The following is a 70824-nucleotide window of genomic DNA, read 5'->3' as shown; positions in this document are numbered from 1 at the left end:
ACGAGAATGAACTTTATTGGTTTTTGCTGAAGCTCAAACGTGCTGCGTAACACGAGAATGAACCTCGTTGGTTCTTGCTGAAGCTCAAGTGTGCTGCGTAACACAAGAATGAACCTCATTGGTTCTTGCTGAAGCTCAAACGTGCTGCGTAACATGAGAATGAACCTCATTGGTTCTTTCTGAATCTCAAAAGTGCTGCATTGCCTAACACGAGAATGAACCTCATTGTTTCTTTCTGAAGCTCAAACGTGCTGCATAACATGAAAATGAACCTCATTGGTTCTTGCTGAAGCTCAAACGTGCTGCACGCGTAACATGAGAACAAACCTCACTGGTTCTCGCAACATCAAGCGAACATGCTTGAGCTTCTGTTTACCACAACTGATGTGCGAGTTGAATGTTTAAATGTGAAAAAAGCCTAAATTCAATCTGTTCAGTGTGCACGTGTTCTTGTATATATGGTTTATAAAGACACAAATGTGTAATAACATGAGTATTACAAAGTAAACATGGTTTATAAGAACACTTCCTTGTAAAATAAATGGCTTAAAATTTAAAATTCTAAAAATATGGAGTTCCTGTAAACAACATTTCCAATTTGTATCTTACTCTGGAATCATACGGAGTACATTTATTATATTTTTATGACGTTTTCGTCCTTTTTGGAGCATGACAGGTCTATGGAAAAGGGCAGCATGAACATAATGAAGACACAATTGTTTGGGAGTCAACTAAATACATATGATTTATGATAATTATACTTGATATTGATAATAATAATAAAAAAAAACAGAAACACCTGCAATTACACCACATAATGTGTAGTCAAAAAAGGCGTTTCGGAGCACAGGTACAAAGGTGTGCGAACGTCGCTTCTCTTCTGATGATATTCATGATTTCCAGAGCCAGTGATCAGGCCTGTGCTACCCATGACCCTCAGAAACAAAGGCCATCCAAGCCCTCACTGTGATAAGTCTGCTATCACTCTCCACACTTCAATGGGCTCTTGAAATACATTCTCTCTGTCCCACAGGACCTGACCTTTTCATATCTGAGCCTTTGAGTTTTTCTATTAGCTCTGAGGAGATTACAACAGACTCGGGTCTTTCACTTCAGACTGCCATTCATAACAATTTCTTTTGGATGTGACCGGATCTGATCGCTGGATTTGTATACATATTAAACAGGATCAAATGTAGCTATTCGTAAGTATTTGTGAAACCAATTTCTGGGTGATCTATGCAAAGCCGTCTCAAAATGTTCACCTGCTTCTTCTGGCTTTTTCATAGAAGTCGACGAAACGCTGGAAAAGGTACATTCCCGCACACCTACTGGGCTGGAGTGTGAAGTGCAGGAAGGCGCACAGAAGAGCAATGGCAGCCATTTTGTGTAAACATTTCAGACAAAAACTTTTATTTCAAAAATAACTTTTTATTTCAGATAAAAACAGACATAATGACATAATTCTCATTTTAGGGTGTACTAATATTAAATTAAAAATGTCAGGAACAGAGCAGATTCAAATTCCTCTGACTGGCAAAACAATAGTGTTTGGCAAAAACAAGTTTTTTGTTTTTTGTTTTTGTTTTTACAACAAAAGCCTATGGTTGCATGTCAGAGAGACAGGTGTGATATGTGTCAGGTAGTAGGGACATTTTTTGCATGCTGTTCCATAAGAAAAGAAAGAAAGAAAACCCCTTTCCAGACCTTTCAAGGCTTTTTGTGCCTCCAAATTCTGTGTGAAGTTGCATTGTCGCATAAAAGCCATCCTCAAATATGCTGACTATATGACAATGTTTTACTCTTTTATGGGTTGGGTTCTGTTCAGAAATGGAGAATAAGATGCTAGAATTCCTGTTGCTCAAACAGCCTGCAGCTAACAGCTCCAAAAACATGGGTTTGAAGCCCATAAAGGAATGTATGAATAGATTAAATCCATACCTTTATCCTTTGGATAAAAATGTCTGCCTAAGGCATTGAAGTAAGTACATCCAAGTTGACTTTGTTGGTTAATGTGTGCAAGAGTATCATCAATCAACTTTCAGGCATGTGATACAATGTTTTTTCACAATCTGTTTGTCTACACTCACCTAAAGGATTATTAGGAACACCTGTTCAATTTCTTATTAATCCAATTATCTAATCAACCAATCACATGGCAGTTGCTTCAATGCATTAAGGGGTGTGTTCCTGGTCAAGACAATCTCCTGAACTCCAAACTGAATTTCAGAATGGGAAAGAAAAGCGATTTAAGACATTTTGAGCGTGGCATGGTTGTTGGTGCCAGACGGGCCGGTCTGAGTATTTCACAATCTGCTCAGTTACTGGGATTTTCACGCACAACCATTTCTAGGGTTTACAAAGAATGGCGTGAAAAGGGAAAAACATCCAGTATGCGGCAGTCCTTTGGGCGAAAATGCCTTGTTGATGCTAGAGGTCAGAGAAGAATGAGTAACTTTGACTGAAATAACCACTTGTTACAACCGAGGCAGCAAAGCATTAGTGAAGCCACAACACGCACAACCTTGAGGCGGATGGGCCACAACAGCAGAAGACCCCACCAGGTACCACTCATCTCCACTACAAATAGGCTACAATTGGCAAGAGCTAACCAAAATTGGACAGTTGAAGACTGGAAAAATGATGCCTGGTCTGATGAGTCTCCATTTCTGTTGAGACATTCAGATGGTAGAGTCAGAATTTCGCATAAACAGAATGAGAACATGGATCCATCATGCCTTGTTACCACTGTGCAGGCTGGTGGTGGTGGTATAATGGTGTGGGGGATGTTTTCTTGGCACACTTTAGGCTCCTTAGTGCCAATTGGGCATTGTTTAAATGCCACGGCCTACCTGAGCATTGTTTCTGACCATGCCCATCCCTTTATGGCCACCATGTACCCATCCTCTGATGGCTACTTCCAGTAGGATAATGTGCCATGTCACAAAGCTTGAATCATTTGAAATTGGTTTCTTCACTGTACTAAAATGGCCCCCACAGTCACCAGATCTCAACCCAATAAAGCATCTTTCAGATGTGATGGAACGGGAGCTTCGTGCCCTGGATGTGCATCCCACAAATCTCCATCAACTGCAAGATGCAATCCTATCAATATGGGCCAACATTTCTAAAGAATGCTTTCAGCACCTTGTTGAATCAATGCCCCATTAAGACAGTTCTGACGGCGAAAGGGGGTCAAACAGTATTAGTATGGTGTTCCAAATAATCCTTTAGGTGAGTGTATCTATCCATCCATCTATCTGTCTGTTTTCCTATATTTTCACTTTCAAATATGAGTAGCCGTGCAGGAACTGAACCAGAATTTTAAAGACATTCTCAATTAAATTCTGACTGGTGCACAAGCCTGGAAAAAAAAAAATAATCACCTTTTCTAGCTTCAAATCCGTTTAGTGCCAAAGTATTTGGGAGAAAAAAAAAGGTTTTCCCAGAACTATTCCACCTAAATAACACTTAATCCTATTATGTCTACCTGCAAATAACAGCTATGCATCATTGTGTCATCTGATGAATATTATTATTCAAGTATCTGTTCAGGTTGATATGAGTTTTTTTATGTGTGTCAAATCCAACCTAACTATACAACGTAAATACAGAATGTCACAATTAAGGAAGACTATTCCATCCGATTACAGATCTCCAGAGTGTTGCTGTCCCACCCACACACACACACACAATCTCAGCATCAGGATGCGTTGCACTCCAGAGTACGGAAATGAGCGGCGCTTCGAAATGAAGTAGTTCAGCCGAAACACTTGCTCACTAGCGGGTGAAATATAACAGTGAATGAGCTTAAAACTGAGGAGGAAGGCTTGCGCTAATAGGCCTTCTGGAAGCTCCACTCAGCCCCTCGAGACGGAAAAATACAGTCCTTGTAATGAGCAGCAGGAAACTGATGTTAAAGAAGGAAAATCCTGTGAAGGTAAAACGATCAAGGGCTGCTCTCCCGCCGAGCCCTGAGGCTAAACCGACACAGAGGAGCCTGAATGAAAAGGGAGGTGATGGGGTGAGGAGGTGGAGGCGATGAATCACATCTTAAAATATGAAGTGACGCACATCAGTGTAGTACATGCCAACAGCGTGGTATACCTGACATCACTTTGTTCAGTGTTCTAACATGAATACTTAGGGTTATTTGGATAGCATTTTCAAAAAGTGTACATCTATTTCCCACAAAACATCCTTATAATCTACAACATATTATGTGGAAACACTTCCATATTCCTGTTATGTCCAAAATGACTTCCATATGTCCAAAATGAATCGTACTGAATAAAATATGCAGTATTCGCAGGTGCTCGCTAATTAGACTGACAAAAAAAACACATGGTGGCACTTGTTATGTACCAATAGCACCATTATAATGACTATATGTTAACACGTCGCAATAGCTACCAGATGCCAAGTTGTAGCGCTCAAATTAAACACCTTCTGGAAACAAATCATATATAATACTTCCAGATCCGTTCTGATTATTTAATTGAGAAACTCACCTTTGTGATCTTCATTGTTTCACGTAAAGACCAATTTATCAGTTTTCACACAGGCTAAGAGCTCTGGAGGAAGTGCAGTTTTTCTCGTAAACAAAATTAATGATGTGTCAAGAGTCCAGACTTACTATTGTAGACGATTTCTGGGGAAGTGGACCACACGACAACCGAGGTGTGCTGTTCTGTTTAACCCTAAACAGAAGCATAAAGAGGTCAGTCCTCCAGGGAGGTGATTATCTTTTTGTCTGCTTAATGGTCCTTATAGACATGCCTTAATGAGAAATAATGAAGGGCCATAAGACCCCACATCTCCAAATCCTCACAGGAATCTCATAAGGATAGCCTATCGGATGCATGTTTCACGTGGCTGTCGTCTTTGTCACATTTTTCACTGTTTATTAATCATAATTTTCAATCTGTAATGTCCGGAAAATCTGAAATCTGTCATTTAAAGGGACAGTTCTAAAAATGAAATAAACACAGGTTTGGAACGACATTAGGGCGAGTGATGATGACAGCATATTCATTTTTTTTTGGATGAGCTGTCCCTTTAAGTGATCTTTATACTCATATATCACAATATGACATTCTGACAGTTGTTTCTCATACTTGACCTGTCCGATGTCATTAGAAAGTCATGCTCAAACTTTTCTTTGAGAGTTAGACCAGTTAAACCATTACTCAATTATTGTATCGTTTTTAGGTAATTAGGAGGGCCAATGTTAACTTTAATTATGATCTAAATAGCATCTGATGTTCTTATCAGTAAATGAGTTTCACAAATACACAGCCGACAACAACACATTCTTGTGGAACATCTTTCTGTGCTATATGCATGCCACTTGTATGCATGATGATGCCAAATGATGAGCATCTCGCATTGGCACCAGGGTTATTATATATATATATATATATATATATATATATATATATATATATATATATATACATTACATGGTTGGTTTTAAAATATGATCATAAAATGAAATTAATAATAATTCACTACATTTATATAGCGCTTTTCTCGGGACTCAAATCGCTTTACATAGAAGGGCGCTCCAACCTGGATGTTTAAATTAAATAATTAAAGAATGTGAACAAAAAAATTTAATTCAATTAAACTGAAAGCAATGTAGTTTCAGTTACAGATTGCATTGTAAAACTTTTGTTCTAACATGACTTGACTAACATATTTGATTAATTTATCAATGTATTAGATAAAGCTTGTCATGTGATCTCATCTCAACATGTCTGCCCCCATGAGAGGACCCCCTCTACACAAGATAAATATGCTTTCATTATCTTCATCACGTTTGAGTGTAAATGATTTTATTTGAACGTGTTTTTCAAAACTGCTGCTACTAATTTCTTTAGGGGGAAACATTTTAATGAGGAATGCATTACTGAGTGGACATTTAAACAGCTTCTTCCTGCTTTGTGTATTTAATAAGTCAGACTCTGATGCCTCTTTTTGGTTCTTTAAATGAAATGCCTCCTGAGTGCCAATCAGATTTTTTGCTAATTAAAAAAGGTTTTCAAGAAAGGTTTTCAAGTATTTTTTAAAAGAAGTCTTTAATGCACACCAGCAATTATTTAATTAAAAACACAGTGCAAAAAGGGATTTTCTAAAAAATAATATTACAAATAAAATAGTTTTCTATTTGAATATAAAATAATATAATATAATATAATATAATATAATATAATATAATATAATATAATATAATATAATATAATATAATATAATATAATATAATATAATATAATAAATCCAGTGGTCAAATGCTTTGTTTCCTCTCGAAATCAATTTTCCATGTAGTTATGCAGTGGAATCTCTATAAAAAAAAGAAAAAGTTGCTGCCTTATTTTTTTAAGTATAACCAACCTGTATGTTTAAGTAATTTGAACTTAAATTATTCAACTGACTTACAAAAATGATTTTGAATCTTATATATAACTTATAAAAAAGTTAAACATATCTTAACTTATTTTGATGAGTTAAAGCAATGTAAAAGCAAGCTGTCGTAATTTATTAATCATATGATGTTTACAGTGAGTGATCAATTTTGCAAAACTAGAAGACATTCTGAATGTAATAAGCAATATGCTTTTTTTATTTTTTATGAAATAGAATTAGGGAGGATCAATAAATTATGAATGATTTACTGCCACTGTGTAAAAAATATGTAATCAAGTCATCAATAAAAAAGTAACTGTAGTCTAAGTATTTAAAAAAAAAAGTAATTTAATCTAATTAATTACAAGTACTTCATTTTTTGCATTCATGCAGTGTCATGTAACACAACCAGCTAATACAACATGAGTTACAGTCATGTGTTGCTGTCATGACAATCAGCTGTCAATCAAGACAACCTTGGTTTGGGTTTCTGTTAAAAATGCAAAAACACGATTGGCACCGTGCTGCGGGTTTAAAGGCTATCAGTAAAAAAAAGCTGCTCATATAAAAAGCTCACAAGTGCTCATCTCTATTCTCTCAAAAGCGCCACATGAAATGTTTCGGGGCTATTTACAAAAAGTCTGGCTTTGGCACAATGCAACAAGGGCAATCAGAGCAGACGTTCCTCTGTGGAGCGAGGCTCTCTCTAGAATGAATGACTGCAGTGGTCAAGTTTGGAGTCCTGGCAGCCCGAGTGTCCTGGAGGTCTGGCACTCGTGTGGGATCGGGCCTCTTCACACTGTAATTAAACTGCCGTCCCTCAAAAGTCTGTCAACACGAGAGACCGTTCCAAGAGAGAACTGAATGCCAAATGCACTGTCCGCTATATAGTCTGATTATAGCGCCCAGGCTATTTCTCTTCTTATATCTTTAAACTCCAGTGCTAATCCTATTGCAAATATCAATAGTGAAGTGTATTAGATTTTAGCTGCCAGCACATGAAAGGCAAAATGATGATGCCCTTCATCCTGGTTGCATCTAATGCATTTCTGCTTTCATAAGGCCAGTATTGGCAGCGGTTATCCGTTTAGACTGATCCAAAATCAGTTTTGAAGAAATAATGCAATAGTTTATGGTCTGACAAAGAAATCTGCTCTCTGTTCAGCAAGGATGGATCGATACTAATATTTAAATGGTACAAGACTGCCACCTGCTGGTAATTCCGTCATTACATCCATACTCTTCACATTTGTTCATGTGTTTTTTGAGCAACGCTGCCAATAAGTCTGTTGGATGGGCAAAGCAACCATCTGTTAGCATATTCCTTATCATGTTTACCAGAGCGTACTTCAGAATGTGCCTTCCCCTAATCACTGTTTTGGCACACTTTGTAACTTTGTAATCTTTTATGCTTTTTAATTGTGTGTCCATATTTAATATGATTTAAAGGGGTCCTGTTTTTACTTTTTTCAACTTTAGTGTAATGTTGCTGTTTGAGCGTAAAAAAAAATCTGCAAGGTTTCAAAGCTCAAAGTCCACTCCAAAGGGAGATAACAGAATCCCCTTTTGGACTACAATGCGATTTCTTATGAAGTCACAATGCTCCTTTAAACATAAAAAAGGATGCAAGGCCTTAGAGGCATGTTGTCGCTGTCAAAGAGATGCTGTTTTTTCCCCACAACGCTTCTGAAACTCATTTGTTTGACCTTCCTAAGGCTGATGAACTTAGAATTAAATGTATTTTAAGCATTGTTCCTGAATATTATAACCCCAAAGTTTATCTGTGCATTGCACATTTCATGGAGAATATTTATGGATTTCTTTTTACTGTTGAACACAAAATAATATATTTTGGCGAATGTTGGTATTGTAACCATGGCATCCACTGGCTGATGGCATCCACTGGCTATTGTCAACTGTCTGGTTACCAACATTCTTTAAAATTAAAATAAAGAAACTCATACAGGTTTGCAACAACTTGAGGGTGAGTCAATGATGACACAATTCTCTAGCCTAGCCCCAGACTAAAATACTAGTTTGAGCGGTTTTAACTGAAAGCAACTTATATATATATATATGAATAGTTCAGATGCAAAAGCCTCTAAATGCCATTTGAAATTTTCTTCTAAAATGACCATTTTTATCAAGCTTGTATATTTAAGTTGAGTAATTTCACTTTGTCATTTAAGTGAAATTACTGAACTTAAATATACAAGCTTGATAAAAATGAAAAAAAAAAACTCTTCATATATATACCTATGCAAGTTTATTTATAAAAAGTATAAAAAGTTTATAAAAAGTTCATTTATAAAAGCTATAAAACTTAAGCTACTTAAACTAATCCCAGCCCTGTCTCTAAAATCAGGCCTTTAGGTTTTTGATCTTTTGGGCCTTATTCTTCTCAGAACCACAGCAACGACAAACTTTATTTTTGTGCTTAACACTCCTCATTGATACACTTTAGCCTGCAATGTCATGCATACTAAAATGGAACTGTTGTTTTTGTATAGCTGAGTCTACTGTCAGTTGCCTGTACTTGTTCTGGGTGTGTAATAAATATTTTGTTACTAGGTGTAATTGTGCTTGCTTAGTTAAGCCTATATACTGTATATATAATGGCCATTACAATTATAGACAAACAAATGAATCGGGTAAATAATAGTTTATAATAAAATCTTAAGTATTGTATCAAACAGATAAGACAGACAAGATAAGGAGAACAAAAGGAGGACAAAAGTAGTAAGATATTTGCAGAATGAAAGGAGAGGTAGAACACATGAAGCAGAAGAAAAGCATAAGTGAAGAGCAAAATAAGAGCAACAGACAAAGCCTATGCAGGAAACCTACATCCTCTTAAACTTATGTTTTGGTCTAAAAATCAAAGTTCAAATAGACTTATCCATTGTGTCATAGTTGGTGCACCAAATAGGTTGGCGTGACTGTTCAAATGTCAGATAGATGATAGATACGAGGTGTTGTTTGACACCAAGAACTCGCATTATCTCATGTCAGAAGAGATGGAATCAGAAATATTTTGATACAAAGGTGGCTAGATCTACCTCTGCTTAAGGAAAATGCTCCCACTTGATCTCACACTGACGCCAGACATCTTAAATTTAGAAATAATTAAACATATCAGAGCAGCACAGTAGACAATATATAAATAACTGTTAAAAGAAATATGAGCAAAGAAATAAGATGTTTTAAAACTATTTTAAGACCAATTACGTGTCTATGATTTTCATAATGATTGTGGTTGAATGTATGTGTTCGCTTCCTTCCCTATTAGTTTGGAATATAATTTCTTATCCATAGCTGCCTACACAGCCAGTGAGCCAGGCAAGACCACCGTGGTAGTTACATCCATAGATAGCCATACTAAAGGCCTTTATTATGGATATCTGTGATTACATCATCATCCCACAGCATCCAGCAATGAATGGCCAGTGCTGATGACGTCACTACAAGGCGGGGTTGCGCCATTTTGAATGTTGAGAGTGCAGGAGCCAGGAGCCAGGAGCAGGAGGAGGAGGGTGGGTTGCAGGAAGAAAGCTAGAGAAATCTTAAGATTTAAGAGTGAATTAAAGGACTACCGAGAAGAAATTATTTCCGAGGTTCGTCTTCATCCATTCTCAGGCGAACTGCTTTTGCAATAAAATAAATCCGGCAAAGTTATCTGGATAGTTCTCAGACCAAAATTTAGCAGCAGAAAGCGAAGGTAAGTGCCGGAAGTGACGAAATAGCGGGCCCTGAAGCGTGATTTTCCTTCAAAATACAACTAGAATAAACTTTTATTAAAGTTTAGTAAACATTATGGAATAAAATGGAATTTAATTTAATCTAAAAATGTGAAATATACCAGATAACTTCATTTCAAAGTGCAGTTTAAACTGCACTTTGAAATTAAGTTATCTGGTATATTTTACGTTCACTTTAGCATCATGATCTCAATATGATTAATAGATTTGTAAATAATTTATCAATTTAAGGCAGATTAACATATTAATTTATTTAAGGTTTTAATTTCAAAAATGTTAATGATATTTATTTTATACTGTGAATCAAATGGGTTCTTGTATCTGTTGTTTTTTTTTTTTTTTTATGAAAATCAAAAATAACATTCATTGTTGGCACATTAAGTAACCTAAGGATCTTTAGACAGAATACAATGGGCATTGCTCCACTGCACACTGGCAAACACCAGAGAAGCCTGCTATATAAAGCTCACCTTCCCTTCAGTATTAAATATTTCAGTATCATTTACCATTAATAAGTTGATTGATAAATAATGCTGAGATTGATAGGTTGGTTAACCATTAAAGGAAGAATGTATCAGCCACAATGGATGGAAAACAAACAAACAAAAAACAAAAAAAACAGCAGCAACATTAAATAATATGCCATGCATACATGGTAACAGTAGACATTACAGATTTCCAGAAACATTGCATTGTGCAAATATGTAATTTATGAATCCAGGTTGGCAGACAAGACCCAGAAGTGCTTCTTGAAAAACTGTAATGGAAAAACAGGTGACTCTTGGTATTTTAAGATTTGCAGTATAACTGCAAAAATATTGCTGTCAGTTTGTTTTCCTTGCAAAAAGGAAAACTGTAATGCAAAACAATTCTGTGTTCAGGATGTTTTTTATCTTGAGATGGCATGGACCCCTAAATATGATCATGCTCATGTGAGGGACCACATCCTAAAATTGAAAAGGCAGCTATATATATATATATATATATATATACATACACATACATGCATACATATATACATATATATGTACTGTGAAAAAAAAAATATGTGTCATATTTGTCAAATATTATTTTTGAAATATTGCTATTGTTACATTGTTTTATTTTTTTTTACATTATGTTTTTTTTACGCACTATTTCTTGGGTTTTAATCTTTTTTCCCTTTTTATTTATAAATCTTATATTTATTTAAATCTCTTTATATATTTAATTTAATCAAATTTTTATTTATCTGAATTTTTTTCTATTATCCATTGTTACATTTATACATAGTTTTTCTCTAATCTTTTCCACGGACCCCCTATGCAGCCCCCAGGGGGTCCTGGACTTTAGTTTTAAAACCCCTGACTTGCATTAATAACTTTGATAATGCAGTAAATCTCGTTACTAATCACATAATCATTTACTTTTATTACTAAATCTAGTTTTACAATTTTATTTGCTTTTTGTTACCTTTTTTCAGATTTTTCAAAAACTCCAAGCACTCTTATTTTGAAAAACTGCATTTCCGGCGGTTCACTTGGAAATCTTGCCTTGGTTGCTGCCTTCACACTGCTTATCAAGACTAGGGTCCGACATCGCCACTCTCGCCATGGCAGGTAACTTGACAAGTTTATGAGCTGCTCAACCAGAGATTGTATGAAAACAATGTGATTATAGTCATTTCTTCTATTTGTTAGAGTGATCACAGCGGTTGTACCGAAACCACCATCGGAATATCTGATTCACTGACAGTAGCCTAGCCATTTTAGCTGCCTCGTTTCCCTCCAGTTAGCCAGCAAATCGGCAAAACTGATTTCAGTCGGTTTTACTGAAACGTAACGAGCGTTTTGGGCTTGTGTTCAGCAGTACCTTCTCTGTGATCGTGCATGGTGTTTTACTGATGAGCTGCATTTGCGTGGGAATCTGTCTGGCTAACGTTAACCCACTCATCAATTGTTAGCGGGGATGCGCGGTCAGGCTACGGGATTTTTAAATATGTCGGTTATAAAGATGAATCTGCGTTGGGTAACATGTCCTTCTTCTGTATATGTGCATGTATCACCTGGCCTGATGTATAAATCTGCTCGACATCTCGGCCTCTTTAAATCAACACCTCCATTAAACTAGCGAAGTCGAACCGGCTTCTGCAGACAGAGTCATGTGGAGTCAAACCGCCGCGCGCTTTAGAATCAGCGAGATCCGCACGACTGTCAAATTTAAATGTTTTCTTAAACGTGTCTTGCATTTTAGTGCATCAGTCTTATTCAAAAGACAAAAATCTTAATGATCAGTCCTAAAGAGGTGGGAGGATTCAGGTTTTGTGGTTTAAGAATTGTAATAGACTTTTTAGAATTGAATATGTTTTCATATTTTAAGGATTTATGCAACATTATATGTACATTTATACACGCACACACAAGTATTTTGTTTTAACAGAATTTACTCCAAAATACTGAAGTATGGTAGTGAAGTAGGCTACTATTACTCAAATACTTTGGGCGTTTGTTGTTCCTGTCATTCGGTCTCCTGTAGCCACTTGCCCCGTGGACAAACCCAACCAGTTTCGCTCTGCCTCAACCAGCCACTTAGGATTTGCCTCAGCCCTTTTCTCTCCCTCATAAAAAAATGATGCAAGAGCTATCATTTAAAATTTATATGAATTATTGTGAGTGCATACCCTATTATAGTATTGTTTCATTTTTGGGTGAAGAAGAAAGGGTAAATTTGTTTATTCAGACGAGAACTCTCTGCCTCGTTTTCACGCTAACTACTGTGCATCAGTAGTGGCATCGTCATTTGTAGTATTTCTGTTATTTTTCTTGTTTTGTGCTATGGAAGGATGTTTTACATCAAATCCAATATAAATGTTCCTGATATTGCTTTAACACGCTTTTCTAATTTCAGGAGCCGGAGGCGGGGGAAACGATGTGCAGTGGTGCTTTTCACAAGTGAAAGGGGCGATCGATGATGACGTAGCTGAAGGTGAGTACCTGTCTGAATAGTATCTTCCTGTCTAAACGGGAATTCATGGACAAGACTTTATGCCGATAATCAGAAAGACACTAGTTGTGTCCCAAATAATGTGTTATACACTAGTGGTTCTCAACTGGTTTGTCCATTGGACCACATTTTCCCATGGTCAATAGGGCGCGACCCATTTTTTTAGAATTTTGACCTAATTCCTAAATATACTATCGGGCCTCACCTGCCAGTGAAAATGTTCTGGCCATAAATGTTTTTCACCAGCCATGAAACAGCAGACAAAGCAGTAATGACGCCTGAATTTTAGATACCAGTGGAAAAATTACAATCGTCAATTTCGATACCACAGCTAAAACGATGGAATTGTTTGGAATTCGGAAACCTAACCATTTCGCTATTCAAGGAAAACTGCTGCTTTGAGTACATTAAAGGGGGGTTCATTTACATTGATAGCCTGGTATTATAATTTATTTGCTTTTGGTGTACTTTGAAGTGGGTAAAACTGTTTGTAATGACAGGCTAGCAGTTACCATTGACTCGTGCTAGCCTAGCACTGACGAACTATGCAACTTGAATGACTGGATGGAATTTTTTGAAAACTGTCTCCACTTATAAATAACATTAAGGCTCAAATGAGGCCTGATGTTCAATATTTCCAGACATACCACACTTTTTTTGCTTAGTGCATCATCCAGGTATTTAATGTGCACTACTTCTAGTAGGAATTTTCAGTGTGAACTACAAAATGAACAGTGCATATATACACACATTGAGACAGTTGCTGTCATGTTTATTAATAGTGCTAGACAATGGTGAAGGAACAGCTTGCATATCGGTATTTTCCTCTTAACAGCAGGATGTCAAGTGAGAGACTGTGTGTGGTATATTGTTTGACCTTTAATTCTTCAGACCTCTCCAAGAATAAGCGGCTCTGCCGCCCATTGTGTCTTTAGCAGCTAGTCGGCTAATTTATTAAGCTCATACCGTAAAACTTCAAATAATAGCCGAGTACGCCTGCTGCACTCATGGTACGGCAGTAAAGTTTCTTGATTATTAGGCAGGAATGAGAGTATAGTTCCTAGCCGTATCAGTCTGTACCAAAGTTGACAACAAAATGTACAATGAAATGTGTACCTTACTGTTAAGATGGATCAGATGTCTATATCTTTTGTGGGGACGAGGTGGAGGAAATCTAACAAATGTCATATCGTATGCACATCCCTTTATATAGCCGACATCATCTCTACTGTGGAGTTCAACCACTCAGGGGAGCTGTTAGCCACAGGGGACAAAGGCGGACGAGTTGTCATCTTCCAGCAAGAGACCGAGGTAAAGGGTCAAGCGATCCTACATTAAATCTGCTTTCGTTCCCACATGTCTTTCTCACAAAAATGTATATTTCTTTTTCCAGAACAAGAGTCAGCCACAGTGCCGTAGTGAATACAATGTTTACAGCACATTTCAGAGCCACGAGCCTGAATTTGACTACCTGAAGAGCTTGGAAATCGAGGAAAAGATTAACAAGATCCGCTGGCTACCACAAAAAAATGCTGCACAATTTTTATTGTCCACAAATGGTTAGTAGAGGCTGAGCATTGGGGCATTTTGTGGGTTTCCTGTTAACGTTAACCCTTAGCCCTAGGAGTTCAAGAAATACTTATACTTATGTTCTTTAAAATTTAAACAAAACATTTATATTTCATTATAATGGTTGTCAGTGCATGTTAAATTATTAAAAGTTATTAAAAAATAATTGCATTTCAGTTTTTGCTGAAAATAGCCACCAAATGAAGATAATTCTAAGACGGTACATTATTGTGGCTCTTTATTTAATTTAGTTCATTTAATTATTTTAATGAAATGTATAGTCATTAAGATGTGTGTATATATATATATATATATATATATATATATCCTTTAAAAATTGTCTAATAGGGTTAGTTCACCCAAAATGAAAATTTCATTAATGACCCGTAAAATCTCAGTTCATCTTCAGAACACAGTTTAAGATATTTTAGATTTAGTCCAAGTGCTTTTTGTTCCTCCACTGAAATTATATGTATGATAGACTGTCCTTGTCCAGAAAGGAAATAAATACATCATCAAAGTAGTCCATGTGTCATCAGTGGGTTAGTTAAAATGTTTTAAAGCGTCTTAAATACATTTGTCCAAAAATAACAAACTTCGACTTAATTTAGCATTGGAATTGTCTTCTGGTTCCGTTGTCAAATTAACCCTTTAACATTATCTTCAGTTCTTTTACATGACCCTTAATATCAAGTAACTAACTAACACATCATTTATTCATACGGCAGATCATTTTGGGATTTTTATTTTTTACTAATCAGTTAAATTAAGATGCTAAACGTGTACTTTAATTGGTCATGGGTTTCAAAGTTCAGCACTTTATACAGACTGATTTATGATTATTTAATGATACTTATAATACAGCCAATACAGAATCCTCCATATATTCAACTGGCAGTGCATTGGATCACGTCTGTGAGTTGATTTAAGCTCTGCAAATTTCCCAGATTTTTCTCTGACTCAGTGAAGCGTCTCTATGCTGTCTAAAAATATGAACTCTCTGCTGTGTTATGCAACCAGTGTATATTTAAAACTCTTTTGAATGGATCGAATGCCAATGTTCTGTTCACCCACATACTGGAGAAAGATATTTATGGGACGGAGTTCATATTAGACGTGGGAAAAATGACCAGATGTTTTCGAAATTTGGTGAAATGTGAACTTATTTTGTTATGCCAGTCAAACTACCTCTTTTTTTTTTTTGCAGTTAACATAATTAGTTTGGCATGGGTTGTAAGAGTCATCAGAAAGTGAACGTTGTTCTGTACCTTTGACTGCAGATAAGACTATAAAGTTGTGGAAGATCAGTGAACGTGACAAGAGACCAGAGGGATACAATCTTAAAGAGGAGGATGGGCGCTACAGAGATGCTGCTAACATCACATCTCTACGGGTCAGTCTTGCACGCTTGCCATGTATTACACTACCATTCAGAAGTTTGGGGTTGGTAATATTTTTGTCTTATGCTCACCAGTGCTGCATTTATTTGATCAACACTGCAGTAAAATGGAGCTTATGAAATCCGTTTCAGTTCTTTTCCAAATTTAGTTTTTTTTCCATTTTGATTTTTTTGCGACAATAGGGCGCCATAATTTTATCTATTTTATCTTTTTAAGAAATTCTGCGGCGTGTTTAAATTTCTATGGTTTCGTGCCTTCATATTTATTATCAAAAAAGGTGGTAATCAAATGGCATAATACATGAATGTATTTTATCTTTGAAAATATAATAAAATGAAAAGTGAACAATTCCTTTTATTTGTTGTCAAACAAAAAAACAGATTACATCACATGATCTTTTAGAAATCCTTCTAATATGTTGATTTGGTGATCAAGAAACATTTCTTATCAATGTTGAATCCAGTTTTGCTGCTCAATGTTTTTGTGGAAAGCTTGATTTTGTTCTTTTTTTGATAAACAGAAGATTATTTGAAAGCTTTTGTAGCATTATAAATGTCTTAACTGTCACTGTAGATCAATTTAATGCTGTTTTTTACTGTAAATTTGGTAAAAAGGGTACTGTAAATTTGTGAGTGTATATATATAAAATATATTTATATCCATTCTGTATATATCTAATGCCACTCCATGACAGTTACAAATTCATAAAACACTTGTGATTTAAAACTTAATTAAATGGCAAATAAACGTTTAAACTGTTTGTGCAGGTTCCAATATTTAGGCCTATGGATCTCATGGTGGAGGCCAGCCCGCGGAGGGTCTTTGCCAACGCCCACACCTATCACATCAACTCCATCTCGGTCAACAGCGACAATGAGACCTATCTGTCAGCAGACGACCTGCGGATCAACCTGTGGCACTTGGAGATCACAGACCGCAGCTTTAGTATCCTAGAGAGTGATTTCTTTGGTTAAAAGCATTGATTTGGGTTGTGAATGTCACGTGGAAATGTCTGAAAATGACATTTGTGTGGATTCAGCTGTTATGTGGCTTTAACTCTGCATCAGACATTGTGGACATAAAACCAGCCAATATGGAGGAGCTGACGGAGGTGATCACAGCCGCAGAGTTCCACCCTCACCAATGTAATACGTTTGTCTACAGCAGCAGCAAAGGCACCATCCGCCTTTGTGACATGCGTGCATCAGCACTTTGTGACAAGCATTCTAAATGTGAGTTATAAGAGCCGACTACATCATATGACACTTTATCAAATCAAAGCTGGACAATTGGATTGTGTTTTCTAAATGGTATATAGTGTGATGTCATGTGTTAGTTACTACAATCGTTTTTTCATCTACTTAATCCAGTGTTTGAGGAGCCTGAAGACCCCAGCAACCGCTCTTTCTTTTCTGAAATCATCTCCTCCATCTCAGACGTGAAATTTAGTCACAACGGCCGCTACATGATGACCCGAGACTACCTGTCTGTCAAAATCTGGGACCTAAACATGGAGAGTCGACCCGTTGAGACATACCAGGTGAGAGTTCATAAATAGTGCTTTAATCATAGATTTCGTTTTCGAAATTAACACTGCTCTGTTATCTTGTGGATTTTACTACTGTACAAAGAGCAAGTTGCTAATATTTTGCTAGTCCTGGATTATGGATTTTTTAAAAACCTATGGATTATGAATGTTTACTTCAAATATCTTTAGAGAGCATTAATATTCTTTCTATTTTAGCCTAAAATATTATGGAGTGCTAAATTTGTATGTAAACTTTTTCATTCATGCTCAATGTCAGAAGGTGACTCCTATTTCCGTGAAATACATACAGATCCATCAACAGAAACAAACATTAGTGGAACTCTGTCTCGTCTATTTTATTCGCTGTTGTTTTCACCAAACCATATTATAGATGTCGTCAGATTAACTGTGATGCAAATGCGTGCAAAACCCATTACACCCCTAATGTATATTAATCGTCAAAGAAACCTGAAAAATTAATGTTTACTCAAAATAAAAAGTAGTGTTGTGTTAAGTATTGATGAAATTGAAAACAGTTTTGTTGCTTAATATTTTTGTAGAATATTTTTTTTATCTGGATAATAATTTGAATATCTATTCATCAAAGAAACCTGAAAAAATTGTCAATAATTTTAGTATTGTATATTAATGTACAAAATACATTACAGTACAAATACATGGCGCTGATATTTTTAAATAAATATTTTCAACTTTGACAGTAAGAGTTTTCTTGATCGCCAAATAAGCGTATTAGAATGTAGTGTATATATTTAAATAATCTTATATCTACAATATACTCATCTATGTTGAGTATATTGTAATGGCAAGAAAATAGTTCCTTTTGATAATTCCATAAGAAAGAAAATTCCAGTGTGTGCATGAAAAGACTTGCAATTAATATTTTTGTCAACATTAGGGGGCGCTTTTTTCACTATTTAAAATTGTAGGATTAAATGTCACTCATTGTTTCAACCCTGTATGAATTTCTTTCTTCTGCTAAAACCAAGAAAAGATATTTTGATGAATGTCAGTAACCAAACAGTTGATGTGCCCCTTTGACTTCTATAGCATTTGTTTTCCTACTATGGAACTCAATGGGGTCCATCAACTGTTTGGTTACTGACATCAATCAAAATATCTTTACGCAGAAGAAAGATATTCATACAGGGTTGAACCAACTTGAGGGTGAGTAAATGATGACAGAAGTTTAATTTTTTCAGTAAACCATTCTTTTTAAGGTTGACAAAGTCAGTTTTGCCCCAATAATTTGGGAGTGTCTTAACACACCCAGATATTTATGATTAACATTCATGGCTCAGATGAGGTCATTGAGTAATTTTACTGTACTTAAATGTCAGGTTTATTTAATACCTCTGATCTCCAGTAATAACTTTCACTGCTATGTCAGAGTTCATGACCTGCTTTTCACTCTTTTTTTCTGCCATAGGTTCACGAGTATCTCAGGAGTAAGTTGTGCTCTCTCTATGAGAACGACTGCATCTTTGACAAATTCGAATGCTGCTGGAACGGAAATGACAGGTTAGACTCTTCACATTCAGGGTTTGAAATTAACACCGTGGGTAAAAGTTAACTTTGGCATAGTAACATGGTGTTACTATGTTTACTCACTTTGCTGGGGACGTTCGTGTAAGCCAAATCTGCGTGGATTTAGCGCAAATACTCAACTCGTGAGTCATCGCGATCTATTAAAGACAGCGTATTGCACAGAATCTGTGCATTCCTGGCTTACTTAAACATGCTCATCACTACGTAACAAATAGTGGTACGCTTGTTCACTTTCATTAAAGCAATAGCGTAAATTAAATAGCATTTAGTTAACAGAAAAGACATTGCTGTTTTCCAACATCCTACATGTTCTTTGTACTGTATTGTCTGTCCACCTAAAACACATTTTTGGTTAAAAAAAAAAAAAAAGATAGTCCAAATTTGAATAGCCTATATATATATTTAGGGATTGGCATTCGATAAAACAGCACTATGTAGTTACAAGATGAATTGTGACTTATTGTATATGACTGTAATAAGCCTAATTTTCTATTTCAAACACTTTCTTGAGCTTTAAAACATGGACCCAAGAAGGTCAGTGAGGTAGCAGTCAACATTTAGTCCAACCACTGATCTTGCATGACTCTCCATTGGGGCCCAGACTGGCTCTTATCTCAGGGGAACCTCTAATCACTCTTAGACAGACCGAAAAACGGTGGTCAAGGTCAGTGGAAGATTGAGTTAGTATGTCATAAAGACACGTCAGTGCTATTAAACACACTTCTCATCTGTGTTAATCTAATAGTAGACTTGATTGCTGTTAATTATTATTTACCCCTTTTCCACTGACACTGTTCCGGTGCGGGTTCCTGGCTTGTGTCCGTTCTCATACCGATCCATGCATTTTCACTCTAGAAAAGTTAATTCCGGGCCTGACAGATCCGTTCAAATTCAGCCCTAAATACTTGCTGGTCTTGAACCAGAGCTGGTGTTGTGTCGAATTATGTGGTTATTTGACACCCTTGTAGGTGCTGTATTACACTAATCCGACTTACTCCTGATCCCAATCCTAACGCTACTGTCAATACAGTGCCTATTAGGGTCACAGAATTCGCCACTGGGTTTTGGACAGGAAAGTGTCATTTGCAAAAAAGGGATCCAAGTCAAGCAGCATATAGATGCAGTATATATATATGGGACGATTTTTTATTTATTTATTTTGAAAAAAGTTTTTAAAAAAAAGTAAATGGCCGAAACAAGCTTCCATAATTTTGCTACGCCTTTCTTTTCATTTTTGGTTATCCCGACTTTCAATGGAGAGACCGAAACCTCTCAGGTTTCATTAAAATAGATTGATTTGTGTTTTACGAAATAACAATTTTTATCTGTTCGCAAGGACATAAATTCTGTCATTTACTCTCATGTTTGGGTGAACTATCCCTGTAACTAGCCAAATCAGTTTTATTAAAGGCATTGTCTTTCTGGTTGTCGTCTTTTGCCTTAGTGTGGTGATGACTGGATCCTACAACAACTTCTTCAGAATGTTGGACCGTTCCCAGCGGCGGGACGTCACCCTGGAGGCTTCGCGCGAGAGCTGCAAGCCTCGGCAGGTCCTGAAGCCGCGTAGGGTTTGCGCGGGCGGCAAGCGGAAGAAGGACGAGATCAGCGTGGACAGCCTGGACTTCAACAAGAAGATCCTACACACCGCCTGGCACCCGCAGGAAAATATCATCGCCGTGGCAACCACCAACAACCTCTACATCTTCCAGGAAAAAGTGAACTAATACTGTCGTCATGGGGAAAGAAAACCTCCGAACCTCTCTCTCTCTGTGGAAACAAAAAAAGATGAACTCCAAAAATCATTTCTGTAACAATCTCCATCATATTTACCAACCTTGGTCTACTCCAGGACAGGATGAACTAGGCGATCCAACTTGGGGCTACCAATGCTTTAACTGGTTCAGGCTGGTCTGGAGAAGAGCGCAACCTGGCTTTGGCCTCTGTGGCACCATGACATGCGCCTCGCTCTGGTGATGTTGTGCCAACCTGTGTCTGTACCCTCCAGCCCTTTTCCCTTTACCCACAAGTCTGAGCCCAGGTACGAAATGGGCAGCAATCTTTCAAATGGGAGGAAATGGCAAGATTTCAACCATAGTTTTTTTTTTTTTAGTTTTTTTTTTAGTTTTTTTTTTGGCTTTGGTTTATTCAAGGTGTCTGTATAAAAACTAATTTGAACTCATGTGGATGTGTCCCTGTGTCCTTTAATCCTCGATATGTTGTTTGTGCCATTGTAAGCGTTTTTTAATCTTCTCAGAGAAACTGCCAAGTTGTTTAGCTTGTTTTAATTCTGTTTCAAGAATATGTTTCTGATAATTTTTTTTTTTTAGTTTACTACTTTTTACATTTCATAATGTCCCATTATACTCCATACAGCTACAAATGGTTTCAGCCGTGTTTCTTTTAAGAAATCCACGCACTCATACCCACTTCATCACATTGGCCCAAAGAGCTTTTCCTGTTCTTTTCTGTGGCACAGATGTGCCGTGTTTGCTGTAGTAGTCTTAAAGCTACACTTGTTCAAGCACATAACACTCCAGTTGGACTGCTCACTCATTCAGCCTTACAGGGTTTATTTTCCTCTGTGGTTCATGCCCGTCTACACTCTCTCTATCTCAAGAGATACACGTTGAGAAAGATTATAGAGATTATGATAATGAAATGGTATTTATAAACGGAACAAACAATTATACTAGACTCATGTCCTTCTTTGAAATGTGCAAAGCTTGTTTTGTGCGGAACTGTATTTGAGTGTTGTCAGACCAATATGGATTATTAAATGCTATTGATAATAAGGGAGGTTCTATATTTTAAAATGTGCATGTATGATGATTGCTCTGAGCATTTTGGAGGCAAATATCCTCTCAGATGATAAAGATTGATCTGATCTTTTTAAATGCGTGATTAAACTAAAAAGAAAAAGGAAACTGCATAGTGAAGGCAGAAATATGCCCACAAAATGAGACCTTTCATCCACATGTTAGATTTACCAATTTCAGTTTTGCTAGTTATATAGTAGCTTATATTTTATGTACTACAAACTATTTACATTTTATTTAATACAAGTATATGTAACAGAGGTAGGCCAGTAAGAGCTCTGTGTAAACCTCACTCACCTGGTCTCAAGAGATGTGCTAGTTGACTGCAGCCTTTAGCATTCTTATTAGCATGTCCGCCTCCCACTCCAGACCCTGGTTTTAAATTCCGCTCGAAGCGGGTTGAGTAGAACCAGCTACATTTGGTGTCGTGACCCAAATTGAAATGAGGTTTGGGGTGTGAGTGCAACTGATGTAGGCCAGTAAGAGCTGTGAGTGTAAACCTCGTGAGATGCGATAGCTGTGGCGCCCTGTAGTCTTTGTTAGCATGCCAGAGACCCAGGTTTGAATTCCGTTTGAAGTGGGTTGTGTAGGACTGTTTACATTTGGTGCCATGAACCAGATGGGAGTGAGGTTTAGAGGGTGAGTTTAATGGACGTAAGTTAGTACTCTGGTTCGACTACATAGAACTGTAGTACTAATATTAGTATCTCCACATAGTCTATAAATGGGTAGCCTAATAGTGAATCTGCAATAAGTTGAATAGTTAACTAAAGGACTAATACTGGTAGCTAGTAAATATTTATTAGCAACAATTGGAATATATATGTGTGTGTGATACAGATTTCAGTGGCTAAAAGTTGCAATTTGTTACTGTATCGTAGGGGGTTGGGAGTATCTAATAAAAATGTTCTATGGACCAAAATAAATCACAGTTAAATAAAAAGTTAGTAGTGACATTGAATAAGTTGTCACTATTGGCTGAATTGCTGATTAAAAAACTACTGTAACAACAAAAGATAGGCCCACTGGTTTTAAGAAAATATTAAATGGGCTTGCCATGGCATTTCAGTTTATTGACAAGCTGTGTCCATAATTCACGTGCGTTTTATAAATAAGCAGTCCCCTGACTCCTTTGGTTTACGTAATGTCAGTGTCTTTGTTATTAGATATGTACCCGTTTGCGTCACTTTAGCGCTACACGAAATCTGCACTCCCATCACTGTTCTGGGGTCAGCCACAGAAAACTGTTATTAACGAATCTAAAAGGGTTCGCTCCGCAGATCTTCCGATCTGCTGTCAGGCACCGTCACGCGTGAACGCGCAGAGTGTGTTCGTGCTGTGCTGTTGTCAGTCTTATGCAAGCCGCCCAACACATAGCACGATGATGTCCGACGCTGCTGCTCCAGCAGACAACAACGGGGATCCTGGATTAAACGGTATGTACTGCCGGAGCCCCTCGCTGTATTGTTCTGACATCTATAAATTTTGTTAAAGAAGCCTTTGACGTATAGGTATTGGAATTTTTGATACTTTTACTTCGTTTGCTTAATGTAAAACCTGTGTTTTTCTTTAGTTCCAGTCAACATTTTTGTGCCATTACAGTTGGAGGGCGGGGTTTGATGTCAAACAAGTGCGTCACGTTAATTGACAAGCGTTCTGTCCAATGACCGTTGAGGTTGCGTGTTAAGGCGGGCCTTAAAACGTGATTGACTTTTGTCTAAACCAGTAGTTTGACTCTACGTCTTCTTCAGTAGGCTGGCCATAGCCGATGTCAACAAGGCGAACTAGAGCAACTCGAAAATGGAGATTATGGATGTTTGAAACCTCATTTTATTTGTTTCATTAAATATGTAACCTGTGTTTTTTTCTGGCGTGAGAATGAGAGAGTGCTCTAGTATTTTATTCATATTTGTTTGTCAACTAAACGCTTGACATGTGGCAGCGAATAAGGTCTTTGTTTACGCGAGGTTGCAAACAAACTGGTCAAGTAATTGGCCTCTGAACACTTTTGATTTAACTTAACTAGTATTTAATTCACTTGCAGACGAAAAACCATGTAAAATGCGGTTATAAATAACTTGAAGCCGAGAAAAAAGCCATTAACGTCTAACGTTAGATCCAGACAAACCATTTAGCACTCTCTGTAACGTTATGGATTTGACCCAAAAACATTTGTCACGCTACTATTTAAAGACCATTTCAGTTCATTCGTATGGAGTGACACAATATAAACACGTTGGTCGCAACATTATTGGAAATTCCTAAAAGACTAGAGAGACTCCTAAAATACTAATAAATCTTGTTGAAATTCCTGTTATGCTTTCTGAAATGCAAAGACCAGACTGCTAAATCTCGCTGTCTAAATATTCAGACCACTGATATTTAGAAGTTTACTTTAACTGCCATATAATGTAAGCAATGTAATGCTGAGTGAGCTACGTGCGAGCTGTAACAGAAGCACTAGTCTTCCTCACAGCTGTGTGTGACCCCTAATTCAGGACGACAGTTAACACACTCTACTATGGAGAAGGCGCTCGCGTCATGAATATTAATCGCTCACCGATCCAGTAAGCCATGATGATTGGCTGAGAGGAAGACGTTAGACTGTGAACTTTAGTAAACTGGCCAATAAACTACTGGAAATGAATATTGATTAAGCTACGTGACCGAACTGTGTAGGGGAGCCTCAAAGCAGTGTAAGCAGAACTTGGTTAATATTTATGAGCTAAGCTTTCGCCATAGTAGTATTCGTAATTCTATTCTTAGCAGAAGCGAATGTGGTCCAGACTGTTGTCTGTGTGTGTGGAAATTAAGTGGCAGAAAGAAAGTCAAGGAATAGAATTGGACGTGGAAATTTAGAAGAATGAGTCATGACAAATAACAAAGTGCATATCACATCATATTATATATTTTGAAAAATAAATAATTGTTCTGTTTTGAAATTTTGAATATATTTCTTTAATAAAAACACATTGGAGGAAAAGAAAGAAAGAAAGAATAGGCTACGAATAATCATCACTTTTATTATGTATTAATGTAAAAGATAATGTGGAAAATGAAATAAAAAGAAAAAGAAAAGAAAAACATCCACTAACATCACAGATTGAATATTAAAAATATAAGTATCAGTATTTATATTCATTTATAAATTTGTGTACATACAGGGGTTTTTCACACTTTTTTAAAACCTGTAGGTCTATCTTCTCAAGGAATTATGAAAAATCATCACAGTCCCATTATCATAAAACGCTTGGTTTCCCACAACTGAGGCAGACTTTCTTCTGTGTGACGACCACAGCTTTCAAATGCACTAGTGGTGAAAAGTGAATCGGGGAGATTCTTTAGGGAAAGTGAAATGACATCTTCATGTTGGCCAGATTCTTTGGGTGTGCAACAGATGGCTCAGCGTTTTGCAAACAGTGTTGGTTTTATCATTTGGATCAGTCTTGCTGTGTACTAGACTTGATGACTGCCAGCTGGAGGACGTGTAAAGAGTCATAGATTAATCTCAAAACCTGTCAAGAACATGTACGGGCCATATTTCTTCCATAAACTCAAAAGTATGGATACTATATAATAATATTACATATTCATTTTTTTATAAAAATTGTGTTTTAACCTTGTTTAAAGTAAAAGTTGTTGATCATGTTCTACGTTTGTTCTGAAAAGTAGTCTGGTAATTTGCAGTTTAGTCAAATATTAAATGGCTAAAATGTATTTTCTACTTATAAGTAAAAAAATAGTTTTTTAAACAAGGTATTGATATTATTGGGGCAATCAGTGTTGGGGGTAATGCAGAAGTAACACAAGTTATGTAATCAGATTACTTTTTCAAGTAATGAGTAAAGTAACCCATTAAATGTCTGAGTAACTTTTTCAAATAAGTAATGCAAGTTACTTTGTTTTCCCATTTATTGACTAACACACCTCTCCAGTCTGCATGTTGAGAAAATTGGAAGAAAGTGCGGAGGCGTTGTGTGTAAACATGATGGATGCTGTAGTTTTAGACTAAATGTGAGCATGCATTTACTCATTTCACTGGCACAAAAACAGATTCAGTATTTATAAAAACGAAAAAAAATAGTGGAGTGCAAACTCTGAATATTACGCAAAGCTGCAATAATTAAATATTTCAAATAATGCAAGTGTACTTTATGAATTTAATCTCACTTTATTATTGACACATTTCTTTCCTGCTGACCTTCGATGATCCAATTCAACCTTATGAATAAGCAAAAAAAAAAAAAAAATCTACTAAAATTCTGTATAGGCGTGAATTTGCATTTCAGTTTTGGTGAAAGGGCCTTAACATTTGTCAAAAATAGTAAATTTTTGTTGTTAAAAACAAACAAACAAGCAAGTCCTGCCCAGGTGAGAAAAAGTAATGCAAAGGAAAGTAACACAATTAGTTACTTTTTTAGGATTACTTTTAAAAGTAACTTTCCCCAACACTGGTGACAATGTAACTGTGATCAAGTAATCTATTTTTTATGTATCTATTTTAAGTTGATGTTTAAGTTCGAGTCATTATGATTTTTTTTAAAGAAATTACTTTTATTCAGCAAGGATGCATTGTGCAGTTGATCAAAAGTGACCGCAAAGACATTTATTATATCAAAAGATTTCTATTTCAAATGAATGCTGTTCTTTCAAACTTTCTATTCAGAAAATAATTCTGAAAAACATGTATCATGGTTTGCCCAAAAATAATAAGCTGTTTTCAACATTGATAATAATAAGAAATATTACTTGAGCAGCAAATCAGCATAGTTGAATAATTTCTGAAGATCATGTGACACTGTTTTTTTTTTTTTTTTCTATTTAATACTAAATGCAGCTTTGGTACGAATAGAAGTCTTGTGTATGTATGCATGTATGTATATTTCACCCAGTATACAATAAAAATGTAATATTTTAATAAAAAATCTATTATGAATCATCATTATTAACAACAACAACATATAATAATGAGAATTTGGGGTAAAATGTGCTAAATTCGAATCACATAATACAAAAATGACTTTTTTGCTATAGCTATAATAGCTATAAGTATTTTTTGTAAGATTTAGCCGTCTTACTACGGATGTTTGTGTAGCATGGCCACACATCTATCACGTTGCAGCCCTGATGCTTTAGCATAAGCCTCTGTAATACTATCATAGATCTGATCTTTTGATCTATGTCTGTTTCCCGATGCCAGCCAAATCAACATGTTCCACCGCTGGCCAGACTGTTCAGCTCGCCTGCTGCCATAGCAACACTGTTTGTGTCAGTGGACTGAGACAAAGGTCAGTCGAGTTTCACCAGCGAAGTCGAATAAAGTCAATGCAGGAACCATGTCACATGATCCATGTTTGCTCAACCCATGGAAGTCATGTGGACCTTCTTTGTCTTCCTCTTTTTGTTTTCCTGCAAGTGGGGCTTTGGCTTGCTAGGCATTCGGTTTATACTTAGCTCATCCTGGTTGGTCAGCAGTGAACAGGAGCGGCGTGTTAAGTCAGTGGTAAACAGAGGATTCACTGTGCGATAACACAGAGGTTTCTGATGAGACAGCACAGCAGATGTGGGGGAAAGGGGAACGCGGAAAACGTCCCGTCCTCATCCCTGTCTCATGCATGAAAGGAGTCTGTGTTTGTGTTTATCAGGCGTGTTCCTGTTCAGACTCATGTAGCCTACTGTGTGTGTGTGGCAGTGAGGTCAGGTGTGAAATGTATATTAGTGGGCTCGTAATGAGCCGGAGGCATTTACTGCCCTTTCACCACACAGTAAATAGAAGTTAAGTCAAGACCAACATAGACTTACAGGAAGAACCCACTGTCTCAGGATACAGTGGAAACAGTGTCATTTATTTATTTTTTAATCTATTTTTTGTTGTTGTTGCATTGCAACGTTAGTACATTTGCCTATCAAATTGTCTTTACCAGATTGCTTTTCTAGTAATCGGTGTTGATTCTCATTATTATAATACAGCATTTTTGTACTGTATTACATTTAAAAAATCAGCGTCAATAATTTTGAATTTTTATCTGGTTGCTTTGAGGTCATCTACATACTAACAGAATTAATTTTAAAGGCGCAATATGTACAATTTTTGGATTAAAATATCCCAAAATCACTAGAACAATGTTATATATTTTGGTGACTTGTCCTAAATGTTTCCAACAATGTTTAAATCCAGAGAAATCAGCTATTTTAACCAGTCTAACACCCCGTGGGCTGTCAATGATGTCATATCCGCATTACCCTCGATTTCCAAAGATATATTATTGGTATGTTTTATTGGACAGGTGAGCAACTATCATTGTTAGCTCAACACGGTTAATCAGACAGCACTATTTTGTCATGTGGCTGACAACATAATCAGAAAGAGCTTTATTTTTCGTAACAGTAAAACAATATTTTCACCACCATGCAATGTTTTAATGCATGCCATTTTGCAACACAAGTCATCCAACTGGTATTAATATGATTGATCTAGCTAAGCGTCTCATAATAGCCACTGAGCTAACGCATAAGCGGTAGCGGCCGACGGCGACGTAAGCATAATAAAAACAGCAACGTAAAATCTCCCAAGCGGACGTCTCCGCCCTGCTTCATACCACAGTAATGTTAATAAATCTTTAATACTGTAGCTCATGCATGAAAAGGATTAGTGTTTGAGGGCCGTCGGATTGATTTCCATCAGCTGTGTAGGTGAAGACGACAACTCCCATGATTCCACGCTCATTTATGACATCATCAAGCTACGCCTTTGTTGTTGTTTTGAATAAGCGACCTCTAGCGGTGAAACTTGTATACTGTGCCTTTAAGCAGATGTACTACTGTTTGGGGCTGGTAAGATTTTTGTTCATGTTTTAAGTCTCTAATGCTCAATGATTCTACAGTTGTTATTCAGTCTGTTTTCTATTTCAATATATTTTAAAATTCAATTAGTTCCAAAGCTGAATTTTCAGTATCGTTACTCCAGTCTTCAGTGTCACATGATCCTTTAGAAATCTAATATGCTGATTTGATGTTTAAAAAAAATATTTACATATTTTCTAACATTATATATACTCTCTTTTGATCAGTTGATTGGGTCCTTGCTGAATAAAAGTCTTACTATGTTTATGCCTTTAAAATTTACATCTAAGGAAAATTACTAGAAGTAATAAAACCCTTGTGGGCGTTTGCGTATTTTTAATGGGATCAACTACATGATCTTACAGAGTTTAATTATAATTTTAGCAGAAAATATTTAAATAATCAGTGCTATAAACACAGTTACATGTTTCCTACAGCTGAGGGAAAAAAATATATATCCCGATCTCTCTGGACATTTCCATTTTTTTTCTAAATCATTATACATAATTCGTCATTTGGTTGTTACGTCACGACTTCATTCTGTTTGTTGTGTATCGTTTGCCATGAGCGCCACATTAACGTCATGTTAAAGACATTTCAACTTTGAAAAAAATAATTTACTAGTAATGCATGAATACTACACATGATAAAAATAAAAAATAAAATAATAATAAATAAATCCACAATATTAAAATGAAAAAAAAAATGTCCTAAAACGGCTTTCAGTGTCTAATGAACAAAGAATGATTTGGGGGAATTAATTATGAATCAAAATATGAAGCTTTGTGATATTCAGTGCATACATATATTCTCATAGCTGAAAACATTTTCTTAAAAATATTTATTGGTGTGATATTTTTGTGATGTCTTTTTTTAGGGTCATGGGTAGAGCTGGAGATGAACAGAAACGCTGCATCTCTGTCTTCCTCAAGCGCCTCAGTGCCGCCCCCTTTAGACCAGGTTGTAGAGGAGGATGACGGGATGGTCGGGGGGCTGGAACACGTTCCCTCATCGTCTTCCATCCACAATGGAGACATGGAAAAAATCCTGCTGGATGCCCAGCACGAATCCAGCCGCAGTAACTCCTCGTGCGGCAGGTAGACAACACATTGATGTCATTTATAGCAAAACATTTTGGGTGAACTATCCCTTTAAGAGTCCACATGCACATATATCATCTGCACTTGTCAAAAGTTCACACCTTAAATTTAATGACCTCATAGATAGAGAGTGGTGCTATAAACATCCTGTCATGAGTCTGGTTCTTTCTTTCTGTTTTCTTTCCTTTGTCTCCCTCTGCCGGTTAGACTTCGTCATTTCTTCTCTTTCCACACGCCTACACTTCTATTTTCTCCTCCTTTCATTACCGTCAGCTGTTTCTCATTTTCTCATCAACTACACACCTGTTCTCTATCTTCTCCTCATCTCCACGCTACTTCTAGCCCTCTCTTTCTTGTCTGAATTGTCGGATTATTGTTTGACCCTAACGTATGTTGGATCGCTGTTGTTTGACTTCTTTGAGTAATTTTTCCACCAGTCCTGTTTTGTCCTGTCCAGTCTGGTCCTGTGTGTCTGAGAGGATCATTGCCTACCGCTGTGCTATACTGCTTCTGTGTTACTCTCAGCAGTCGCCGAGGAGAGTAGCTGAGGGTCTGACTACAGGAGCGCTGTACCAGTTCCATAGCTCCCGACCACTCTGGGTGGCCAGCTGAGGCCCCTTATCTCCATCTGCAGAGCTACTTTCTGTTCTCTTCTGTGAAAAGACATTTTCTGTTATTCAGCCTGTGAGGCGGTGATTAATTTTCTTATTAAAGTTTTGAGTTATTTCTGCAACCTACTCTGGACTCCTCTGAATCTGTGACAGAATAATCCGACCACAAGGATGGAGCGGGCTGGCGATCATCCCATTCAAGCAGCCGTGGAGATGCAGGGAGCACTGCTGGGGAGGCACGACGAGGAGCTCACCTCGGCTCGCCGCGCTGTGGACTCTTTATCAGCACAAGTAGCCGATCTTTCCCAGCAGCTTCATGTAATCCGTCTGGAGGTTACTCGCTCTGTTAACCCGGAGTTACCTGAACCACGGGTAAATAATCCTCCTTGTTACGCCGGCGAACCGACGGAGTGTCTGCCTTTTCTGACCCAATGCGAGGTGGTGTTTTCTCTCCAGCCAACGACCTACGACAGAGAACGCTCTCGCATCGCCTACGTAATCTCCCTTCTAAAGGGCAGGGCCCGCGAATGGGGAACCGCGGTCTGGAACGCTGAGGGAGAATGTCTGAGTCATTACTCACGCTTTAGGGAGGAGATGCTGCGTGTCTTTGACCGCTCCGTTCATGGCCCCGAAGCCTCCCGTGCTCTTTCTTCATTGCGTCAGGGACGACGCACCGTTTCTGATTTCTCCGTGGAGTTTCGAACCCTCGCTACTTCGTGCGGGTGGAATGAGCCGGCTCTGGTGGCTCGTTTTACAGAGGGTCTCAACGCCGAAATAAGGGACGAGGTTCTGGCCCGGGAGGTTCCTACTAGTCTCGATCTTCTGATGGACTCGGCGTTACGGGTGGAGAAGCGCTTCGAACTGCGTCAACGCGCGCGCCACTCCAGCAACATGCCTACACCGGTGAACTTTGTCAACGCTCCGCTGTCTCCTCCTGATTCTGAGCCTATGCAGCTGGGAGGGATAAGAATCTCTGCTACCGAACGCCAGCGCCGGATCATCAACCGTCTCTGCCTTTACTGCGGTTCTGACAAGCACTTTGTTACCGCGTGTCCAGTAAAAGGCAGAGCTCACCAGTCATGAGAGGGAGACTGGTGAGCGCATCCTCCTTAGACCCTCTTCCGCGCTCTCGCACGACGCTGCCTGTGAGTCTCCGCTGGGCTCGCTCTTCTGCCACCTGTTCTGCTCTGATTGACTCTGGGGCGGAGGGAAATTTTATGGACAGGGACTGGGCCCTCGAGCAGGGGATTCCACTTGTTGATCTGCAGGACCCTTTCTCTGTTTTCGCCCTGGATGGCAGTATTCTTGCCCAGGTTTGCTGTACCACAGCACCGGTGAGTCTCACCGTATCTGGCAACCACACAGAGACAATTTCCTTTCTAATTTTTAGTTCTCCTCACACTCCCTTAGTTTTAGGCCATCCGTGGCTCAACGAACACAATCCCCAGATTGATTGGTCTAAGAATTTTATACTGTCCTGGGGGCTTTCCTGCCATGTTAAGTGTCTTGTGTCTGCTGTTTCTCCCGTGTCCTCTGTTTCTGTCTTTCAGGAAGATCCGGGGGATTTGACCGGGGTTCCGGAGGAGTACTTCGATCTGCGGGCGGTTTTCAGTCGCTCCCGGGCCGCATCTCTACCTCCCAACCGGCCATACGACTGTAGTATAGAGCTTCTCCCGGGAACCACGCCCCCCCGGGGAAGGCTCTATTCTCTTTCCGCACCAGAGCGCAAGGCTCTGGAGAAGTATCTCTCTGAGTCGTTGAACGCGGGTCTTATCGCTCCTTCTACTTCTCCAGCTGGGGCAGGGTTTTTTTTTGTGAAGAAGAAGGATGGTTCGCTGCGTCCTTGCATAGATTACAGAGGTCTGAACGCCATTACCGTTAAGAACAGGTACCCGTTACCTCTCATGTCTTCGGCTTTTGAGATCTTGCAAGGAGCGCAGTTCTTCACAAAACTAGACCTCCGTAACGCCTATCATTTGATCCGCATCAAGGAGGGTGACGAGTGGAAGACGGCGTTTAATACCCCTTTGGGGCACTTCGAATATCGCGTCCTTCCGTTCGGTTTGGTCAACGCACCCGCCGTGTTTCAAGCGCTCATAAATGATGTCCTCAGGGACATGTTAAATCTGTTCGTGTTCGTCTACCTAGACGATATTCTCATTTTCTCTCCTACTCTCCAAGTTCATGTACAGCACGTTAGACAGGTCCTTCAGCGTCTTTTAGAGAACCGTCTTTTTGTTAAAGCCGAGAAATGCACCTTTCACGCCCCTACGGTTACGTTCCTCGGCTCCGTTATCTCCGCTCAGGGGATTAGTATGGATCCTGTCAAGGTTCGTGCAGTTATTGACTGGCCAATCCCCGAGTCTCGTGTCGCTCTTCAGCGGTTTTTGGGGTTCGCGAATTTTTATCGACGGTTTATCCGGGGTTTTAGTCAGATTGCGGCTCCCCTCACCGCGCTCACGTCGGTTAAGTCACAGTTCTCCTGGACTGTTGCCGCCCAGGCGGCTTTTGAGCGTCTCAAATTTCTCTTTTCTTCCGCTCCTATTCTTATCACTCCAGATTTGGAGAGACAATTCATTGTCGAGGTCGACGCGTCGGAGGTGGGTGTGGGGGCTATCCTCTCTCAACGCTCCCCCGTTGATGAGCGGATCCACCCCTGCGCTTTTTTCTCACATCGTCTTACCCCCGCCGAGCGGAATTATGATGTGGGGAATCGAGAGCTCTTAGCTATTCGTCTTGCTTTGGGGGAGTGGCGTCATTGGCTGGAGGGATCGGTTGTTCCGTTCATAGTTTGGACCGACCATAAGAACCTCGAGTACATCCGTTCTGCCAAAAGGCTTAACGCCCGTCAAGCTCGTTGGTCCCTTTACTTTACGCGCTTTGATTTTACCATCTCTTTTCGGCCGGGGTCCAAGAATCAGAAGCCTGATGCTCTCTCACGTCAGTTTCCTTCCCCTGAGACCATGCCTACGGAGGAGGGGATTCTCCCCCAGGGGGTGATAGTAGGCGCGGCCATCTGGGGAATCGAACGTCTGGTTAAGCGTACGCTGTCTCACACTCGAACGCCGCGGCTTTGTCCTAAGGGTCTTTTATTTGTTCCCCCATCTGCCCGCCGCGCCGTAATCCAGTGGGGACATTCTTCTAAATTGTTCGTCCACCCGGGGGTCAGGGGTACGATCGCCGCGGTCAAACAGAGGTTTTGGTGGCCCTCTCGCGAACGTGACATTCGGCGTTTCATAGCCTCCTGTTCGATCTGCGCCCAGACTAAGGGTTCTAATAGACCTCCGGCGGGGTTTCTTAGGCCTCTTCCTGTCCCATCTCGTCCATGGGCTCAAATTGCGCTTGATTTTATCACTGGGCTTCCTCTCTCCAGGGGTAACCAGGTCATTCTCACTGTAATTGACCGTTTTTCCAAAGCCGCCCATTTCGTCCCGTTGCCTAAACTTCCGTCCGCCAAGGAGACCGCTCAGGTCGTTGTGGATCACGTTTTTAGGATCCATGGTCTTCCGGAGAACGTAGTTTCGGATAGGGGACCGCAATTCTCGTCTCTCTTCTGGAAGGAATTCTGTCGCCTCATTGGCGCGTCGGTCAGTCTCTCCTCTGGGTATCATCCCCAGACGAACGGTCAGGCCGAACGCGCTAATCAGACGATTGGCCGCCTATTACGCTGTTTAGCTTTTCGCAATCCCGCGTCCTGGGCGGAACAACTTTCGTGGGCTGAGTATGCCTATAACTCCGCTCCAGCGTCTGCGACCGGCTTTTCGCCCTTTCAGAGTTGTTTAGGATACCAGCCTCCGCTTTTTCCATCCTCCGATTTGGAGTCCAAGGTGCCTTCCGCCCTAGCTTTCATCCAGCGCTGTAGACGAACTTGGAGAATGGTTAGAGCTGCACTCTGTAAGTCTCGCTCTGTCACTCTTCGAGCCGCTAATAAGCGTCGAATCAAGAGTCCGCGATATGCTTGTGGTCAGAGGGTTTGGCTTTCGACTGCCAACCTCCCTCTTCAATATCCCTCGCGCAAGCTCGCTCCCAAATTCATTGGACCATTCCGCGTTGTTAGGGTCCATAGTCCGGTCGCGGTCAGATTGAGATTGCCGGCCAGTCTGCGTCGGGTCCATCCGGTGTTCCATGTTTCTAATTTAAAGCCCGTAGTTCGCGCTCCTCCGCGTCCTGTCTTGTCTCCGGTCCGTGTCGAGGGTGCTCCCATTTACCGTGTCCGCAGATTACTCGACGTTCGCCCCAGGGGGAGGGGTCATCAGTTTTTGGTCGATTGGGAGGGGTATGGTCCTGAGGAGAGATGCTGGATCCCCTCCCGGGACGTCCTGGACCGCTCGCTGATTGACGACTTCCTTCGCGCCCGTCAGTCATCCTCTGGTGCGCCAGGTGGCGCACCTTGAGGAGAGGGTACTGTCATGAGTCTGGTTCTTTCTTTCTGTTTTCTTTCCTTTGTCTCCCTCTGCCGGTTAGACTTCGTCATTTCTTCTCTTTCCACACGCCTACACTTCTATTTTCTCCTCCTTTCATTACCGTCAGCTGTTTCTCATTTTCTCATCAACTACACACCTGTTCTCTATCTTCTCCTCATCTCCACGCTACTTCTAGCCCTCTCTTTCTTGTCTGAATTGTCGGATTATTGTTTGACCCTAACGTATGTTGGATCGCTGTTGTTTGACTTCTTTGAGTAATTTTTCCACCAGTCCTGTTTTGTCCTGTCCAGTCTGGTCCTGTGTGTCTGAGAGGATCATTGCCTACCGCTGTGCTATACTGCTTCTGTGTTACTCTCAGCAGTCGCCGAGGAGAGTAGCTGAGGGTCTGACTACAGGAGCGCTGTACCAGTTCCATAGCTCCCGACCACTCTGGGTGGCCAGCTGAGGCCCCTTATCTCCATCTGCAGAGCTACTTTCTGTTCTCTTCTGTGAAAAGACATTTTCTGTTATTCAGCCTGTGAGGCGGTGATTAATTTTCTTATTAAAGTTTTGAGTTATTTCTGCAACCTACTCTGGACTCCTCTGAATCTGTGACACATCCATATGAAATAACACTTTGTCACACTGACCTCACACTGATAAGATATGGCCATAATAACCCTTATCTCATTCAGACTCAGTGAATCATGTGATTCAGGATGTTTACTCTAGGAATACAGTGTTTCTTTCTCATATGTACACAGGCTTAATTCCTCTCACACACTATAGTCATGGTTCTTTCACAGACACACACACACACAACAAAAACATTGATTCTCATTCCCAAATTAGTATGACCTGTGAAACACAAAAGATGTTTAGAAAAATGTCCAAGCTGCTCTTTCCCATACTATGAAACAGATAGGTGATTCATATTGCCATAAAAGGACAAAAATTGCAACTAATTATCATAAAAGTTGTCTTCTGAAGTCATATGAAAACTTTGTGTAAGGAACAGAATGAAATTTAAGGCATGTCTTAACATACTCCGAACTGCTGGCTCCCACAGCCCTCCTCGACCCCCCAGTCCTCAGGATGAAGGGCAGATCATCTTCGACGTGGACATGAGGAGAGACAGTCAGGTACTTCCTCTCGAGAACATTGTGGATCATCTTATGGAACGTTCTCTGGCTTATCTTCATTACCTGTCTGTCTTTGTGTGTGTGTGTGTGTGTGTCCCTCAGGATTTCGTCATGGAGAAGATCAGGGATGATGACATCTTAATGAAGGATTCGGATCGGGTGTCAGACTGGTCAAGTAGACCAGAGAATGTTCCACCCAAGTAAGACTAGTATTATTTTAGTGTCATTGATATACTAGTTTTTAATCATATTTAATAGTATAGTTTTATTCGTTTTTATTTCAGTTTTAGCTTCACATCAAGTTTTAGTTGCGCAGCAGATTAAACTAAATTACATTGAGAAATGTTGTCTTGGCAAGTTTTTTTTATACTTTATTTTATTTCAGTTAATGATTATTTTAATTCAAGTAATGAATTTAAAATAGTTTTATCTTTAGTTTTAGTTCACTATAATAATCCTGCTGGCATACAGATATTTCCACAGGTCACAATCTAAGGTTTCAGTCAAAATGCCCAAATAGTCAGCATTCTGGTCCAAACAAAACTTCTTAACCCTCAAAGATCCAAATATAGAAGAAAAGCCAGAAAAAAAAGAAAAAAAACAGCCTGAGTTTGCGCTGTAGTGATCTTGAGGTAAAGCAGTATGATGCTGTGTTGTTGATGTGTTGGGTTTATCTGTCTGACAGGGAGTTTCATTTCCGGCACCCGCGACGTTCAGTGACTCTCAGCATGAGGAAGACAGGAGCCATGAAGAAAGGAGGCATCTTCTCTGCTGAGTTCCTCAAAGTGTTTATCCCCTCGCTGCTTCTGTCCCACATCCTAGTCCTGGGTCTCGGGTAGATAAACCTTCAAACACAATCACACTTCACACCTAGTATAAGCTGCCTTCAAGTGCACCTATGTACGGCTTTTGTTACTACAACATGTTAAACATTCATAATCATAACATGGAAGTTGCCAAAAAAAAACTCCAAGACAATTATTCCAACATACAACAACAAACCCAAATAACTACATTTGAAAAAACAAAATGATAAAAATTGCATATCTGACCAAAACAAAAAGCAAACCGTGAAGGTAATTAACGCAACACGTGTTGTCTTTTAGCTGTTCCCTACATCACAAATTTAAAGGAGTAGTTCACTTTTCAAAAATCTTTTGCTGATAATTTACTCACCCCTATGTCATCCAAGATATCCATGTCTTTCTTTCTTCAGTCGAAAAGAAATAAAGGTTTTTGATGAAAACATTCCAGCATTTTTCTCCATATAATGCACTTCAGTGGGAACCAAACGGTTCAAGTTCCAAAAGACACTTTCAGACAAACTGCAAACTGTTCAAAGGGTCGAGCTCGTTCGAACTCGTTCATCAAAATGAACAAAAAAATTTTTCCGAGTCAATTAGTTCATTTCGTTCGTTGAATGAACCAAATGACTCGGAAAAAGATTTGTTCATTTTGATGAACGAGTTCCAAAAGGAAAGTCACGAACACACAACACAGAACAGAGCAAGGCGACCATTTGAGCTTATAAAACTTAAACTTTGTTATTTTTTTTTTATTAAATGAGTGATCGTTTCGCTTGAATCATCGTGTGGAATCGTTTAAAGCCCTTTGAACAGTTTGCACTGAAACTGTCTTTTGGACATGGAAACGTTTGGTTCCCACTGAAGTGCATTATATGGAGAAAAATGCTGGAATGTTTTCATCAAAAACCTTAATTTCTTTTCGACTGAAGAAAGAATGACATGGACATCTTGGATGACATGGGGGTGAGTAAATTATCAGCAAAAGTTTTTTTTTTCAAAAGCGAACTACTCCTTTAAGATGATTGAAATATTTGTCAAATTAAAATAACTTGGAAAATCCTTCATTCACTACTTGCTTTTCGCTCACTCATTTCTATAGATTACAGATATATTATATGACATACATCAGTATTTTTCCACAGTGTTTAAAAAAAAAACACACACCCCTTCCAAAGAATTTCACCTTTCCCACATTTGTAAATGCGACTTGACTCAGTCATTTATGAGCACGGAACTCAAAAATGCATTATAACATGAAATTTTGTCATCGCAATTCCAAATAGCCCAGTAGCTTGAAAATACAACTCTGTTCCCCAGTGGACCAATAATAAACCTAAGCATCCTGACCAGCCTATCAGATTGCAGCTTGCCGATTTTGGAAATTTTTCGCAGTTTCGTTTGCGATAAGCATCATGTGGACCTTAAGCGGTTCGGCAATCACCTGTTTGAACACTGCAGCCTACATTAGAGAAGTTTAAGTGAAATTTCGCAGACATAAAAAGTCTATTGTCAATATTCTAGCTGTAAATGAAGTCACTTTCAAACCACGCAGCTTTCTGTTGGTCAACATGACAATTTTACCTGACTAACGCGGATTCCTATTGAAATTGCTCAATTTTGACCTTGCAGAAAAATGTGTAAATGAGACCACACCTAGTGTTTAATTCACACACCCCTGATGAGTATGTAGCTTGACAACAGTGTAAGATTCAACATGTAAAGTGTCTGACTTTTTACATTTCTCTTTCTTTTGTTTTGCATCTCACACTCTATCTCTAATGCAGGGTCTATATCGGGAAAAGACTGACAACTCCCACTGCAAGCTCCATTTGAACACAAATCCAATCGAGTGCCTCAGGCATGGCCCAGGTGGATTAGGGAGAAGGTAGCAGTTTGTACGAAGAAGCCCCCCTGCTGCCCCTTTCTTTCTTTCCCTTTATCCAACCTTGCCATGCCTAGAAGTATCAGTGATAAACCTTTCTTCATTTCAGGCCCTTTCTTGTTTATCACTCTTTGTATCCCTTTTTTAACACCCCATTTAGTAAAAGCATCTCATTTTGGAAAGTATTTGGGGAAACCCAAACACGCACACGCTAGCTCTGCGCTAGCTCGGCTAGGAGGCAGCAATGTGTCTGTTTAGCACCCCTTTCTGTTCTGATCACATGACCCAAGAGGGAGCCACTCACGAGTCATAAAGGATCCTCAAATGGGATCAACCAAAATGTGACTTATTGAAGCATGCCTGAGTGATAGCTAAGATTTGATTTTTTTACTAGAAATGCTATCCATTTAGTTATTTTTATTTAATTTATGGGCAGATTGCCAGGATGCTGGACCTGGAAGTGTTTTGGGAAGGATAGGGCTCTCCGTAGATCCCAAGCTCATCTGGTGAAGACTGAAAATCAATAGCTGACACACGTTTATGACTGTATGGCATACAATTTTATACCAAGTTTTGCATAATCTTTTACACAACCCTCATAGATTCAGCACCTGTTACATTGAAATATCTGATGCATATATTTTTAAATATTTCATTGCATAAACGTACATAAAAACCGGACGGATGGGACTAACGGATCCCTGTATGGAAAACAAACGCTATTGTTATTTTATTGTTTGTTCTGTCATTTGTTTGCCTATAGTTTCTTCACATAAAGTACATATCATGACCTAGTGATTCAGAACATTTTGCAATACCTCACAATTTACCATTAGCATTGAGCTGGATTGCATTCAAAGCTAAGAGGATCTTGCTAACAAGGACAACAGCTTTGGTATTTTGCCATGTTGTCATAGCCGTGTCAAACTTTCTAGAATTTTCATACACTTAACTTAAGGGCATCAGTGCAAGAGAAACCTTTCTTCAATTATAGGGATGGTTCACCCAAAAACAATATTCTGTCATTAATTACTCAACTTAATGTCATTCCAAACCTGCTTGATTTTCTTTTTTTTTCTGTGGAGCACAAAAGAAGCAGCTTTGAGCATACAATGGAAGTGAATGGAGATAAACTGAAGAGAGCAGCTTTGATTTCTTTAAAATATCTATGTACTTGGACTTACATAAGGTTGAATAATGATGACATAATTTTAATAATTCTCACGCGAGTTATTGACCTCGCACACTTACAGAGTCATAGTCGCACACATTTATTGAACACTAACACTCCAGCGCCACAGGTGACTGTTATCCTGGACATGAAAACCCCAGTCCTATATCGTTTGTGTTTTCAACCCCGAAGTGAAATTATTCTCAAGTCTAGTTGTGTTTTTGTCTCTTTTTAAGTGTATTTTGGATGTGCAAACCAGTTTCTTTTTGTCTTCAATATCTATCTAAGGAATTACTTGTCCTCGAACACAGCTGCCAAAATCAACTGAGAGCTCAACTTTTATAAACTTTGTGCCTCGTCTCCTTAATCATGTTAGATACAGAATCCTGTCATCATTTCCTGTTATCATGCGTGTGTTCTGTTCCACAAGCTTTTCCGTTTTGTTATTTTGCACCATCTTATTTGTGAATGTGACTTTTGGAAGGTTTCTCATATGCTTTGTTTGTTTGGATTTTTTTGAAGTCTTTACCAAGGCAAAGTAGAAGAGAAGGTACAGGATAGTTAAAACATTGTGTTTATATCTGTATTCGAAAATTGTGGTAGGAAAGAAATGAGTTATAGGCTACTCTTCTATTTGGAGATGGTTTCTTCAGACTGCGATGTGATTGTAAAATGAAGTTTATTGGTTTAACAGACCCTTTTTTTCATCCCTGTTGGATAATGACAAAATTTTCAAATTAAAATTTAAAGAACAATCTGAATTTCAGTGACTGTTTTGTGTTTTATTTTGTTTGGATTTTTTTTATTATTATTATTATTATTATGTTTGACTTCATACCGTCTATGCTTCATACACATCACTTATTCATTTATTTTCAAAGTCATCTTCCATGTGTGCATTTGTTTGTGTTTGTTTTTCCAAAAGTAAAAAAAAATAAATATTTATTTAGACAACTTCATCTATGGTTAGATAACATTAACGTTAATCAACCACCTTTAACGCAAATATAATGACACACACACCCAATATGGAAGTTTTTTTCCGCCACTGAAAAAAAAAAAAAAAGGTAATTGTAACTTTTTATCTCACAATTTAAACTTTTATTTCTCAGAATTGTGTGATGTGGAGTCGCAATTGTGTGTTATGAAGTCAGAATTGTGAGATATATACTTGCAATTCTGACCTATAACCTTCTATAACCTATCTCAAGTCAGCAATTCTGACTTTTTCTTGCAATTCTGACTTTTTCTCAGAACTGTAAGATGAATGTACAATTGTGAGAGAAAAAGTTGCAATTACCTCATTTTTTTTATTCAGTGGCAGAAACAAGCTTTCATTGTTTAATTATAGAATTGCATGTATGGAGTTGTTTTTTAACATACGTTCTTATTGGCGAATTCTCACAGGGTCAAAGTTCATCAAAAATCTGCTGCGAATGGGAACGTCAGAAGAAAACGTTCACCCTCACGGGAAATTCACTAGCATTCTTCACAATGAAATGATTGGATTTAACCGGTGGAAAGTTGCTGAACATTGGTATGTAACTGCATCTTAAAGATCCACCGATAATAATAATACGAATTTAGTTACCAGTTCCATTTTACGAACATTCTCGTTTATGAACATTTCGCGCCAAATCCGACCCGCCCCTCAATATATTGTGATTTAACTATTGGATGAAAAAAAAAACATGTTTTTCTTTAATCTCTTCATAATGTAGCCACCCAGCAATGCTAACAACCACTCAGAACACAGAAATAGCCCGTATTAGAGCTCTGAAGCACACGTCTGGGAATTCGACCTGAGGTCAGATCTCCTTCAGCTCTATAGTTCACACCGAACACCGAGCCTGTTGTTGATACTTCTGTGAGATGATTACTTTGGAGACAGACCAGAGACAGATAGAGTGGCGTCTGTGGTCCTTTCATTAACTTTATTTCATGATGTTACACGCAGCTCCCAGTTATTATGGTCTCACTACATTCCTATCAAGGCTTATTTTCTCGCTGAGTTATCCAAATCCAGTTCGACCTAAACGTCTGCCCGGCACATCTTACATCTGACTCATGTTTCTTGAAGCCTACAAGTTCATGCCCTTATCCTAACTGTGAATACGAAATGCCTGACATATTTTTGCTCTGTCATTTTTTTTTTCTTTTTTCTGTCTGGGTTATTGTGGGCTTTTTCACAGTTCCTTACTTAAGTTACTTAAGGATCACAGTGCCAGCTGAGGGCCACTTATATCTGCTGTCGAAATGCTACATCTGACCTTCGGTTTACAGCAGTGTTGCAGATTCAGAAAAACTATTAGCACTGAATCCATTTTATCTATTGATTTTGTGTTTGCTCATTCATACTATAATCTCGAGGGGTGTGATTTGCCCGTGAATTTGCATTTGCCCACAGCTAAGAGGCTAAAACCAATTTCCCCAAACTACCTTGGTGAGTTCACATGGATTTAATTTAATTCAAAATAAATCAGATTAGATGGTTAGCAATAGCAACGCGATACTCAACTGCCCTCTAGTGTCGCAGATGGGAAATTAAGGGTGTGCCTCATTCTAACCGAGCAGGATATTATATCTATTCCAATATCTTTCGTATGCAACTGCAGTTGCAACTACCCATCTTTTTTTTTCACAGTTTGTCAATGATTCCCTGCCGAATGATTGATTACTCAGCAATTGCGGCAACCAGGGCATTTTCTTTAGCACGAGACAAAGCGACTCAGAACACAGCTGATACGTTCCATTTCGGTGACGTCGACATGAATCGCTATTATTGTGGCTTTGACATAATTAATTGCATTCTTTTGTTATCTGTGCTGCATTCACACTGTAAAATTGTTTTAGTTTAAATGTACTGAATTTTGACTTTTTCTGTTGTATTTTAGACTCTTAAATAAGTTGTGTCCTTAAAATAATTGTTTAAAAAAATTTGTTCCTGGTGTATTCGTGTTTGAATTAGTCTAGTGTTCCTCATGTATCCCATGGCAACCGCACAGGATGTAGGAGGAGGAGCTGTAATTAAATTCTCAGTCTTGTGATTGGCTGAAACAGGTGTTCTGAGGTTTCGTAATGAATGATGACTGAAGTATGCATGTGTTCATTATCTGATCCACATAATAACCAGAGTGTTTTGGAAATGTCTATGAAGTTTTTTCTCTTTGCAGCATCAGTTTTATGCATGTTGATGTTTGATTGGGGGGAATTAAATGAAAGGAGTTGGTTCTTTGTTCCTTTTGTGTTACAAACTGTCTCACTCTTCCCCCCTCAGTCCAACAGCCAGCAGACAGTAGCTAATGCAGCAACTCTTTTGAGCGGTAGCCTGTTGTTGTTATGGAAACTGGGCTCTCGAGCTATATTATTGTGAGGGCAGAACAGAATGTGTCTCCAATGAGCGACTCTCCACCAAATTGTTCCACTGGCCAACATACTCAGCAAAATCGGCAAAAAGAGGAACGTATGAGAAAAAATATATTGGCTTTTATTGCTTGAGAGAATAGATAATTAGGCTATGTGTTGCTGTAGACCTTATTCAGAGCAGCGTCATGGTGAGTAATGAAAGCGAGGCTGTTTTCAAAGCCGTCCGCTAAAAAAAAGCTATGCAGCTCTTAGATAACCTATACTTTTCTACACCTCTTGTTGGAGTTTTTGTGTCTACTGAAATCTCTTGGAAAGATAATTTTGCTGTTTTTCGTCAGCACAATCTAAAAACACAGTAGAAACCAACTGAAGCGACTTCCCTCCATCAAAGATGGCGCTGCCACTCGTGGAAATACAGCTCGAAAAAATAGCTATCAGAATAGTTAAATTCTCAAACGGATGAGGGCCCTTGAGATGTGGTCCTTTAAAATGGATTAGCAAGGATAACTCACCCAAAATCGAATTACTTACTCGTTGTTGTTCTAAGTCCGTAAGACTTTCGTTCATCTTCGGAACACAGATGAAGAGGTTTTTTTTTTTTTTTATAAAATATGAGCGTTTTCTGTTACTCCATTGTCAGCTGCTACTTTCAAAAAGTTCAAAAGAGATCTAAAAACGAATCCATATGAACTGAGTGGTTTAATCCAAATTTTCTGAAGAGACACAATCGCTTTATACGGTGAACAGATTGAATTTAGTCTTATATTCACATATAAGCATTCATCAGCGAACATAAGCAGAAGATCAACCGAACATTCTTGATACATGAGAACAAACATTAGTTCTTGCTGAAGCTCAAACGTGCTGCGTAACACGAGAATGAACCTCATTGGTTCTTGCTGAAGCTCAAACTTGCTGCGTAACACGAGAATTAACTTTATTGGTTCTTGCTGAAGCTCAAACGTGCTGCGTAACACGAGAATGAACCTCATTGGTTCTTGCTGAAGCTCAAACGTGCTGCGTAACACGAGAATGAACCTCATTGGTTCTTGCTGAAGCTCAAACGTGCTGCGTAACACGAGAATGAACCTCATTGGTTCTTCGCACACAACAAGCAAACATGTTTTAGCCTCCATTTACGCAACTGATGTGTGAGTAGATCAATGTTTATACAGTATATGAATAAAAGCCTACATTCAATCTGTTCACCATATAAAGCTATCAAGTCTCTTCAGAAAATAAATTTGCAACTAAACTGCTTCGTTAGTTTGACCATCTCTAATGAACTTTTTGAAGCATCTAAGTGGTAATGTAGATCGTTAGAAAATAGTTCAGATTTCATCAAGAGGATCTTCATTTGTGTTCTGAAGATGAACAAAGTCTTAAGATTAAATGAGTCGTGTGAGCCGTAAGTAAGTGCAGTCCGATTCCCAGACTAATGAGTCGCATCTTTTCAGTGATTAAAACACAACGCTAACAGTGGGTCCCGATGAACGACTGACTCTTATGAGCCAGTTCATTGTAGCTTCTCAAAACCTGTGAGTATCAGATGGTTCAGTTTCTGAACTGCGGGATTATTATTTTTGTAGCGTAAATTCGTCCAACTCAAACTCTTAACCAAGAAATGTTACCCCCGGTTTCACAGACAAGGCTAAAGCTATAGTCCCAGGCTAAATAGCATGCTTGAACCATTTTAAGTGAAAGCAACTTGCACTGGCATATCTTAAAATATGTCAGTGTGATTGTTTTGTCCCAAGATGCACTATTATTGAACTAAGGCGTAATTCTGACTTAATCTAAATTAATCTAAACTGTCTTAAAGATGAGATTTCAATCATAGTTATTGGCAGATTGTAAATGTCAATTTTTGTAAATGACAGCATGTAGAAGTAAATTAATTAGACATTGAATTTTGTTATAACCAGTGGTAGGCTATTTTATAAAATAAATAACAAAAATCTGCTAATTTATTTATTAACTATTAATTTAATACACAGTTTTTGTCATATGTGCTATATAGAGGACCAATTTATTTTTATTGCAAAAAAAACCAAAGGCGTACAATTTCTCCCAAATATTTATACCTCAAAATGACTGAAATGGAAATGGCATTTTATACAATTCTTACAAGTTTCGCGATACGTAACACACCGGCTAATCTGACACGTGTGCATAAGAACAGCTCAGACATAAGAACACAAGTGCTCGTGCACTCATAACGCAAGTCATGTAAAGAGTGTATTCGTCGCGTGGTGCTGAAAGGACAGCGCCCTTAACTTTAACCTGCATGGGCGTGGCGCTTCAACTATCAACAGAGCAACGACTCTTCCGAAGAAAAAAACAAACTAAAAACACTCAAAATCATTATTAATTCTATGACTAAACCTAACATACATTTTTCCTCATTTACCACATCACACGCGTGTTCACCAAACAAACGGTGTGAACGCTAACAATGGTAAGCTACCACACAATGAGCGTTAAGTGACAAGTCATCCGGGGAAAGAGCCCTCAGATATGGACACATTACATCTTTAACCCTCAAAAAACCGCATCGCTTCCGCCTTTCCTCCTCTCGTCTCGTCTCTTCAGCAGAGCGTCACCTCATCCTCCGTCGTTCTCACGTCTACTGTACGGTAACATTCCTTGATTTTTCTCTAACTGTATCTTCGCGATATAATGTTCGATGTGTTGCGTTAAATAACATGACACACCATAATGTGCATGGTTTACAGTTATTTGAATACACTCTACATGTTTTGCATTGTTCAACAGAATGTTCAAGATGAGTAGGCATCTTTTCTAAAGGGATTTTTTTTTAAGTGTGTGCTAGTTGCGATCAATTGCATGTTATTTGCAGGGCTGTGGATAATGCTAATCATTGTTTTGACAACTCATCAGTCAAATAGCCTGAAGAAATGCTAATGAAGTTTCTATCATTTTTTTTTATTTATTTAATTACTGATATTTAACGCAGTGGGTTTTTATTTTATTCTTAGAAGATTCTTATTTGGGAAAAAAAAACATCCATTAGGATTCTTTTAGGATTTATAGGAACCTCCTCACCTCACATGTGATGCTGTTTCTCACCTCCCAATGGGAAAAAAAAACTAACATTTAGTGTCCACAGAGCAACCTCCTGCTCGCTAACCGGAGGTTTACATGCCTTTGCATCCATCTGACAGTATCAGAGAGAAATGTCTGCTGTCGGAGATGTGCCTTCGTTCTTCCAGAACATGGGAAGCTCCAGCCCCAACCAGCCACGGCAGAAATTCTGTGGCATGTTCTGCCCGGTGGAGGGTTCGTCCGACAACAAGACGCTGGACTTTGACTCGCTGTCCTCAGGGAAAGGTCGGGTGATCGAGAGGCAGAATGATATCTCCAAACCACAAAAAGTGGAGATCAGAAGAAGTGCCGGGAAAGAGAATCTGCAGAACCTGAAGGATGAGGTAAGAGCTGCAGGGATTGTGCATGTGGGGGAATCAGTCTGATTATATCATGCATTCAGATCAACCATTTTATTTATATAGGTCTACCTAGATATGACAAATGTTTCCATATTTTAGCTAATAAGGTAAGATGGTTCTGTAGAATCCAATTAATTATGAATACTGTTTAAAATCATTAAGACAATTGAAATATGTTTTTAAATTCAACACCCTAGTGATTTGTGAATGGTTTCTTTATGATTTTTGATACAGATCTACTAATTTGCAGTCCATATGTGAACTTATAGCACGGTGCAGGGATGACCAATGATCAAAACCCGAAAGACTAATTTGTTGCTGGTTCCAGCTCAAGAGTTTTCTGTGGGTTTTTATAATGGGTGTTTTCGGTTTAGGAGTAAAATAAAGTCTGTGGCAAACATTAGGCTAATTGATACTTTTTGCTCCACAACGTTTGGACGTTTTACTGTACTGTGTACATTATACACACCCATATTGGTTGTGACATCATCCCCTGCACCACAGTCGCGTTCCAGGAGTAAAAACTCAAGTCATTTTCTCCATATGGAAATTAATGTTCAACAATAACCTTTAGAGACAGCTTTACTCTGAGCTACGAGGTTGTTAATTGATAGTATTCGCTTCTGTTGAAGCCGTCACCCACATTATTTAAACGTAGTTTTAAAAGAATCGTGTTTAACAACAGAATTCATGGTGAAAAACTACATTACCCATGATGCTGTACAGAAAATTACACCAATCTGTGAGTTGAAACAAGTAAAATGTGCCGCTATAGATCTCTTTAGCTCCGCCCATTCTCACTGCAAATGACACAATCAAGTTGGTCTCCCTAATATACACTATATATTTTGAATTATAATATGCTGTTCACAATATCTCGTAGGATTGTAGTTCTTTCCTTAACTTTTTTATTTTTGTCTGATTTTCAAATACTTTTTTGCGTCAAAAGAAAATGTGTAATGTTGTGATTCACCTCATAACTGGTTGGCTTGGTTCATGGCCTATAATGCTTTCAAGAAAACTTTATTTTTGTTTTAATCCCATGGGTGAATTGAATGGAAAAACCCTCCAGAACCAGCGTCTCTGAAAAAGTGGGTGGATTGCACCGTTGCTCTCTATTACGCTGTTCTCTGGATTGGAATACTTGATTGTGATTGGTCAATTGCAGCATCCTGTTGTCAGATATTTTTGTATCTTTGAACACTATATTTGACATTTTCCCTGGCAACCAATCTCCTACACTGCTAATTTTATAATTTTAATGTCCATTGATTTACATATTTAGCAAGTAGTTATATGCAACATCATAAAATACATTCCTTCAGGATGATACAATATCTGATGGGTTTGATTTGCAGTCTGACTGTACAATATCCACTACTTATTTTTTAGGTTGTTCATGGGTGAATAAAACCTTGAGATCTATTTAGGCTTGAATATTTTCTTTTGTTCTCACAGTAAAAAATCAAGGATGCATACAACTTATGGGGTCAGTATAGAGCTTATCATGTAGCCCCGCCCCCTTTCCACTGCATGAAGGTAAGATCTTAGGGATGAGTGAATGATGCGCTCGTTTTAAATTTTCCCTGGACATCTGTAATGACGTCCACATCAAATGTCACAATGCTGATGATAACTTCTGTTGACTACAATAAGTAAATCCACTTAATCAGTTAACTAGCCGAAATATACAGAGAAATTGTAAATATCTCTGAATAATTGTTTATCTGGTGCAGAAGGTCTATACCTCGCAAAGCTTTGTGCATTTAGAAATAAAGTGCAGTCCTTCTAGCTATTTAACATTTTTAATAAGAAAATGTTCAACCCCTACAAATAAAGATGACTTTACAGTCCAGTTATAGTTCCCAAGAGCTCAATAATTCAAGTATGTGTGGGCCTTGGTATCTGGATGTGGTAACCATAGCTACAGATACAATGATGCTGAGCGATGATTGAAGTATGTCCCGATTGGGCTTTAAGAGCAATAACTTGGCAACTGTCAAAGCTTATGCTGTTTTCCTTCTTTATATTCAGAATTACCCACCTTATTCACATAAACCACGGAAGAGAAAACAGTAATGTTATTTCACTGAATGCGGTTACTGTTGTACATGACACTATCCAAAAAGCGCTATGTCACCCATACTGAACAGGAAGTTGTTCTATGTTTGGCAAGTGTGATTTAAAGCCACTCCCATGCTTTTTTCCCTCATGACAGGCCTGAATGACTGCAAAGATCAATAGCGTGTTTAAATGTACTGCATTGAGACCACAGTAGCCTGAAGGACCCGGATGTTGAGCTATAGACTTTGTGCACGTACACTAGATCACGAGATTTATGTTAAGAAGGCATTAAGTGTGGTGTGTATACAATGTTCTGAATTGCTTGAGCTAAAACTGCAATCATATCGTTTTGCTACTTCTGAGGCAATCACTTTTGTTTTATTTGATTACTGTGCACACAACTTTATTATCAAACCATTTATTTTCCAAGCATTTTTAAAAATAATATTCAAAAGTACAACATATTGATTAAAAAAAATCGTGAATGTTTGATACATGAATTGTCATTGAAGGGGGTTTGACATGAATAAAACAAGACTTTTTGTAAAATGGTCAAGAAATGTCGCACACACATACGCGCACGCAGTTATTTTTCTTCATAATTATGCCAATATTTCTCAATTTTTCTACAATAAATTCTACCTTCTAATATGATATTTATCATTTTTAGCCTATTGTCCGGACAGTTACACCACTTTTGGACTTTTAGTGTCATGAACATGAATTCTAAATCAGAAAATGATTTATATATATATATATATATATATATATATATATGTATGTGTGTAGCCTATGTATGTACACAATGTTCAGATGTATTATCCTTATCAATATTTTTTTTAATGAATTAATTAACTATAGTTAATGAATTGCCCCAGCAAAAAAAAAAAAGCATAATAAACTGCATAATCGTTAGCATACAATCATATTCATCATTTCTAAAAAAGGTTATTTTTTTTTCCATCAGTTTCGATCAGATTATGCAAAATACCATTGTCAAAAAAAAAAACAAAAAAAAAACACCATTGTCTGAAACACTGGTCACCCTCACTGGACTCAGAGGAGGAGCTGCCGGCTGTCCAGGGCGGGGTTGTGCGCATGCGCGCTGCTCTCCGCTGTGAAAATCTCTCGTTTTGTCTCAGACAGTCTGGGTGGACTTGGTGCATCAGTGGAGAGGAGATATTGGGCACAGGTCTTTTGTCCTTTCCAGCGCTTTTGCCTCATCCGTTCGCCTCCTAATTTCTCGAGGACTACAAACATTGTCCTAAACCAAGCCATTTCCCCTCCCAAACAGATCGTTGCATCCATTATTACAGTGATAACGGTTCATCAAAGGGAATAGAGCAGAACGAAGATGTCTGGCTATCAGGGCAAGAAGAATATTCCCCGCATAACCGTGAGTTATGGAATATCTTCTTTTAATTATTACAAAGCATAAAGCATGTTTAGAAATATTTAAAATCATGCGAGTAATGACTGTGTTTGTTTTGCAATGCTAATGAACGCTGATCCGAACTAAACGCAACGCTCGCGAACGCTGATCCCCTGCTCCGCTACATTATGTTAGGCTACGTTACTCAGGTGCTTAGCCGGTCAACTTTTGATTTTTTAAAAGCGAAATTCAGCTGTCAAAATCTATAACATAGCTCTTGAAGCTGTAGGCTACTGCAGAATTTCTAAGACTGGTTTTGTGATTCACACACCCCATCTACACGACGCTACTAAACAGAAACGTTCCCTTTATAATTAATGAAGCTGTTTGCGTCGTTAACTTTACTACACAGGCTGTTACAATGTGTAACAATCACAGCATCCCACAGCGTATCGAATAATTGCAAGGATCAAATCTGTATTTGACCAATGTGACTTTTACGCGAACAAAACGCACACAAACGTGTTTGAGGGAGCGGTACAGGATAATGGAAAAACGCATGGCAAACCGGGAGGAAATTATCATATTTCCTTCCTCTTGTAAAGTGGGCTTGATTTATTTTATAATAGGTGCATTTTGTGACCCATGTCTATGCATTTTTGCATTTGGAGAAGCCATACATTGAAATAATTGTCTGTAGAGTCACCAATAGAATAGACATTATCATGCCTCCCCAACCCTTTTGATTATAACATATATTTATGACATCGCAATATGCATAATTTGATCTGTCTTATTGTAAAATATGCCGCGAATAGCTATTTGGAGATGGTCGAATGGAGCTTACTCGGCTCAGCTGGTGGCGGGTGTGCCTTTGTTTCTTTTCAAAAGAAGCACTTTCAGCTGAGGTTTTGGGGGAGAGGTTTGGGACACCCTTTTAGATTCTCTTAGCTATGTTGAATGAGAAGTAGGTGGGCTGTGGTTTCCATCCAGCATGTTAGAGAAACCACATCCAGCTCTTACTTGGATCTAAGAGGTTGGAGAACAGCCAGTCAAGACTCCATCCTTATAGCATGTGCGGGATTGCATGCATGCAAAAAAAAAAAAAAAAAATGATTCAAATGCAGATAGGAATGCATTCAGATAAGGAACAAGGGGAAATGTTGCGAGAAGAATGTCCTGTCTGAAGCCTCATGGAGAGAAATGCTTGTGGAGTGGCCTAAAGCTGTCTGTGCCACACCCCTATATACAGTCTTTTAGTGTTGTGTCTATGGCACATCGGAAAGTATGGGAACAGATCTGTCGAGTGACAGACCGAGTCTCGGTTGGGATTTTACTTGTTGCGTCGGTTAACTGTAGTCACAGCTTGGCCCCATCAGTCATCACATCTTGTTTGTACTGTAGTGGAATTCATGTGCAGTCTCTCGACCCCAAATTTGCTCACTGCGGACCTCCCAAGCACACTGTGACATAAAACCTTGTGCATATTGTCTTCATAAAAGCTTCAGCACAATTGGGTGAATTGTTCTGGTGTAAGTTGTAGAGCGGATTTAAAAGCAGTTGAAATGGCCATGCAAATGACAGAGGCAAACCTTATTAGATCTGTTTCCTGTCATAAATAGCCACAGGCGTGGTTTGATGCCCACATATTTGACACACAGGCATATGTGATGTGGGCTGGCTGGAATGGTTGACGGGTGGGTCTGGGACTGGGAGGACCAGCTGCATTGGTCAGCTGCGCAGACAGGCGGAGGACTGACCTCTTCTTGTGCCTTATTAAAGATGGATGTTAGCTTTAATTCGCCACATGCCTGGTCACTTTTAGCCGTAGTTTTGAGGTCAGACATCAGAGTATTTGTATATTCATAAATTCATTGACCTGCAAACTCATTTATTTTCATTGTAATAACGTACTGGCGTTGTTACATAATCACATATTATTATGGATGGATTATAGTTCTGTTACATTGTTGTTTGCTGTTTGTAGATTTTTCAGCATCAGACCTACTGTAAAAGACAAAAATAAATAGTGTGAGTAAATATTTATATTCAATATTTGCTTCAATATTTATTCGTTTATTTACTAAAGATGAAAGTTTGATATTTACTAAATTATTTATAAATTCAATATAGAAATAAATATTACAGTAATATAGTTTTTTTAGTAAATAAATGTTTATTTAAAATAAAACTGTCAGCAAGTAAATGCATAAATATTTTTTTTTAAATAAGCCATCCATTTACAATAATTAATTTACTAAATAAAGATACTAGTTTATTGTAATATTTATTTATTTACTTTTTGCGTACTTGTTTAATTACAGAAAGATAAGACTTGTTTTAAATATTTTTAATAGTAGTTAAATAAATGACATTGGTAAAGGAAATAAATATTTATTACAATAAAAAAACATTTTAGTAAATAAATAGATGTTTTATATAAAATAAGACTATATGATCTGTATTTAGTAACTACGTAAGTACATAAGTAATGAATTTACAATATATTTCCATTTATTTACTAAATAAAGGTGATAGTTCTATTTTAAATATGTATGATGGTTCTGTAGTAATTAAATAATTTAGTTTAGTAAAGAAAACAAATACACATTTATTAAAATATAATATTTTTCTTTAGTAAATACATGCGCAAATATTTTAAAACAAAGCTATTATCTGTATTTAGTAAATCAAGAAATACATAAGTAAATAAGTATTGTATGAATAAACATGTATAAGAAATGTATAAAACAAATAAATTCTTATGTAAATAAATGCATAAGGAATTACATAGATATCACAAATAAGACTATATCATCTTTCTTGCATGTATAAATTTGGCAGTTGTTAAATCTTGCTAAATGCAGTGATCCTATTCATCTGGTTACCATGGCAACCGCAGCAGATCCAGTGCATCCCAGTGATCTGTCCCAGAATGCTCTGCTGTTGTGTCCCCAGCACAACACACAATCTCGACTCTGAGTCGTCCCTGCCAAATAACATACAGGATTTCTCATTTAAAATGACTTCAAAGGACGCAAACATGCAAGGCACACTTTCAGTTTTCTTTTAAAGAGGATCATTTGCGGATTAAGCTGGCAACTAGATTTTGACTCAACTAAATCTGTTTCTAAAGTGAGGGATGAAACTTCAAGTTAAACCCTGATACTGGAAGTCAATCAACTGACTAAATTAGTCGTCTTCTGGTCTAAAATATAATGTCCTTTATAGTTCATACCATACTTTAGGTGTTCATGTGACATTATAATGTTATGTTAGCATGTCTGTTCAAACTCACGTTATCATTTATGGCAAGCAGTGGTCATTATTATAAACATGCAGAGCAGAAGACTTCCTGTGAGCGTTCTCATGCACTAAATATCTAGCACTGTGACTCTGGAAAAGGTCCAAAACAAGCACCACTTCAGATCATAAAGTCCCTGTTTTTTCAGACTTCCTCTAATTAACATTATGACCTTTCTGATGATGTCATCATGCTTTAGCCCAGCATTGACGGCTGTGATTGGTTGATTTGTGCACAGAGACTTAGGAAATGGATTGCAGTGATTGCCATGGTTATGTAATGCGTGTTATGAAGCAGCTGTTCAGTGTGACTGACTGCCAAAGCCAATCGCATGGTCCCAGAAGCCCCTTTGCGAAGATCTGGACATTCAGAGTAGAAAGCATTCTTAGACTCTGGCGGTTTGTATAAATTAAACTCACTAAATACTAAAGGAAATGAAGTAGACCTGAATAAGTTGGCAAAACACAAACAATGTGAGTTGTTAAAAACACAAAAATAAGTTGGCAAAACACAAACACTGTAGACCTGAATAAGTTGGCAAAACACAAACAATGTGAGTTAATCTCATCAATTACATAATTGTTTTTAAATTAAGAAAAGTTTAAGAAAAACTAATATTTTGAGTATGCTAATTAATTCATTAATTGAACTTAAAATGATCATGTAATCTCAATTTAAATATGTTTAGTAGAGGGAACTTGTATAGCTTTAACTAGCTAATTCAATAATGCTAATAACTTGCTAAATGGTAGTACAATGCTTTGATAGCATTAGCATAGCATAACAATTGCTGAACGACTATGGCATTATAGTGAACATTTAATATACCAGACTCATGCTCCACTTGTCGCCATGATGGTAACTCCAAAAAACACAACATAACAGAAACTCTTCTAAATTAGCATAGCAAAGGATTAAACTAAATCTCCAATTTAACATTAATCTTGCACACAAAAAAACATCATATAACACTTAATGTTAGCATTTGCTATTTCTTTTCGAGTGCCATGGCAAAGCATGAGATTCAGTTAAAGGCAAGTTTGTCTAAGTTCATAAAACTCAAAACAATGAAACAATTCAGATTACTTAAAATGTGTCAGTTTTGTGAACTCTTTGAAAAACTTTAGGGTTTACAGTGTTGGTTTAAAGGTGCAGTGTATAGTTTTTAGTGACATTTAGCGGTTCGGTTGTGAGTTGCGCGCGCCTCAAGATCCCCTAGACACCATTTACTACACACAACAGGCTTTTTTTTCTCTCTGATTTTGAAAACTCTTCGTGATCGACTTAAAATGCTTCCAAGATCAACTTGTCGCCCGCGATCGACGGGTTGGTGATTCCTGTAACATACTGTTTTAGGTTCAATGGCAAGAGTGCTAATTAGCTGTCTCATGAACATAACCAGCACATTTATCCCCACAGCAGGGAGAAGAACTATGTTACATGAAACAATCCAACTACATATTTTACAAGGGAAAAGTCACTACTCACGGTGTTTATGACTATCTTCTAGCTTTCTGCTGCATCTCTTTCAAGGTAGTGACGAAACACCCTCTGTAGCGCTGTTTGTTCGCTACGGTAGAAACATAACGCCACAATATGGCGACCTTCATAGAAGGGGGTGTCCGTGGTTATGTAGATATATATGTCTCATTCTAAGGTAATAAAAACATTGCAGTTTATTAAGTTAGTTCTTTATACACCACTAACAATGTAGTTATGGGTGTCATATTGCATACTCAAAATTTTTACACATTGCACCTTTAAGTACTGTATCTGGTGTTGTTTTCCTTTTTAATGGTACTCTGAGATATGTATAGTAGGAGATGTCAGGTCAGTGGAGTATTTTCTTTCATCACTAAGTTAATCAGGGCAGGGCTTGGGAAGCCACCGAGGGCCTCAAGTTGCTGGGTTGCCAACAAGCACGCAAAGAGGCAGAAACGCAGACAGAGCCGCCTTTGTCCCCATACGATGCCGAGGGCCTTGTGACTGGAATTGTTCCACTGCTCCCCTTTCAGAAAAATGACCGTTCTTCTGGCACTCTGTATGTTAAGAGAATCCTGGGTGGTGGTGTCCGTACCGGGGTGTCGAGCCAAACTTTATCCTTCGTATTGCTGTTATTCATTCATTGCTTGGGAAATGTAAGAAGTACAAATTTGGAACACTTTGACATTAAGATGACTCGAACGAACAAATCTTTGTAATGAACAATTCATTCTCATTCACTTTATTAAACTGTGTAATATTTTTGATTTGTTTTGTTTAATGCAAGACTACTCTCCTGCAGCATTTTATTTGGTTGGACCTAATGAACAAACATGCAGTGTTTATGCTTTGTACGGATGATAGTTTTATGTTAATATATATATATATACACATTACTCAAGCAAATATTTATGTAATAATACCGAAAGATCGTTTTAAAAAAAAATAATATAATTAATAAATGCATTATTTATTTAATTAATATTTTTTAAAATAATTATTGCAGTTACTACAATTATTGCATAATTACTTATTAATAACTGACTTGATGGTCAGTAGTTCTGTTACACTGTTGTTTGCAGTTTTTATAGACCGACTGTAAAAGACAAAAATAAATAGATCAGCGAGTAAATAAATAATTTTAATATATTTATTTATTTGCTTCTACATTTATATTTTTTCATTATTTATGTACTAAATAATGTTTTTTTTTGTTTTCTTATTAATCTTATAAATGTGTATTATTTCAAGTAATTATTTATTGAATTACTACAAAAACTTAAAGCAGATAAATGAATAAATATTTATTTTAAATACAAATATAATATCTGTTTGTAAAATACATTTTCGTTAATAAGTAACAATTCATTCTTGTTCACTTTCTTGTACCATCTCATATTTTTCATTCACAAGCGAAATGACTGACCTAAACTGCAAACCAATAACATTCGAGTGCAGGCTGTGAAAGAACATTTCATTGGTTTAGCTGCTGAACGAACACGCCCCTTCACAGAATGAGTCAGTGTTTTTAGTCTGATCGAGACTGCTGAATGAACTCTTTCGCAAACAAACTGAACAATTGATACATTGAGAATTAGTTTCTGCTTGTAGCTCCTTCAGCTCTGTGTGTAAGTCAGTCTTGTTCACTAAAAGGAGATAAATGAGAAGAATTATGAATGTGTGTACAATTTGATATAGGCTAAAACTAACTGTAGTAGTTTTGTATTCATGCATATTGTAATAAGACTTCTAGCATTTTTTAAGTCTAGAGTTTTTATCAAATTGGTTGAATGAATTATTAATTGGCTCACTCATAACACAGAAAAGACTTGTTGAAAAACCAACCTGTTGAAAGGTCACTAAACAAATCAGTGAGTGAATAGGAACTAATCATTTTGGTGAATGGCTTCAAAGATTCGAGTCTGAGATTAATTAAAAATCCCCAGTACAGATTCATTACACACTAGACTAGAAATAGCAGTTTCAGAGTGAATCAGTGTCTTCAATGTTTAGCAGAGCACATTGTAGCACAGTAACAGATACATGTTCCATGGTGAACATGTGTTTATAATTGTGAAGGCCACAGAATTGAGTGATGCTCCTTATAAAGAATGCGGGCGACACTATACTGGTTCCTTATAAGCTCTAATTTACCGGCTCCTGTTAAATTTGTATTTGTTGTATATTATGTTTTTATACTTATCAGTCCTTCTGACTGATGTTGAGAGAATGCCTCTAGCACCATCTTTACCCTGCAGTAGTGTTCTTCAGTGATGTGCCAAGGTGAATAGACAGTTTACACATGTACTTCAATTGGATAGTAAGGTGACTTTTATCTGTCTTTACAGAGTGACCGTCTCTTGATTAAAGGGGCTAAGATTGTGAATGATGATCAGTCGTTCTGTGCCGACATCTATATAGAGGATGGCCTGATCAAGTGAGTATGAGAGATTCTTACATTAATATAAAACGGATTGCTAATGAGATGCGAGGAAGAGAGAGAGAGAGAAAGATACAGCCAAACAAACGGACAGAAAGACAGATAGATGATAGATAGATAGATAGATAGATAGATAGCTAGATAGATAGATAGATAGATAGATAGATAGATAGATAGATAGATAGATAGATAGATAGATAGATAGATAGATAGATAGATAGATAGATAGATAGATAGATAGATAGATAGATAGATAGATAGATAGATAGATAGATCTGTCTTTCAGCAGTTTATGAGGTTATGAGTTTAGTGTGTACAAAATGTGCCTTTATATCACATGACACATAATGAGGTAATGAAATAGCTGTTTAAATTTGGGTTTTGAAATTAAATTAAGATGCATCCAATTGTATAACCTTTCATATCTCACTCTCACTCACAGGCAAATTGGAGAAAATCTGATTGTGCCCGGTGGGGTGAAAACCATCGATGCCCATGGGCGTATGGTGATGCCAGGTGGCATTGATGTGCACACACGCTTCCAGATGCCTGACAGGGGCATGACTTCTGCAGATGACTTCTACCAAGGCACCCGCGCTGCGCTGGCTGGAGGAACCACCATGATCAGTACGTGTCAAACTGTCACGTAGTGTTGATGGAGAAACTGACTTGAGATCAGACTGCATACTGTGTGCATAGTAACCAGATCATAACCATAACCAACCACTTAGCGGTGCCATAGCAACCAACAAGAAATGCCCCAACAACAACTCACAACCATATTTGGGCTTGTTACTCAAAAACTTCAATTATTTTTCATTACTCTTTTTAAAAGTAATATTAGTTTATTTATACTCCATCCGCTTTGGCCGGTTGAAGGGCCTTAAGCCAACCCACGCCATCCCCCCACCTCAGCTCATTAACTATTTCCCCACCATTGAAGCAAACCACCCACAACACGCGAGCAAACAAATAGGGAAGGTGATGAATGATACACAAGGCAACTTTTTGAGCAATATTGCTGGGCAATGGTGCTGTCAACAAGCTAACAAGATGAGACACAGGGCCCATGACCGATCTAAATTATCCAAATAGAAATGTATTGCCCATTTTCAACGAGAAAGTGCATAAGCAACAATCGCTTTGCTGGTAAAAGATTACCCAGCATCGTTGCTCAAAAAGTTGCCCTATGTATCATCACCTTAACACTTTTTGTACTACTCAAAACACCTTAGCAACCAATAAACAATGCTCTTAAGCAACCACCATCAATGACCTAGCAACACTCTAGTAACCATCCACAACACTAAAGTAACCATTTAGCAGCGCCCTGGCAACCACCCACAACACCATAGCAACCACTATACACTATACTGGAAACCACCCACAACACATGGGCAGATGCATAGGAATGGCCTATCACTGCTCTGGAAGCCACCAACAATCCAATAGCAAACACCTAGCAACCACATATTAATACTTTAGCAACCACCAACATAACCTTACCATCCTGTAGCAACCACCTAGCAACATACTGGCAACCACCCACAGCTCCAGAGCAAATGCATGGTAAGGCTTTAAACACTACTCAAAATACCTTAGTGACTGCTAATATCTTGGGACAAGATTTTTTTAAGGCTTAATCCCATAGCAACCACCAACATATGCCTAGCAATCACCCACAACAACATAGCAACAGGCTAGCAACCATACATAACTGCCCTTGAAGCCACCAACAATACAATAGCAACCACCCACATCCACCTTACAATACTTTAGAAACCACCAACATAGCCATAGCAACCACATGGCAACACCCTGGTAACCACATACAACCCCTAAGCAAATGCATAATAATCCTTTAAACACTACTTAGACCACCTTAGCAACTTAATATTCAGGGACCAGAAAATCGCAGAAACTTGGGCCAGTAAGTAACACCCTAGCAACCATGACAGTGCCATAGCAACCATCTAGTAATGCTCTAGCAAGCACCACTCACACTTTCTCCAATTTGCCTTTGGTTCCAATGATCTTAATACAGATTAACACAGTTAAGCTTTGGTTAGACCTGCTATCCAATAACTATGTTATACTTTTTCATTAGTGTTATCAAAGCTGTGATGTTTGGCTGAGTCGCTGTATCCTTTATAATGCAGCCATCATTTAGTGTGTGTCATTATGGCTGACCGGATGGAGACAGTGTGCTTAAAATAGTACAAGAGACTGTTTTCATGTCTCTGTTTGTCCTCTTTTCAGCGCAGACCGGCATTACTTAACTGATTGAAGTGCTGTTTAATCTGTAGGAGCTCTTTAATATCTGCCTAACCAACTGTGTGTTTGTGAACAGTCGATCATGTGGTGCCTGAACCCGGGACGAGTTTGATCTCAGCCTTCAATCAGTGGCGGGAGTGGGCGGACAGTAAAGCGTGCTGCGATTATTCCCTTCACGTGGACATCACCGAATGGCACAAGGGTATTCAAGAGGAGATGGAGACGCTCGTCAAAGATCACGGTAAAGCACTGGCAGCGTTCCCTAATGTGAACATCTGTATCTGCTGTACAAACCCACCAGAGTTAGCGTTTACTCCATCGGTCAGGAATTCTGCTGCGCTGTTTCACCTAATGTCTCACTGACATTTCCCTCTGTAATTTCATACCCCGTCGTCTTTGTGTGCAGGCATTAACTCTTTCCTCGTCTACCTGGCTTACAAAGACGTTTTCCAGCTCACTGATTCCCAGGTATGACATATTTGCTTGTTTTTTAGGATCTCATGAAACCTGTCAAAAACATACCCAGGTCATATAAAACCATGAAATAAAAAAGAGAGAATTTAAAGATGAGAAACTTGAGTTACTTTTTTGTTTTGTTTTGACCAATAAGATACAGGAACATAAAGGCAATGTTGTTAAATACATGAACGTTTTTTAAAATGCGAAACTCCTTAAAGGCCCAAAGAAAGGATGGAATTAGCATTATTTTGGAAATATACTATGGTATCATGGTATTTTTTTTAAGTACATTGGTTCATTTATTTATTTGTTTGTTTGTTTTTGTGTGCGCAGTTTGACATTTCTGGCAACTTTTCTTTTCTGTATAAAAAGCCTGACTATGTATTATAAATGTACATGTACCATGGTCAAACCATAGTATGTTTTGAAGCACATTTGTTTGTTCATTTATTAATTTCATTTATTTTTAAGTTTAATGTGACCATGGTATTACTATTTCTATGGTTTTGGACATAAACATACCATAAACCATGGTATTTTATTTTAAAGTTCATTCGTTCGTTCGTTCATTCATTCATTCATTAATTCAGTGATTTTTTTTTTTTTAAATGAGCGATCATTTCGCTTGATAAGACCCTTATTCATCGTCTGGTGTCGTTTAAAGCCCTTTCAACACTATGCAGTTTGCACTGAAACTGTCTTTTGGACCTTGAACCGTTTGGTTACCAGTAAAGTCCATTATATGGAGAAAAATCCTGGAATGTTTTTTTTTTTTTTTTTTTAATCAAAAATCTTAATTTATTTTCAACTGAAGAAAGAAAGACATGGACAACCTGGATGACATGGGGGTGACAAAATTATCAGTAAAAGTTTTTTTTTTTTTTTTTTAAAGTGAACTACTCCTTTAAAATGTTTTTTAAATAATAAAAAAAAAGTATTCCATCTGGTACCATCACAGTTTTAGGGGGCTCACCGTGCCAAGTTTCTTGGAGTTGGGTGTTTATGTTCTACTTCTCATTGAGAATTGTGCAAATAGAAGAAAAGTAGATCTAAATAGAGTCCCTTGTCAATTTATAAACAAATGATGCTTGAATAATCCGGCGGCGACCATTGCATTTGTTTTAAGCATGCTTCTGTCATATTTGGCGTTCATTCTTGAGTGAGGTCAAATGTGTGTTTCTGTGCAGATCTACGAAGTGTTGAGTGTGATTCGGGACCTCGGGGCCATCGCTCAGGTCCATGCTGAGAACGGAGACATCATAGCCGAGGTGAGATCTTCAGAGAGTCCAGCACTAGCTCCATTACTCAGAGTTACTATCAACAATAAACTGTTTGGAGATGTTAAATCAAAACATATGTTCCACAATGAACACTCAGACTTTATATTGGCGAGCAAAGCCAAAGCAAATATTCCTACATGAGGTCGATATAATTAATTGCAGATGACTTTTGGCTCAGGCTTGTGTCTATTTATCATTATGAAGATAAGCAATCTCTTTGTAATGAGGACAACGTTTGGTTGTGGAGATAAAAAGTATTGTTTTTTAATGTATACAGTATATATTGAGACTATGACATGATTATTTAAAGATTCAGTGATCTCATGCTGCTCTTATCTCCCCATCCCGCTCTTTCTTTCTTTCTTTCTTTCTTTCTTTCTTTCTTTCTTTCTTTCTTTCTTTCTTTCTTTCTTTCTTTCTTTCTTTCTTTCTTTCTTTCTTTCTTTCTTTCTTTCTTTCTTTCTTTCTTTCTTTCTTTCATTCATTCATTCATTCATTCATTCATTCATTCATTCATTCATTCATTCATTCATTCAACAGGAGCAGCGCAGGATTTTCGAGTTGGGGATCACTGGACCAGAGGGACATGTCCTCAGTCGTCCAGAGGAGGTGAATGGCAGGGAATACTGGGAACAGATATTTTCCATTTTGTCATCAGAAGGAAACATAGTTTCGTAGAAGAAAACCTTTGTATTGAACTGGTTTTATGGATCACTTAGGTGGAGGCGGAAGCAGTCAACCGCTCTGTAACAGTGGCCAATCAGACCAACTGCCCTCTTTACGTCACCAAGGTGATGAGCAAAAGTGCTGCTGATGTCATCGCCCAGGCCAGGAAAAAAGGTGTGATGCAAAATAATATGTCGCAATATAAAACTAAATATGGCAACTCTAGGATTGGCCTGCCTTTGATTTAATCCCAAAGACCCATTTTGAAACATTCAAGGTTGAATTACCAAAATGGAAGAACATTCTGAGGTGGTTTGATCTAATCCCACTCTGTCCGTGCCATTAAAATGAGATATTATTAGACTGGACAAGCAAGGCAGGTTTTATAAGCAAGGATGCATTGCAGTAGTGCAATAAAAAAAAAAAATCACTATGCTATGACTCAGCTGTACTTGGCTAGACCGCACGAAATGACATCATAGTGGTTAGGCTCCAGAAATAAGCAAGAGAATTAGAGTGAAATTATATATGCTGTTCCGAATCCTAAATCAGTATCTTTGAACCATTTAGGCACCGTAGTCTATGGAGAGCCAATCACAGCAAGTCTTGGCACGGATGGCTCACACTATTGGAGCAAGAACTGGGCCAAGGCCGCCGCCTACGTCACGTCCCCACCCTTGAGTCCAGATCCCACCACACCGGACTATCTCAACTCGCTGCTGTCATGGTGAGATCACTTAATGTCTGTTCATTTTTAGGATGCATTTATGATTGGATTTGTTTTGGTTGTAAAAATCTAAGTGTACCTTGAGAAATTAACTTAATTTATGGGGTCTGAGAGCGGTTAACTACCTTAGTTTACTAATCTACTGTTAACTACAATACTTCTTCAGCATTTATTAATCTTCATTAATATTAATTTCAACATTTACTAATACGTTATTGATGCACTATGAACTAACAATTTAACAAAGATTAACAAATACTGTAACAAATGTATTGCTCATTGTTAGTTAATACATTAACTAATGTTAAACTATGAACCTTATTGTAAAGTGCTATACCATTATCATTATTATTATTTTAAATTATTAAATTGATTGAATTAAAGTTTATGTTCAAAGATGTATTAAAATAATAACATCAATAATAATTATGCTAATAATAACAATGACAATATTGAATATTGATATTCAATATTAAAATTAAGGAATTAATTATTATATGCTATATAATACAATTCATAGTTTATCATTTATTTTTTATTGTTAAAAATATAATGATGCAAATGATAATATAACAATAATAACAATTTAATAAATTATAAGATTTTTAATAGAATAATATTAAATAACAATAATACATATTATTATTATTATTATTAATAAATATTTTTATTATAAATATCAAATTAAAATAATAATAATAATAAATAATAATGTGACTAATAATTATTATTATATTTTGTACATTATAAATTTTATAAACAATTATTTTTAATAATAATAATAATAATAATAATAATAAACAATAAAATAGTAATACAATTAATTATATAGTTTAATGATACAAATAATAATAATAATAATAATAATAATGATAATAATAATAATAATAATAATAATACAAATCAATTATTATTATTATTATTAAATTAATATTTATTGTTAGCAATATAATAATAATTATAATAATAGTAATATACTGTAGTGGTCAAAACACCAAAAAAAAGAAATAAATAAAAATAAAAAACTATGTGTTGAATTAATAGTGAATAGAATGTGGATTGAGACCTGATCACAACTAAAATATATCTAAATTAGTTCTGAGGTACTGAGGACAAAACAGTGTATTTTTTTCACTCTGATGGGTTTTTAGTCCATTTTTTAGTCCCTCTTTAGTGAATCACTATATCCTTTAAAACTCCGCTTTGATCACCAAAATGACATATTTAAATGTTATTTTCTTCCTGTGAATTTTTTTCTTCATGCCTTAAAATAGCTTGAATGTAACTGTACACCCTTGCTTCATTTAGTATATGATGAATAATGAATATGCTAATTAGCCCCACCTCCACTGACTCACCTCCAGTTCAGAGATCCACTAGGTCAACTTTACTCAAGTTACTCTAGTAAACGCTACACAAAGGTATCACTCTTTACAACTTCGGACACATAACGGTAATATGATTAGCCTTTTGCTTGACTATGTTGCTAATGTTACACAAACCATGTTCCCATTGCCGTTCGCCATCTCAGTCTACCTTATAAAACTCAGTATCCTTTGAAATACTTTGAAGTGAACAACTCAGAATACCAGTATACTGTCATAACATCGTAATATATCATATACATCATACACCCGCTTTATTGCTAAATGTACACGATTATTTATATCAACAGAAAAATATACCTGGATAACCGGGCTTCTCTCGAGACTCCCCTGCATCAGAGCGCAGTAATGATGATTTGCTAAAATCCGTCGGCACGTTGACGTGATTTGTTTACAAAGTAGTTTGTGATGTCAGAAACAATAGTGATTTCAAACTGCCAGTTACAACATGTGACGTGGACACAATGTACATTTTTTAGAAACAAAAAAAAAACACCCCCCTACAATTAAATCTAACAGATGCTAACATTGTCTTCAATGATGTTCAACACACATAACTCTGTTAAATATTAAAAACACCACATAGACATATAAACAACATTAAAAACTTGATTTTCACCACAGGGGGTCTTTAAAGACGACTCAAGTGTGAAAAGGGTTTGCTTAGTATATGAATGTGACTGTTTGTAGAAGAGACCCATTTGTTTTGTCCTAACGGTATATTTGTTTCTTCATAGTGGGGATCTGCAGGTAACAGGAAGCGCTCACTGCACCTTTAACACCGCCCAGAGAGCTGTGGGTAAAGACGACTTCACCCTCATCCCCGAAGGAACCAACGGCACTGAGGAAAGGATGTCCATCATCTGGGACAAATGTGTGGTGAGACAGAAATACTAGTCTGCAAACAGTAAGGAGTTACAAACTTCCACAGTGCAGCATCTACTCTTCCTTCCATCATATAAACAAAATCAGTCAATAGTCATTTGAGTCTAAATAGTCCGAGCTGAGCAGACAAGCACACTCAAGTGGACACAAACAAGACAAATCTCTCCCTGTGGTCCCTGTCATTCGTAGGTAACTGGGAAAATGGATGAAAATCAGTTTGTCGCCGTCACCAGCACCAACGCCGCCAAAATCTTTAACTTGTACCCACGTAAGGGCCGCATTGCCGTGGGCTCCGATGCCGACCTGGTTCTGTGGGAGCCTGATGTTACAAAAATCATCTCAGCGAAGAGCCACAATCTGGTGAGTTCTGCTGTCAGCAATGGCATGTGTGTTTAAAACCAACTTTAAATACAAAGTTATGTTAGATGGCACAGGCTGATAGGTTCTTAACTCAATCTGCTTGCAATCACATCATTATCTATTGGGCACAGGTGATTGGTTCCTGACGTATATCAGTAGACAATGAGCTCACTGCTCAACCTTCAAATATTTGGTCAGCATTTGCTGTAGCAGTTTGCAGTGTGCTTTCAGAAACCCTCCACCTTCCCCAGCTCCACCTGCATAAATCTGCTATATGCTATATTGTACAGCAGTAGCATGTCTTATTGCTCACAGTAGGGCGTCTTGTATTTATTGGCATTTGCAAGTCCAAGTGCAAGTTGCTCTGCAGCAGCAGCAAGAACAGCAGCAAACACTCAGAAAGTTGTAGACATCAAAAAAAGACCCTATTTACTTTCCTAACACGTCTTTTTCCTGGTCTTACTGTGACCCAATAATGCACATTATTGATTGCTTGCATTTATGTGATTTGACTTGTTGTATTTATGTGCCTCAGTATAGTTAACCAGTGAGCAAACTTGTGTTTTTTAAGGATTTGGTTTGCAGTCCTGACCATAGAACATTGGTTGTGCTGACCAAATGTTAGGCGTGGGCATGTTACTCATGCGAGTGATGTCATCCTGAGCTCTGTCTGGGTAATTGATGTCTCCCTCCTGGTTTGGAGGCGTAACCGTGTGCAGGATGCCATGAGGATCTTTTTTAACGTCTTCTATTTGTGTTCATGGGCTTAAAACATGTTGGCTTTAGAGGGTTGTGTTCTTTTGTCTACTGGACACAATTTATCTATATTTAACAATGTATGTAAACATCCTAAAATAAAGATTTGTGTTAAATATTTAAATATATTATATTCATGTACTATACATTACATTATGTACATAGGTATAATTAATAATATATGAATACATTTAATATATAGTTTCATATATGTATTGTATATTATTAATAAATGACCAATTTGTAATTTAATATATAGTATTTAATAATAGAAAATATACTGGAATTTAAAAAAAAAACTGGATTTAAAGCTAGCTTTATTTTAATTTGCAAATCGATTTATTTTTTTCTTGTTTTAAGCCTATATTGTAAGAATTGTTTTCCAATGGCAAAAACCGAAAAAAATTTATTTTAATTTAATTATATTAAAATATTTAATTTAATTTAAGATATGTATTTGCTAAAAATATGCTTAATAAATTAAGCTTGGGGTCGGTAAGATTGTTATAAAGAAATGTTTACTTTTATTCAGCAAGGATGTATTCAAATGGTATAAAAGTAAGGCTTTTTTAACAGTGTTACAACAGATTTGTAATTCAAATAAATGCTGTCCTTTTGAACTTTCTGTACATCCCAAATAATCTTGAACATTTTAAAATAAACACTAATTGGTGAGCATTAGAGACTTCTTTAAATTCTAAATACTTTTAAAATCTTACAGACCCCAAACTTTTGAATGGTGGTGAGCGCTTATTTACAGTTTTGCTGCTTATGGACAGTACTGGAAAACAAGATAAAAGTCCTGTGTGTGTGTGTGTGTGTGTGTGTGTGTGTTCATGTCAACCGCTTGGTGTTTGAGCATGTGTGTGTGTTGATTATCAGATTCACTGAATAACCACATGCTGTTTTTAGATCTTGTGGGACATTCTGTATTGCTTTTAGCAAAGCGCCAGTAGGGTAAGGGTGTTCCCACGTGCCAGCACACACACACACACACACACACACACACACACACACACACACACACACACACACACACACACACACACACACACACACACACACACACACACCCTGTAAACTTTAATATACAGTACTTCCTCCCTCATTCACTCCCTCAACATTCTGTATCTCTTCAACCATTATAAACAGGTGGGCTGCAAATATGGTCTGTTCTGAGATCTGACATCTTGTCTTTAGCATATTGTTTTAAATAGCTTTCTGAAAGAATCAATAATGATTTCAAACATTGGGATATCATAATCATCACCTCCTTTTTCACTGGAACATCATGCTTCAGTATGTTGAAGAGATTTTAGAGCAATGCAACATAACTATCCCTCAAGCAGAGCAGAGTTTGTGCAAATGATGTCAGGAATGTCTGCAAATCATCAGCAAGGTTTTGTCTTGTGTGCTGATCCTGATCCCGAAATGATGTTTCGACATGCGGTGTAATGCCATTGCTTCTTGTTTTCCAGGCAGTGGAGTACAACATCTTCGAGGGTACCGAGGTGCGCGGGGTGCCTCTGGTGGTCATCAGCCAGGGAAAGATCGTACTGGAGGATGGAAATCTCCACACCATAGAGGGATCTGGGCGCTACGTGAGCCGTAAGCCGTTCCCTGACTATGTCTACAAGAGGATTAAGGCTCGCAGCAGGGTGAGTTATAGATCAATGTTTTTTTTATCAGGTTTTCTAATCTGAAATCTATAGATACACAATATGCCGGTGACCATATTGATACCGTTTATTATTATTACCTTTATTGTTATTTATAAAATGGTTAGTTCCAATCCTTGATTCTGATTGGTCAATGGCTGTGCTTTATTCATGATAAAACATGGCCATGGCCACCTTACCCAACGGTTGTTTTTATCACTGCGCAACACTGCAGTTCCTCTTGTTTTTTATTTGAGCTTTTATGCATATTAAACATTGGAATGTTGTTGCTGTTCACGGTCAGGGACTATTTTTTTTTCTAGCGGAAGGAAGGCTTTTAGTGATTTTACCTCATGAAAGTTGCACTAATTGTTTTTATTATTTTTTTTACTTTAATATTTTTATTGTGTGGTAACCGTTTTACAAAAGCAATAAGGTACTCGAGCCAAGAGCTGTATCGTGAATAAGTAATGGCTGAAGGGGTTACTCCGCTTCATGTCGCGCCTAACAACGCCCTTCAGCCGTTACTTATTCACGATACAGCACTTGGCTCGAGTACCTTATTGCTTTCTAATTGTAAGCAATTATTAAAATAATTGATTTTCTTTGTGTGTGTGTATATATATATATATATATATATATATATATATATATATATATATAAGTGTATATATAGTATAGTATATGTATATATATATATATATATATATATATATATATATATATATATATATATATACTATAGTATAGTGTATATACTGTATATATTATTAGTATTAGTATAATATGATTTTTTTAAATATTACAATATCATTTTTATAGAATATTATACCATAGAAAATATTCTAGCATTGGTGTTTTCAACATTGATAATAATGAAAATGTTTATAATTGTATTTGTAAATTTATAATATTTATGTTAATTTTAATTTTTTATAATATTTCACAATATTAATGGTCTACTGTCTTTTTGGTCAATTAAATACACCCTTGGTGTTCATAAAATACTTCTTTTTAAAACATTAAAAACATTGTAATTATTTCAAAGTTTTGACCCGCAGTGAGCATATACAGTATACGTGTATATACTTCATCTATGCACTATTTATGTATTTATTTAAAAGTAATATTGTGATATTAATATTTTTTTACTATTTAAAATGACTGATTTCTATTTTAATATATTTTAACATATAATTTATTCCTGTGATGAAAAGCTGAAATTCTGAGATTTGAATCCATGGCGGAAGGAAGTAGTTCTGCACAAAAGAGGGTTTTTGAAGACACTCCGTTGTTGTTTTTAATTATTTACTCACTTGTGCCATCAAACTGTTGTATAAATGCAATATCACACTCGTAGCCGTACATATATATGGCATATATCAGCTCGCAGTGATTACCTGCATTACCTATATGCTTATTCTGTAAATATACTTATTTATTTATTCATTTTTTTTGCTTTTCAATATAAATGCCACGTAATGCTTATTAAAGGTTAACGGTTTTCTAAATGTTTTAGGTTGTCAGTGTTTTACTAATATTATCATGCACCATTGTTTCTTAGCTTGCTGAACTGAGGGGCGTCCCACGGGGTCTCTACGACGGGCCGGTCTGTGAAGTCTCAGTGACGCCCAAAGCTGTGACGCCTGCTTCCTCTGCCAAAACCTCTCCTGCCAAGCAGCCCGGTCAACCGGTCCGCAACCTGCACCAGTCTGGCTTCAGTCTCTCTGGTGAGCATCGCAAGGAAATCAATTGAGATGCATGACAGTAGCAGTGTCGTCATGTAAAATAAATATGCATCATTTCCTTTTGATTTATCCGTTTCAGGCGCTCAGGTTGACGACAACATCCCCCGCCGCAACACCCAGCGTATAGTTGCGCCCCCTGGTGGCAGGGCCAACATCACCAGCCTGGGCTAGACCCCTGTCCTCCAGCCGACAGGAGAACAGTGGGTTGGGGGAGGGATGTCTATAAACGGAGGGGTTTGCTGAAACCACCGTGTCAAATCAAGAACCGAACCCTCCACAGGGCCCATGATTCTTTACTCCCTACTCTCCCAACCCCCGAGCTCTCGCCTTTTTCCCTATTCTTTTCCCAACCCTACACCACTTCCTAAAGAAGACATCTAGACAAAAAAAAAGTATTTGCCTCATGTGAAGAAAGGAAACATGTAACATCCACATTTGAGCACGTTCTGATTGTATGATTTTTATACTGTACTTTCTACCCACCATGAGTCATGTTGTTATTTTTGTATTTAACTTTATTTGCTTTTTGAAATCAGAGGGATCAAGTGTGTTTACTAGAGAAGCTGTTTATCATTGTTACTTATTAACAAGGCAAGGGTTAGAGTACTGGGTTTCTTGTGTCATTGTTTGTGGAAAAAAGTCTATTAGGACTTTTTATTACATTAGGAATGTATATATTTTTTAGGCTTTTTTATTACGTTTTTTTTTTTTTTTTACTCAAACAATCAGTTTACATCAATGAACACCTGACCGTATTCCGCCCCTTCAGTGGCATTCAATGCGATTCATTTCTGTACCAGTCAATAAAAGAAAGCTTTTCCAGTGGTTGCTAATTAAAAACCATGTTTTGTTCCACAACTAGAGATATTTAATTAACAATGTTAATGTTTTTGAAGAAGAAACCCCATACAAAACTTAACAACGTAGAGAAAATAAGAGAGGACCACAAGTGATTCTAGCTGTCCTCATTCCAAAAGAAACTCAATCTTTTCTCTCTTTTTTTTTTTTTTTTTTTTTGTTGTTGCAAAAGCTGCTTTAATTCTTAATGGTTAAGGAAAGGATAAAGTCAAGGTTGTAACGTTATTTGGTCGTGAAGAAATAGAGGGCTGTTTCTTTGAGGATTTTTGAGAATTTAGCGGACAAAGTGGA

The 70824-nt window shown here is 37.6% G+C and overlaps 3 protein-coding genes across 6 annotated transcripts; all 3 read left to right on the top strand.

Annotated features, from left to right (window-relative positions):
- The first annotated feature begins 9903 nt into the window (after window positions 1-9903).
- ppp2r2ab (protein phosphatase 2, regulatory subunit B, alpha b) lies at window positions 9904-21387 on the top strand. Of its 2 annotated transcripts, none has more exons than XM_039677264.2 (11): window positions 9904-10123; window positions 11626-11761; window positions 13050-13127; window positions 14359-14456; window positions 14539-14704; window positions 15995-16107; window positions 16882-17059; window positions 17182-17346; window positions 17485-17654; window positions 19090-19181; window positions 20653-21387. In XM_039677264.2, exons 2-11 carry the CDS (start codon window positions 11755-11757, stop codon window positions 20930-20932), a joined length of 1347 nt encoding a protein of 448 aa, XP_039533198.1. In that variant the 5' UTR covers window positions 9904-10123; window positions 11626-11754; the 3' UTR covers window positions 20933-21387. The 2 variants fall into 2 exon arrangements, with proteins under 2 accessions (XP_039533198.1, XP_088982275.1); XM_089126149.1 differs by having other exon boundaries at window positions 9982-10123; window positions 11645-11761.
- A 1804-nt stretch (window positions 21388-23191) lies between these two features.
- Window positions 23192-39299, top strand: bnip3lb (BCL2 interacting protein 3 like b). The gene is made up of 6 exons (XM_039676751.2): window positions 23192-23460; window positions 29745-29964; window positions 36051-36123; window positions 36226-36323; window positions 36809-36958; window positions 38714-39299. The coding sequence occupies exons 1-6, from the start codon at window positions 23406-23408 to the stop codon at window positions 38760-38762; spliced, it is 645 nt and encodes a 214-aa protein (XP_039532685.1). The 5' UTR covers window positions 23192-23405; the 3' UTR covers window positions 38763-39299.
- Window positions 39300-41395: 2096 nt separating this feature from the next.
- dpysl2b (dihydropyrimidinase like 2b) lies at window positions 41396-70156 on the top strand. Of its 3 annotated transcripts, none has more exons than XM_089126222.1 (15): window positions 41396-41519; window positions 46534-46797; window positions 57386-57474; window positions 57920-58104; window positions 59828-59992; window positions 60158-60219; window positions 61398-61478; window positions 62031-62099; window positions 62210-62330; window positions 62727-62883; window positions 65006-65147; window positions 65343-65513; window positions 67748-67927; window positions 69492-69657; window positions 69755-70156. In XM_089126222.1, the coding sequence occupies exons 2-15, from the start codon at window positions 46546-46548 to the stop codon at window positions 69844-69846; spliced, it is 1932 nt and encodes a 643-aa protein (XP_088982348.1). In that variant the 5' UTR covers window positions 41396-41519; window positions 46534-46545; the 3' UTR covers window positions 69847-70156. The 3 variants fall into 3 exon arrangements, with proteins under 3 accessions (XP_088982348.1, XP_039532680.2, XP_039532681.1); XM_039676746.2 differs by lacking the exon at window positions 41396-41519 and adding an exon at window positions 45896-45979; XM_039676747.2 differs by lacking the exons at window positions 41396-41519; window positions 46534-46797 and adding an exon at window positions 50005-50275.
- The last annotated feature ends 668 nt before the right edge of the window (window positions 70157-70824 follow it).

This window comes from Pimephales promelas, chromosome 23 (assembly GCF_988280905.1).
Source record: "Pimephales promelas chromosome 23, fPimPro1.hap1.1, whole genome shotgun sequence".
Lineage (NCBI taxonomy): Eukaryota > Metazoa > Chordata > Actinopteri > Cypriniformes > Leuciscidae > Pimephales > Pimephales promelas.
Note: the sequence above shows the minus strand (reverse complement) of the source record. Positions and strands in the feature narration are given on the sequence as shown.

Coding starts and splice junctions, on each gene's coding strand:
- ppp2r2ab (XM_039677264.2), top strand. Junction 14,457..14,538: donor TCTTCCAGCAAGAGACCGAG/GTAAAGGGTCAA, acceptor TTCTTTTTCCAG/AACAAGAGTCAGCCACAGTG. Junction 16,108..16,881: donor CTAACATCACATCTCTACGG/GTCAGTCTTGCA, acceptor CTGTTTGTGCAG/GTTCCAATATTTAGGCCTAT.
- bnip3lb (XM_039676751.2), top strand. CDS start 23,406: ATGATGTCCGACGCTGCTGCTCCAGCAGACAACAACGGGGATCCTGGA. Junction 36,124..36,225: donor ACATGAGGAGAGACAGTCAG/GTACTTCCTCTC, acceptor TGTGTCCCTCAG/GATTTCGTCATGGAGAAGAT. Junction 36,324..36,808: donor CCAGAGAATGTTCCACCCAA/GTAAGACTAGTA, acceptor TCTGTCTGACAG/GGAGTTTCATTTCCGGCACC.
- dpysl2b (XM_089126222.1), top strand. CDS start 46,546: ATGTCTGCTGTCGGAGATGTGCCTTCGTTCTTCCAGAACATGGGAAGC. Junction 61,479..62,030: donor ACGGAGACATCATAGCCGAG/GTGAGATCTTCA, acceptor TTCATTCAACAG/GAGCAGCGCAGGATTTTCGA. Junction 65,148..65,342: donor TCATCTGGGACAAATGTGTG/GTGAGACAGAAA, acceptor TGTCATTCGTAG/GTAACTGGGAAAATGGATGA.